We start from the raw sequence: 71,866 nt of genomic DNA, 5'->3' as shown, positions 1-71,866 counted from the left end.
ATCAGTTACTGTTCCTTTAACTTCTCGAAATGTCTGATCTGCCATCTGGAGTTGAATGTATGTTGGTCTTAGGGGCATGGTTCCGAACAAGAGCCGATAGGTAACTGCGGCCATTATGTTGACGCCCGATCCGGTGTCGCAAGTCATCTTGTAGAAGTTGTATCCATTTATGGAGCAGTAAATGTTTGGCATTCCTGGGTCGTCCTTCTTGGTCAAAAATGGTGACTTAAGTTGATGATCTTGGCCTCCATGAACTGCAGTGACCATCTTAGCTGACTCGGTCCACACTTGCTTGTTCCTGTTCCTCCTGTTGGTCCTCTTCCTTGATTCACGTCTGGATTGATCTGGGATTTGTGTAGTCTTGTTCCTGAAGAAAAACGTCTCCTTCCTCCCTTTGATGTAGAAACTGATCTTGGCAGCACTGGCGTAGATGACAGCTCCCGCGGTGTTTAAGAATGGCCTCCCTAAGATGATAGGTGCTCTCTCATCATTTCTAGTATCTACTACTATGAAGTCTGCTGGGCCATAAAAGGTACCAACTCAGACACAAAGGTTCTTCAATATTCCTTTTGGAAAACTTATCGTCTGATCTGCAAACTGCAAACACATGGTTGTTTCTAATAAAGGATATGTAAAGAATTTTTCATAGAGTACCCTGGGTATAATGTTGACGCTGGAGCCAAAGTCACAGAGTGCTTGTGGGACGTCCACCATGCCGATAGAGATCGGGATGACGGGGCGTCCTGGATCGCCTCTCTTGACAGTGAATTCAGTGACGGGGTTACTCCAATTATTACCTGCATCAAACATGTCTACAAGATTTGCAGATTCTAATCCTTCCGGTTGTGATGGTATACCGGGGTTTTTCTAATCCTTCCGGTTGTGATGGTATACCGGGGTTAGTAGCAGGAACAGCAGCAACTATTTGATTTAACTGAGATTCAATTATTTTATTAAAGCTAATTTGATTCTTGATGGCAGTAGAGAAATTATCCATTCTATTATTTATATTTTCTAGCATTTTATCATTAGATGCCAACTTCTTAGATAGGTTATCCATTAGCTTTCCTTGATTAGACACTAACTCTCTCAAAGGTGGAAAATTATTATTATTGTTGTAAGAATTGTTACCTTGATAATTACCTGAGTAGTTAGGCCTCTGTTGATTCCAACCTTGATTTTGTTGAGGACGGTTGTAGTAGTTGTTGTTGTTGTTGTTGATGTAGTTCACATCCTCAAGCATCTCAGGACAGTGATTGCCTGAGTGTCCAGTATCTCCACACTCCTCACAAGTCATGTGAGAGTCGTAGATGTGCATAACTTCTTTCTTATCTCCAGCTCTATCGTCGAGCTTCTTCATGAGCAGGTCTATCTTTGCAAACAACATGTCAACCTCCTTGAGCTGATGCATACCTCCACCTCTTTTGCGTGTCTGGGTCCTCTCTTCATTCCAGCTTTGGTTGGACGCCATCTTCTCCACAAGAGCTGTGGCTTGTGATATAGTAAGTGATAAGAATGCTCCTCCGACTGCAGCATCCATGGTCTCTCGGGCACTGTTGCCGAGCCCATGATAAAACGTCTGCATCAGTAGCCAGCTCTCCATTCCATGATGGGGACATTCTAGAATGTAGTCTTGGAAGCGCTCCCATGCTTCTGGAATAGATCCGTCATGTTGTTGCTGAAAACTTGTAATCTTCCCACGGAGAGCATTGGTCTTGCCCATGGGAAAGAACTTAGCCAGGAAGTTTGTTGAGCAGAGTGCCCACGTAGTATTCTTCTCCTTTGTAGCGTAGAACCACTGCTTCGCTCTCCCTAACAGTGAGAATGGGAAGAGGCGAAGTAGTATAGCATCTTTGGAAACTCCTGATATGGTGAATGTGTTGCAAATCTCCAGGAAGTGTTGGAGATGAGCACTAGCATCTTCGTGTGCCTTCCCATAGAACTGGTTGGATTGCACCATGTTGATAAGTCCAGGCTTGAGCTCAAAGTTGCCATCGATCTCTGCAGCAGGTCCAGTGCGGATGTTGTCCGTAGTGGGAGCTGAGAACTCACGGATCGATTTGTTCGCCATGGCTTCGAACTCTGAAGACAAGTTCCGGTGATCTTCTTGATTGGATGAAGCTTCTTGCTGAAGTGTTGATGATCTCTTCTTGAGCTTGGCTCTAGTTCTTCTGAATAACGCTTCGGGATTGTCAACAAAATTTCTTGGAAGATGTCTTCTATTCATACATTCCCCTGCATAAGATAAAAATAGAAAATATCGGAGTAAAACTGTATGAGAGAATATATAAGCTCAATCATATTAGTGATGCGAATGATGACTCGAAATCCTTTATTCCATTCTTGATTAGTAATCAACCTTCCCCGGCAACGGCGCTAAAAATGCTTGTTGGGTATTCTTAACATCATTACCAAAATAGACAGTTTTCTAATTCTAGTAACAGTGCCAAAAATGCCAAACCTATCCCTCACACCACTTAAGCCAAGTTGTCATCCCCAGCATGACATGAGAGACGCGGTATTGAAATATGCAATTGCTCTTCTAAATAAATAATGAATGGGATCTGCAAGCGCACAGATTAATACCGATGTTGCATTTTAACCGGGAAGTATTCCAGGTATCGTTATTTATATTTTTACCACTAGGAAGGGATTAACAATCATCAATATTGATTACAGAATAGAATATGAGATTGAGTATCTATCATTGCATATATAATTGAGAACATTGTGTCTAACTCTTTCATAAAGGGGTAAGTGTCACATAAAAGATATATGAAGTAATGAATAGTGACAAGGATAATTAATCTGATCATAACTTAGCCACATAATAAATATGATAAGCACCTCAATTAGATACTCTACAAAGTCATTAGCATGGTATTAGAACGAACTACAAGAATATTTCCTAAGTTATTCTCAACTATATAGTCTAGCATTATCATAATTAGTGCAAGCAAACTTAGCAATCATTGTGAGACAAGACTACGCCCATGCATAGTGATATTAGCAAGGTAAATGAGAAACATAGCAATCACTCCCCTATAACTATATTGCTCTGCCAGCCCAATACACGAGATGGGGACTATATAAGAATCAATGAAGCTGTCACTATCACGAACTACCCCACGATCTGGCATATTGGGTACAATCGCAGATAAATACGGTATAAGCACCACGCCTACACAATATCTATCATTTACCCATGGATCCGATGGATAAACGCTATACGATCCTAAGCATGTATATAGATCCAATCTAACTAAGCCAAGTACATAACTATGATAAACTAAGAACAATATAATCTTGAATATAAACAAGTAGAGCAAAGTCATAAGCAATATATTGAAGTAGAACAAAGTCATATTCATAATATTGAAGAACAAAGATAATTAGAAAGCAATTAGAAGAACAATTAGAGAATTACCAAGAATCCTCTTGACAGATCCGGAAACCAATCGAAGATTGACTCCTTCTAGCTCTAATCCTATGTAGCTATGCTAATCTAGATATCTAATTGATGTGGTGGCTCAAATCTTGATCAGAGGCTTCTTCTCCCTTGAGAATAATGAATTAGGGTTGAGAGGCTCTCTCCTCCAGGGGCCAGGGGGTCTGGTTTTATAGTCCCTTCAAGTGAATATGGGTCGTTGGATCAAACCGACATTGATTGAACGGTTATCCTTGATCCTTTAGCTCGGTGGAGATCTCCCACGAAACAGAGTCCTGATTGGACTCAGAGAGGGGGCGGGCGCCCAGGGAAGGAGGGCGGGCGCCCTGCCTCTAGCCCCGTTCGGCCTCCGCTTTCTTCTCGTGGCTTCTGGAGTCTTCTAGATGTAAGATAATTGCACGGCACGTTAATATCTCTATGTAATCCCGACGTGCGGGCCTTTCTTCCGTATTTCCTGATAACCCCCTGCAGAAATAGACAAACACCAAAACTCGTGGAATTCTGTCAGATAAAACCCTAAGTCTGGATGTTGATTTCATTTGGATCCTTTTCTTTATTTATTTGATAATTAAATTTGATACTTAAGGACCGTCAACAGTAAGAAAAAGTTCTAACAGCATACCAAGCAAGGAGTGGGGATGAGAACAAGTCTTTAAAATAAGCAACAAGGTGAAGATGAATAGCAATGAAAAGGATATAGTATAGAGAAAAATATCAAGGTTTATAGAGCAAGGATCTTATAGCAATTTCAAAACCTTAAGATGGCCAATTTCTATCTAGGCTTGCGTCCGACAGCTAGCATTGCTCCGATACCACTTTGTAATACCCGATTTTAAGGACAAAACCAGATATGCACTATATGTGAGTTTTAGAAGGCAAATCTCACATATAGCTACAAATAAGGGGTAATATCAAAAGACAATGCATAATATATAACGTACTTAATATAAAAGAGATAACCTTTGATAACAAACAGCGGATAGACAACTCCAACTTCGGGTATTAACTCCACTCTACAGGATCCAACTGACTGGTTGATCACAAGCCTAAACCATCTCCTGAGGTGTGGGGGAAATAGCAAGAGTGAGTCCATGTCGAACTCAACAAGTATAGCAACTAGATTGTATAGATCCCACAAACTCATGATCAATGTGACATAAATAATGTAAAGCATTAAATAATAAATAATGGGCATATTTAACACACAAGAATCATCATCGTCGATGCAAGAATCCCCAAGGCCGCTCCTGACCGTGAGCTCGGCTAGTATACTAGTTTTTAACCCTCTGCAGAGGTTGCACATCTTTACCCAAGAGACATGATTTACCCTTTCGCTCGAGGTAGCTAGTCTCTTAACCCCCTTCCTAGGGAGGTCGGCAGGGATCACTATGAAGTCTTTCAAAGGTTCGTCTAACAAGTTAGGGCCGCTTGGTTTCATTAGTCAGTCCGTGTGATTCACCCGCAGGCAATTGCGCCACACGGGTAACCGCTAACGAGCTAGAAAAGTTACTCATACTTAACTAAAGTCAGAGCCATTATAGCCCTCATGGTTGCACTGTTGTCCCGGTTATCACTTACAGATAAATCATCAAGTGGCTAAAAAGTCATTTTTATCATTTATTACTTAACATTAATCTAGTCACAAGATCATGGTCACAGAAATAAAATCCAAATGCTATACTTGCCTTATTCCAAATGCTCTTGCTTATCCTTTTGGTTCTGCTGGTCTTTACTTGTTGCCAAAGCTTTGATCTTGATCACCAAAAACTGCTCACCGTCTAATCACGATCATCGATCATCAACACACAAACAATCGGAGACAAACATACACGTAGCAAACAAGGCTACAATTAGAACAGTACACCAATCATATGAAAACAGTATAAAAAGTTTATAAAATGATTCTACGCATCTCTACGATCTCACAGACGTAAAGATCACGAAAATCGGAATTAAAACGTAGAAGTTATGAATTTTCAAAGATTTCCTATAGATAAATAATTAATTAATTAGGACCACAAAAATAAAAGTTTCAAACTGAGTGAACAATATTAATAACATGTAGTGCTCGTGATTACGAACCTAACGCAATTTGAATGGGTCAAAACGGAATTAAAATAAATATTTTAAGGCCAAAAGAAAACCAGTGGCAAACTTGTAAATACCAGAAAGCGTATTTTTTAATCCGATAAGAATACGTTTTCCGAATTGAAAAGCGTAAACCAGATAATACGTCAAGGGACCGCGGGTTCTAATCTAAACTTTTTCGGGGTCTCTTTAGCAAATGTTACCCCGAAAGGGTAACTTCTAATCTCATGCGTCGATCGAAGATCCTACGGCTCTGGTCCGTCCAGGAGGGTAACGGCGGTGGCTGGTCGGCCGGAACAGGATCTTCGGCGGCGGCGCCATTGATGCCCCTGACCGGAGTTGTCGTTTTCGTGATTCAGAGCGGTAGGGATCGAAAGAAGTTCACCAACCGGAGGAGGAGCTTACCCCGAACTCACCTATGCTTGCGGTTTGGCCCGAGAGGGAGTGTGGAGAGCTCGCCACGGAAGCGAGAACGCTCGGTCTCGGCGAGATCCGTTTTTGGGTGCTGCGGCGCTAGGGTGGCTCCACGAGCGCGTCGATAGGGAAAAGGGGGTCGAGAGAGGAAACACGAGACTTTATAGGGCTCGGCTCGACGAAATCGGCAAGAAATCCCGAAAACGCAGGGATTGGCGACGTTGGCGCTGCGTCCTGCTCGAACACGTGAGAAGAAGAAGGAAGGGGCGCTGACGAAAGTGTCCCACCGGTCAGTGAGCAAGGAGATGGGGCCGGCTGTCAGTCGGAGGGAAAAAGAGAGGAGGTGAGGGGGGGCGGCTGGCTGGGCTGGGGAAAAGGGCCGCAGCTCTGCAGACTTGGGCCGAGGCCGAGAGGAGCAGGCCTTGAGGCCGAATTCCAGAGAGAGGGGAGAGGTTCTCCTTTTTTTCTAATTTCTTTTCCAAAACAGTTTTCCAAAATCATTTTGAATCTTAGGTTCAAATACACTCATCTCAAAAAAAAATAAATTCTCCAGCATGAATGCACAACCAGATTACGAATCCTATGATAAATTTTATTTTAATGAAAAATATTATTCTTCCTATATTCTTATGAGCACAAAAATTCATAAATAAATTATTTTAGCCCTATTTTCTAAGGAAACAATTTTTTTAGAGTGTTACAATATATATATATATATATATATATATATATATATATATATATATATATATATATCTCAGACGTGTGGTTCCAATGAGCATGTCAGTTGCATGACATCGGCCAAAACACGTGCAATGGTGAGCTCTCAATGCAAGTTTGGTTGTAATTTCATTCACAAAAAAAAATAGTGTCAGCTAGGTTTTATAGTAGAGATAAACAACTCATCATCTCTCTGCTCTTAATTTTTATGCCATATTATTACTTTTGCTAATGTAACACTATAATAAATAATCATATTTCATATTAATTTTTTACTGAATCTGGCCTAAATATAAGATTGGTTTCCCTGAGGATATTATACTAGGCGTGCCATTGAAAGCTGAAGCTTTTTTCGTTTTTTTTTTTTGGTTTTTATTTTTGGTGGGAAAGCTGAAGCTTTGGTAGGAGCCATCGGTAAGCAGAGATCCAGACCATATTCAGCAGGCAGCGGTAGCGTAGCACGACGGGCCAAAGAGGCCGAGGGTTCTATCAGTGGCTTAACAATATCTTGGCGCCCAGCCTGTAGGACACGTACAGTACGCATCAACCCAGGCATGCATCGCCCAGACTTGGACGCTTCTCCCAGTCGGTCAAATTTGTGTTTGCTCATAATTCTCAAATAAAGAAAAAGGTCAGTCAAAATTGTCATGGAAACCGTGAAGGTGTGAAGCTAGTAGTATGACCACCCACAATTTCCCATAGGAATTTAATTACTGCCTCGCTCGGTAACATGCAAAAAATTAAATCACGAAGACTCTTTGGGATTGTTTTTGGACGACGCTCCTCCAAATTGACGAAATGTTTTATTCCTGTCACCAAACATTAATCACTCAGACGACGGATCAATCAGCTCGTGCATGCACGCGTAGTTCACACCAGTATATAAATACGGGAGCTCCGTAGCATACCCTTACTCACAATACAATACAATTATACAAAGCCGTACGTAGAGAGCAATTTCTTAGTCCACTAGCAGCTACGACAATATGTTTGGTGGTCGTTCCAACAGCTCCGCCACCACTCGCCTCACCGTCCACTTCGGCTCCGCCATGATCGACACCACCGTGAACCGCGACGCGGCGGTCGCCGACGACTGGGTCCGCACCGTGCGCGCGGCGAACCCGCGTGGCGCCCGTCTCGTCGTCGGCCTGGACTGCGAGTGGAAGCCCAACTACCGCAGCTGGACGACCTCCAAGGTGGCCATCCTCCAGCTCTGCGCCGGCACCCGCTGCCTCGTCCTCCACCTCGCTCTGCGCCGCGCCGTCGACCGCATGGGTTGCCCTCGACCTCGAGAGGGATCTGCTGTCGCGATTGTGTTCATGGCCTTGCTCTTCCTCCTGTCTGGCCAAGGTCTGTGTACGTCCTGTACTTGCTGCTCTCTTATCAGTCCGTCAAAACATTATTAGTGATGACCCTTTTCGATCTTCTGTTGCATGATATGCACGGCAATGGCTGACCAAACAATCTGCTGATCACTGAGCAGCTGGAGTAGTGTCTTGTCATCCGCCGCCCACCGTAGCGGTGAAGTATCAGGCGGTGCACGTCCGGAAGCTGCTCAATAACGACGCCAGGGGTAAGACAGATTAGCAACCTGTTTTCCTTTTTCTTTTCTTTTTTCCCTTTTGGATTCGGAAAAGTTTGCTGATCTACTTGGGCTCGTCCCCTGCTGTTATGTAAACTCCTGAATGCATGCATGTGTTGATGTATCGATCAGCCGCCGGCGGTAACTCTCGCGGAGGAGCAGCTGCTGTGGCGTTCGCGGCGTCGGCGGACCTCTGCTCGGAGGAGGTGGTGGAGGTGTCGCAGGGTAGCGCGGGTAGCCTGCCCAACGGCGTCCCGTTCTACAGCGTGACCATCACCAACACGTGCCTGGACTGTACCGTGCGCGACGTCCATGTCTCCTGCGGCGAGTTCGCCTCCACGGAGCTCGTCGATCCCAGCGATTTCCGGCGCTTGTCGTACGGCGACTGCCTAGTCAGGAATGGTGGACCTATCGGCCCTGGCGAGATCATCTCCTTCGACTACTCCAACTCTTTCATTTATAAGATGGAAGTCGCAACGGTCTCGTGCGTCAACATATAAGTTAGTGTGTTGTGCTATCCCGGCCGTACGTCGAAAAATTAAATATGTTCTCGAGGCTATGCTTCTATCTCCAATGCGAATCTAATGACAATGGAGATAGGAGCATATGTCCGTGAGAGAAAAAAAACAGTTTTTTATTGACATACTTCAATCTAGCTCGGTGTATAGAGTATACAGTCTATTAGTTTATTTATGTTTTACCTTTGTCGAGAACTTGGGATGATAGCTTATTCGTTTGAGTTTATTAGTCGAATCAGCCGGTAATTCAACAGTATTTTTCTTTCATAATAAATCAGCCAACAGTCCTTTCTGCTACGGCTTATCTGTCAAATGAACAAGGCGCAGTGAATCTAGTTTTTCTTTGCAGATTTGCAATCGAATGTAAGAACTAAGAATTCTTTAATGTATTATGTACATATTCGTTTGATCGCTAGTATACCAAAGGAAGGCATATTATCCCAATGATCGTGCTTGCTAATACTTATGAGCTAAAGTTGAACTTCAAAGGTTATGTAAAAAATCATTATATAAGTTATTTGTAAAATATCATTAAAAATATATATTGATAAAGTTGTTTTTTGTTGCGGTAATAAGTTATGTCCCTTAAAATTTTATAGACAAAAGTCATATGTATAACTTTGTAACTTTCTAAAAATAGAAAGTCGTGGAAACATTTGTTCAAAAAATAAAAGTTATAGGATTACCTTGTCGTTCACTAGATTCTAATCTAGCGAACAATCGTCGAATAATGGCCCTGTGCTCGAATATAGCGCTCCGCTCTCTCTATTTTGTCTTTCACTATCCAAACTTTAGCAGTAGCTAGCAGCAACAACCAACGACGACATTAGTGGCCAAGCGCCTTGAATCAAATTGCCAAGTAAATTAAGGTACATTGTTGCTTCCCCAGTTATCCCTGCCCCAAGACCTAATGGAAGGAGAAAAGGAGGACGCTGCTGGCATGGCGTGACCTGCTGCCCAAAATCTATGTTAGCTACGGGCTTACGGCTATGGCGCGCGGTGGCAAGATTTTGCTAAGGTAGAGAGCGAGGTGGAAGTGTTCTTATGCTAATTGATTACATGCTTAAGGCATATGATCACTACATTAAATGTATTCTTGTAATATACCACATTTAAGGCATATATGATAATTACATTATCACTCACTAATGGAAACTTGTAAACTCTGCCGAGATCCGTTTTGGCCGTGTTTGGATACTCTAACTCAGCTAGAGGTTAGAGTTAGTTTTTAGCCCAGGACTAGCCCAGAACTAGCTCTAGCTGAAGACGTGTTTGGATGTAAGGGTTAGAATAACGATAAATGTGGCGGATCGGTGCGGCAGATTGATCGCTAGGGAAGAGGATAAGCTCGATCCCGTGTGGCCTAAGTTGAAGAAAAAAGGAATTAACGTGGGCTCAACCAGAACTAGCCCAAAAGAGATAGTTTTTTTCGGTAGGCTAGTTGCAAAAAACTAGCTCTAGCCTTTCTGTTTGGCTATTTTTGGGCTAGTTAAGCCTAAACTAACATAAACTAGCTCTAGCTCCTGGATCCAAACAAGGCCTTTGTGTAATTTGTTTTGGTGCAAAAACAAAACATTTATCATTCATGCTAGAGGTATCAACGCTATTTTTTTGTCATTATTTTGCAATAATTTGTGATTAATACGTGAATGTGGTATACATGTGCTTTCTTTTCGTTTTTTTTGTTTACTTAGTAACAAGGGTAGTTTCTTTCCTAGGTCCTCCATTGGGCTTTCTACTAGAATACAAGTATAAATTCTCTTACACTGGTGATTGGTATAGAGCTGCTGCCAATGAAGATATGTGTTGCACTGTGTGTTGTACTTGTGGTTCTCAAAAACTGATGTCAGTGCTAGCTACCCATTTCTAATGGCCTCTCACACTGGCCACTTTCAGTCAAGATCAAAATATACCGCTAGTGAAGTGCATCTAGGCCCTCCAATGAGTTTTCGGTGGATTACAAAACAATTAAAGGACTAATGAGTTTGAGGAGTCTTTGAATATGTTTCATTGGAAATGATCATACCAAAATCAAGTTATTGCTCAAATGAAGAAGGTGCAAGTATATTTGATAAGGCAAAATGAGACAAAGAGAAATGAATATGATTTATTCTTAATGGTGGCTCACTTTCCAAGAATAAGAAGAGATAGTTTATTGGTGTTGAAGAATGAGTCAAGAATGCATAAGTGAAGAAATACCAACAAAGATCAAATGAGTAAAGAGACAATATATAATGGATATAAGTTGCCCTAAATATTGGTTTGCTTGTATGGACGAACACTTCAAAAAACAATATGCATTGATATTGATTAATGAAGGAAAAATATCAAGAGTGATGCTATTATGTAGAAATATCAATCCAAAGCTTAAAAGTAGAAAGAGACATAGCTGTATGCATATATATAGTTTCATTGTTTAGGATTGTGCTTACATCTTGAAAATAGATACTAAAATTAAGGTAAAGGGTCACAAGCCAAAAATGAAGAGGATATAAGGAATCGTGAGTTGGTTTGACATATTGATATTGATTCATGTATGTCGAGATATATAATAAAATATGAAGATGACACAAGTCATGTGATAACGATGAGGAATATTTGAAGTTTGACTTAAATAAGGAATCTTGGGGTTTGTTCTTGGTTGGGATGGATAGCCCTCTGGACAAGCTTGCCGAAAAGCCCAAGCTCATTTAAATTAGAGAGTTCACAGTGAAAAGTTATGTCATTTTTAGTGAGGTGACCTATGCTGTTTTAGACAACTGCAGAAGTTTTGTAGGTGTGTGCTGAAGTTCTGCAACATGGAGGTTCCGCGCAAGTGAGGAAGTTCCGCACATGCAGGTTCAACAAGTAGTTTTAGAGCTACTTCGACTAGTTTTTTAGGGTGAACATGTATAGACATCCCACTCCTCTTGGTGAGGCTGCTGATCTTCATATGATCTTAGACACTCTCTAAGCCTTATGTGAGCTCTGTCCAATCCCTCTTTGTGAGGTTTGTGTGATTAGTGTGAGATCTAAGTGTTGGGTTTAGATATTTGAGTTAGAGAGCAAAAGAGAGCTAGTCAAAACTTGAGCACTTGTACCCTTCATCAATTTCATAAAGCATTTGCTGCTCTTGGAGGTGAAGCCTCTCGTGCATGTGCTGAGCCACGAGAAAGTTTATGAGGTTTATGATCTTGCAGAGGAAGGGATAAGATCAACTAGGGAGAAAAAAAGAAAAGTTTTCGAGCACAAGTTTTGTGAGTTGCGCACCGCTACCTCAACAAAGATAGAGGGTTTAAGTGGGAACCCAAACTTCAATGAAACATATCGCTTGTCTCTTTTGTTTTGAATTGCAATATTTTTCTTTGCCACTAAGTCTAGTTGGTTGTGTGTGTTTGTGAGTGCAGGTATTTTGTGTACTTGGTACTGGGCATCTCTTAGTTTGAGTTTCAACTCTCTAGATGTAGTAAACTTTGTGTTATTCTGTTTTGTTTGAAAGTTCCATAGAATTGCATCAAAGTTTCACACTCTACTAATCTACTGCAAAGTATTATTTGTTATTAAATTTTAGAAACAACTATTTAGTGTCTCTAGACGACATAAGGGCTCTTTCTGCTAGTAAAAATTGTTTCCACTACTACAAAAAAATGACACTGAACAAATATTAACCGAGGTGGTCACAAAATCGAACCGCCTCATAAAATACCCAATGATTAATGGAGGTAGTTGTTTTATTTACCAAGACACCAAAAAGTTACTACCTCACAAAATTGAATTACCGAGGTAGTTTGTTTTATTTACAGAGGCGATAAAAAATGTTCGTCTCTAAAAATGGATTTATAGAGGCAATAAAAATTGTCCACCTCTAAAAATAAATTTACGAAAGCGGTCCACCTCAAAAAATCAGCCCATCCCGCTAAAAGAGTTACCCCACACGCACCACGCCTCCTTGCTGTGCTGCTACCACTGGGTCTCATACCATCTGCCACCTAGAGCCCTGCACTCGTGCACGAAAGGTGCTACAATGCCAAAACCTACTACACCCTGTTCTCCGTGCCTAGGATGGAAAAACAACCATCGCCGCACCCTGTCTCCCAAAACTGCCATGACGTGGTGTGCTCCTAGTGGCCATGTGCTTGGCTACGACACACCAGCCCACACAGATCTCTGCCACACTGCTGCACCATGAGAAACTACACCACCCGTTCTGTCGATGCGCTTGCACCACCTTGGCACCCACGTAGGAGTTTGCATTAGTCAAAACCCTAGATCATTGATGTGGAAGTCATGATGGCCAAATCAAAGGCCACGTGATCTTGGAGTCCATGGTCGCCCATTCCTATACACACCGCTGCACCATGAGAAATATCTCTCTGCGCTAGAACTCCACCTCCACCACGCTCCCTCCAACTCCACCGTGCTCCCTCTCTCCCCTCCCTCCACTTCGCCCCCTCCACCTCCACCTCCAACGGCGTGGCATGCGGGACCTAGCCAGATCCAAGGAGACAGTTAGGTGGGGGTTAGCTCGGTGTTGGCTCATGAGGTCGGTGTCCCAGTGGTGCTTCTCCTCAGCACCAGTACATCCAGCGGTGGGCGCCTATTTCGGCAACGACACAGTGGTGGCGAGTCTCAGATCCGGTGGTCGTGGCTCGGATCCGATGAGGATTGCACAGATACGGCGAGCAACGAGCAATGGCGGTGGTTCGTCGATGGGTTGACGGGCCTCATGGATGGGCTCACTGACCTCGTGAATGGGTTTTTATTTTTATTTTTTAAATCTTTTCATGGAGGTAGGTATTTCATCTGCCTACGAAATTAGCCCTTAATGGAGGCATGCATTTTACGATACCCGTTTTCGTTAATCGGTTATCCAAGGTAGGCAAAGCAACAGACTCGTTAACGCAAACTTTGCAAAGAAGACTGTTGCTTTGCCCACCTTGGAAAACCCAAAATGACCGTCTCGCAAACGAATATTATAGTAGTGTTCTATACTAGTGAATACACTATAATTAACTCAACTGTCAGTGAGAAGTTTCATGTCCCTATTTCTAAGATGTGTGTCGTGGAACTAGAATGCGACGTATCTTATGCCATTTGTTGCTAAAATGCGACTCATAGTCCACATTGGAGTGCATAACAAAGGATATATGCTATTACCACTATTCTTGTCAAGATTCCAAGTGCTTGCATCATCAAGACTACATCGATACAAAACACTTTACTCAATATCTCAAGCTATATTGGCCCAAAAATCTCAAAAATATGTCAAGTAAGCTCAAATTTAACCTTGGATTTGTTCTCTAAGTTCACATATGGTGTATTTTGTATTCTAACACTTGCTCTATGTGCGGTTCTCATAGCTCGAGGTCACTTGAACACACTTGAAATCTTTACATAACACATTATCTTAAATGGTTAAAATTATAGTTTTTGAAAATATATTATAAAGTTCTGATATAAATAATTAAAATTATTAGAGTTTGACTTAAAGATAAACATAGATGGACTTATGTCTCTAGTAGAAGTAAATAAGATTTGAGGCATGATCATGTGCCGTCAGGCACTCCAAACATGCCAACTACCAAAAGATACGACCTTGATAAAACATGATTGATCAATTATATGAATCATGTTACATCCTGTTTGATTTGGGGTGACTAAAGTTTAGTCACCCCACTTTAGTCCTTTTTAGTCAAGTTTTTTGTCAAACAAGGTGACTAAAAGGTGATTATTTAGGGTTTAATGAGCTAGTCAACAAGAGGATTAAAGGGCCAAAAACACCCCTATCCCTTGATATTGCCCCTCCCCCACCCTAGACCCCGCGAACTCACTCACCCACCTCGACAGCGTGCTCACCTCCCCCCGACAGTGCTCCCCACCAACAGCTCTGACCCACCCTATTAGCAGTGGTGCCCTCTTCCTCCCCACCGGCAGCAGTCCCTAGCATATCTACGTGGTTCTTCTCCTATGCTCCCGCTCAGGCTCCTCATCCTTTGACTTCTCTATGCGCCACATGTGCCCACCGTGCTTGACTCCGCTAGCACCTCCTCCTCAGTCGTGTCATGGAGGTACTTGACGTGTGAGGACATGGATCAATCACTATTGTTCTTGTAGGACCACCTGGTGTACCTAGAGTAGCATTACTCGGTGTCAGAGCGGGAGTGGCTGTGGTGTCTAGTGCCTGCATCGACCAAAAGAACTGGATCCATGTCAATGACGACAAGCTGAGGTTCCCAAGAAGCGAGGAGGGTGAAAAAGAGAAGGGGGTGTTTTGGTCTTTGTACAACAGCTTAACTAGCCATTAGTTCTTGGAACCCTAAACTTTAGTCTAGGACTATATGGAATCAAATAGGGCCTTAAGGCCAGTTTCAATGGAGTTTTAACCAGACTTTATGGGTATTAATTATGCTAATGTGGCAACATATTAATAAAGATAGGGATGATAAGAGTTTCACGAGAGTAGAGGTAGTTTCATGGGGATGAAACTCTTCTGCACTATTTCTAAAATCTAGATGCGTTGAAAGCGTGATATGAAATCTCCACTGAGATTGTCCTAAGAGCAACTCCAACAGGGGTACCTAAATCAAGACCCCTACTTTGAATTTGGATGCTGACCCTATTTCTGTTGGCCTAACTTGTTCCTTCAACTCCAACGACAACACCCATATCTGAGCCCCAAAATCATTCTAGTAGACAATGACAAGCTGTCCCTATCGTCATTCTCTCCTACCTTTTCTTTTCATTTTTTTCATCTACCGTGCAGGGAAGAGCCGCACCGGATGAGCTCCCGTCGGTGGCGGGAGGAGGCCGCCACTAGCTGCAGAGCAAGGGCCACACCGGGAGGAGCAGCCATGGAGGGCATTGCCAGGGGGAAGGGGGTGCATCGCGAGCTTGAGGAGGCTGCACCGGGTATAGATGGCCATCGGGCCGTGCCGGCCCGGCCCGGCGGCACGGCGGGCCGTGCCAGCCTGACGCGGGGTCGTGCCTCAACGGGCCACCGTGCCGGCCGTGCCGTGCCGCTGTCGTGCTCGTGCCTGGCCTCTGGCCCAAGGCACGGCCCGTGGGCCATAAGGTCGTGCCGAGAGCACGCCGTGCCGCCGTGCTGAGCATGCGCACGCGGGGGAGAGGCAGCCGTGGGAGGTGGCGGCAGTCGTCGGCGTGCTCGATGCCGCCGCTGCGGCTTCGGCCTCCGGGGAAGAGATGAGGTCGCGGCGGTCGTCGCAGGGGGCATTCGCACGAGCCAAGAGGGCACCGCCGCGCCGGCGGTCGTCGGACGCGAGGAAGATCTGGCCGCGCCGCCGCGGACGCCGCCTGCCGCTGCCGGAGGCCAGAGAGAGATGGGAGGAGAGGTGCGGCGCTGGGAGAGGCGAGACGCGAGACTGCGAGAGAGAAGCGCGAGGCGTGGCGGTGGTGCTGCGAGGAGGTGCGGCGCTGGGAGAGCTACGGGCGCGCGGCTGAGAGCTGCGGCGCGAGGTGGGGAATGAGACTGAGAGCGTTAGTGTTTGGAGAGGTGGGAGTGGGGTGCTGCGTGGGCGTCGGGCCGCCTTCGTGCCACATCATTTAGTCGGGTCGTGCCTGTGCTGGGCCACGTGCTAGGGTGGCGGCCCATGTCACGGCCTGGCCACCGTGCTGTGCCGCCCGTGGCCCATCAGCTACCGTGTCGGGCCGTGTCGTGCTGGGCCAAATCGATGGGCTGCGGGCCGTGCCAACGGGCCACGTGCCAGATGGCCATCTATAGCACCGGGAGGGGTCACACTAGGGAAGAGGCCGCGCTGAGCTCGCGTCGAATCAGGGAGGAGGCTAAAAGACATGGATGGGAGGACCTCATGCTGGGAAGGGTGAAGATCCGGATGGGGCTAGGGCTACTGCGCTGCTCTGCACCCGCGCATCGTGACAGAGGAGCCACTAAGGCCTGAGGATGCAGCCGCTGGCCATCGAGAAGGGAGGAACTGCCATGTCCATGCCGTGTTATTGTGCCGCTAGCCATCGGGAAGGGGAGAGCAGTCGCGTCCATGTGGTCTCTGTGCTGCCGGCCATCCACAGCCATCGGGCCTGTGTGCCAGCCACTGAGCTCGCAGGAGTCTCTCCCGTGCCGTGCTCACTAGAGGGGAGACAGATGGGCAGCTGTAGTCGTTGGAGGAGAGGCGGACGGGGCAGCGATAAGCGAGAAGGTCGATGGTTGCGCAGCACGGACAGGGAGGCACCAAGGGTGTTGGCCCAACCAGAATGAGATCTGATGGAAGAATTTTAGTGCCCCCGATAAATTTTAGGATCCATATTAGGGGCTCTACGGGAGTTGGATTTTTTATCTAAGCCTGCATATTTAGGGGGGGTGTTTGGGACTGCTTTGCTCCACGTTTTTCAGCTCCGCTCCACATTTTTTAGCCAAACGGTTTCAGCTCCACGCACTTAGTTCGAGAAAAAAAGTATTGTGAGAGCACCTAAAGAGGTACTCCTCAAACTCTAGTTCCACGGTGGAGTTTGTGGAGCAGTCCCAAACACCCCCTTAGCTAGGGGGGCTCAAGTAGAGGCCATGCTAAAATTGCTCTAAGGGCACTCCCAATGCTAGGAACTATATGTAGTTTCTATACGTATTAATTTTTATACGTATTAAAAATTTGTGTTTGCCCAGACTTGGACGCTTCTCCCAGTCGGTCAAATTTGTGTTTGCTCATAATTCTCAAATAAAAAAAAAGGTCAGTCAAAATTGTCATGGAAACCGTGAAGGTGTGAAGCTAGTAGTATGACCACCCACAATTTCCCATAGGAATTTAATTACTGCCTCGCTCGGTAACATGCAAAAAATTAAATGACGACGACTCTTTGGGATTGTTTTTGGACGCTCCTCCAAATTGACGAAATGTTTTATTCCTGTCACCAAACATTAATCACTCAGACGACGGACCAATCAGCTCGTGCATGCACGCGTAGTTCACACCAGTATATAAATACGGGAGCTCCGTAGCATACCCTTACTCACAGTACAATACAATTATACAAAGCCGTACGTAGAGAGCAATTTCTTAGTCCACTAGCAGCTACGACAATATGTTTGGTGGTCGTTCCAACAGCTCCGCCACCACTCGCCTCACCGTCCACTTCGGCTCCGCCATGATCGACACCACCGTGACCCGCGACGCGGCGGTCGCCGACGACTGGGTCCGCACCGTGCGCGCGGCGAACCCGCGTGGCGCCCGTCTCATCGTCGGCCTGGACTGCGAGTGGAAGCCCAACTACCGCAGCTGGACGACCTCCAAGGTGGCCATCCTCCAGCTCTGCGCCGGCACCCGCTGCCTCGTCCTCCAGCTCCTCTACGTCGACCGCGTCCCGGCGTCCGTCAGGAGCTTCCTCGCCGACCCCGACGTGCTGTTCGTCGGCATCGGCGTCGGCGAGGACGTGGCGAAGCTGGACGCCGACTACGGGCTCACGTGCGCGGCGCACGTTGACTTGGAAAGCCGCTGCAACGACTACCTGGGCCGCTACACTGGAGTGGGGAGGAGGCTGGGGCTCAAGGGCTACGCAGAGGAGGTGCTGGGGCTGTTCATGGAGAAGCCACGCGGTGTCACCATGAGCAACTGGGAGAAGCATGACCTCGAGGAGGCACAGATCCGGTATGCATGCATCGATGCGTACGTGTCTTACAAGCTCGGAGAGAAGGTCTTGGCCTACTGATGAATGCATGCATGCATGGAACGTTGTTGTCATCTTTGTGCTCTTGTTGGATTGTTGTTCGTGATGTTAGGACTACCTTATCATTATCTGCTTGCAGTTGTGTTCACTTTTTTATCTTATCTTATTTATCTATAAATTAGATTGTTAAATGTATCGAACTATCTTTAATATAATTATTTGCATTTCGTCTGGTAGCAATTATTCTTGGTTCCCACTGTCATCATCTTGCTAATAATCCTATCCACACATCTGGCTGTTCTACCGAGGGTCCTAGTGGTGATTTTGTCTAGTACTCCACCTTATTAATTACTTTCTCTATCCTTAATAAATTTAATTTCTAGTATCCGTGCTAGTTAAACTTTTAAGAGTTTAACGAACTTTATAGAAAAAACATTAATATGTTAATATAAAATGAGTATTTTATAAGATTATGTTCTTTGACAAATCTAATAATACTAATTTGATACTAGATCTTAGTATTTTTTTAGAAATTTAGTTAAAGTTTAAAAATTTTGACTTAAGATAAATTGAAGCTTTCAGAGACCCCCTCCGGTCCTTATCTGGCATGAGACCAATAAGGTATTAACTCCAACTAAGGCCTTGTTTAGTTTCTAAAAAATTTTGCAAAATTTTTCAGCACATCAAATCTTTAGACGTGTGCATGAAGTATTAAATATAAACGAAAATAAAAACTAATTTTACAGTTTGGTCGGAATTGACGAGACAAATTTTTTAAGTCTAGTTAGTCTATAATTGGATAATATTTGTCAAATACAAATGAAAGTGCTACAATATCGATTTTCCAAAAAATTTTGGAATTAAACAAGGCCTATTAGCCGCGCAGTCCGGGAAGTCTACCAGTTAGCATGCAATCGAGCTGGGATGGATGCAACAGGGGGGGGGGGGGGGGGGGGGGGGAGGGGCGGTACGGTGCCCAAATGGCAGAGAGAGGGGAAGGGCTCAGCTCGGCTAGTAGCTGGTGTCCGTCACCGTCAGACAGCGAGAGGCCTGGTGGGGTGCTGGTGGCTTTCTGCTACAGAGGATGGGTTATTGCGTGGCCCTGAAATGGGAGGAAGGGAGGCACGGGTGAGGGGGTGGGCTCGGCTTGAGAAGAGAGGAGGGAGAGGGCACGAGGGAGACTATGCCGGATTTTGCTAAGAGAGAGGGAGAGATAGGGAGTTTATTTCTTTATTTCTTTGTTTGTAAATTCATTTGAAGCTCAAAATCAACTCTTTTTAAAACAAACTTGTATCAAAATTCTTTCAAAATATTATGTAAAATGAAATTTGATACTAACTTTTATAAATAACATTTTGAACTTGTTTTCAATTAAAATTTAAATATTTTATTTCATAAATAGAGCAAGACTGATTTGCATCTAATGAACTTTGGCAATCATTTTTCATGGAATAAAATTAAATGCAGAGGCATAAATGCAACAAACATATTTAAGAGAATCATATTTCTCCTATCCAAATTATCAATAATCTATCTAAGTATTAAATCTTAAATCCTTTATTTTATTTAGTGTTTTCTATACACAACCCAAATATAGAAATTTTGGGCGTGACATTGTTTCTACGCTTGTGCTTGTTTATGGCTACAAGGACAATGTGAACTAGTCAAGGAGCTTATATATCTAGAAGTAACACATAAGTTAGTTTTATTTTATAAGAGAGGAAGAGCAATTAACTATTTATGCAGCTCTTTAGCAAAAAAAAAAATGGTTTGAACTGGGTTTGACATCCCTGACATCCACGTGGGGTCGATCGTTAAAGTTGGCTAAGGCAGCTTGTACTAACGGCTAGTTTGGCTTCGGTTGAGCCTTTTGCTATTTATAATATTTTATTTATTAATTTGGTTTTGAAGATTATTGTAGAGAATATTTTGGCCCCGTTTGGTTGCTCTTTGTAAAGTTTATCGTTCGTCACATCAAATGTTTGGACATATGCATGGAGTACTAAATGTAGATTATTTACGAAACTAAAAACATAGATAAAGAGTAATTTACGAGATGAATCTTTTGAGCCTAATTAGTCCATGATTGGACACTAATTTTCAAATAATACAAAAATACTACAGTATCTGTTGAACTTTAACACCCACAAACAAATACCCCTAATTATTCACCTCTAGCATTGAGTCGCTGCTTTCACTTACACTACCATGTTTGTCGGCTAGACATTGCGTTTAAAATGCATACCTAATTATCACCACTTGTCTTGGGAGACTGAACTTCAAATGGGATGAAATAGTGAGAACAGGATAAGAGATATTATTAAGTCAAGTCTGTATTTTTTTCACTCTCATATTTCCTTCATTGTCTCTGGCTCCACGAGGACCACGACGCACTTGTGTGTTTGAGGTAATCTATGTAATTAAGTAGATTAAGATTAAAAACCATAGCTAAGATTACGAGGTCGAGTTAGTTTCCTATAGTGGCAAAACATTAATATTAGGTGTGTAGTATTTTCTCATTTCTTTAGAATTATGTTTAACTATCTTAAAATAAAATAATATATGAACATAGTTTTAACAACTTCATTCACTACTAAATAAGGCTCCTGCACTCATAAACTCTAAACAACCCATGTAACATTGACACACTAAACAAAGTGATGGCCACTTCTTTGGGTTTGGTAACTCACTCACAATAGCTTGGTATGAATGTCATGAACACTATAATCTATAAGTCTCTATGGCTTTTATGGTAGCAACTTTCTACACTATTTATGTTTATAGAAACTTGCATGTGCTTATCATGTGGAATATCTAGATCTAGACTATCCCATAGCTTGAAGCATGGTAATTATGTTTTATGCGCACTTTTCTACGTGGAAGTTATCTATTGCATATGCAATTGGGAAGGAAAATGGGTCGTACCTTTAGTTATTTTTATAAATAAAAATATTCTCCTGCAAAGGGGTAAGTGAAAAATGTTCTATCTATAAGAAAAATTATTTGTTCCATAAGGACATCTAGTCGTAGTCGCAAGTGAGATTGGCAACATCCCTAGTTGTTTTTATGTATTGTTGTTATTTTGAACTATTATTTTAAATGCAAAATTGTCTCATGGTGCCTATATTTGCTCCTATCCTGTCATGTCACGGCTTTTTTTTTGCTCTTGCTCTCATAACGAGATCTGCCATTTCAACTCATATACCTTTGTCTTTGATTGGAGCTTCCTATAGGTTTAATGCCGTTATGTACCTTTACTTTATTCTTCATTATTATCAAAATGTCTACACTTCTTGAAAGGATAATACTCCCAATAATAGGTGGTTTGAATTGGGCTTTACAATTTTTTTGCATTAAACATATCAAAGTAACTGAATTGCTCATATAAAAGTGTTTCGCAACCTAAGTTTTAATCCTACTCTAGGATAAAAATTCTTAGAAATTAAAATGTAGAATGCAAAGAGAGCAATATAAAGACTTAGTTTTGTCAAGAGGTATCAAAGTGTTGATGCTCTTTAGTAGTCCTTGTCGGTGCAACAAAAACATTTTTTTTATCAAATCCATATCATTTTTATTGAGCATAATAATATTTCTAGTTCATAGGAACCATTGCAAAATATTTAGCATAAAAACAATTCACGTTCACTTGGAAATTGTCACAAAAATGAAGTTATTTCTTGTTCAAGAAAGTTGTTATAGTTTTATGAGAAAAATGTTCTAGATTATGAAGTTGTTCTATGTTATAGTGACAAAGGTTTCTAGCTTCAATAAAAAATATACAACCTTAATAAATTATACAAAAAATGTTCCATTTACTAATTTACAATGAACTAATAAATATAATCATTATTTCTCTCATTTAAAACCAATACTGTACTTGCCATTGGTACTGTCCCATTGAAGATAAACTAGTTGTATGTATGTGCTAACACTACGGAAAAAATAAAAACAAGATAAAGTTTGTAAAAATAAAACATACAAAGTCACATTGTTAGCTTAAATTAGGGCGCTCTTCAAACTGCAAGTCCAGTGAGTGCTAATATATCTGGCGTCTCTCTAACCAAAAGACTCTTGTCAAGTGATAAGCAAATGAAAGAACATATTTCATTCCATCTAGATTTAATATTGCAAACACTAACAAGCACAAGAAAAACACATCACAAAGATTCTACAACAACTCAGTAATTGTCCCATTTTTCATTAAGTATATTGTATGGAACAAAAACAACTGTAAGAAGAACAAACACAATTTCCGACCTTGCATGATGTTGCCAGCCAAGTATCATCAACATCCAATCGATTTAGGGGTATATATCTGTGTGCACAATATTCAATCTAGGGAAACAACTTGACGGAGAGCACTGCTTGATGATCAAAATGTTGTTGTACCAAAATACTGCTACAAGACAGAACATGCCATCTGATTGTTTCTACAAACGAAGTTGCATATATCAGGGCTTAAAAATTATGCAAGATTTTCTAATGATATTTACTAATAACAAATTACAGTACTGAGATGCAGGGATGGTCTTCTCATTGAGATGCTTAAGAAGACATGATTTGAACCCTTTCTAAATTAGAAACCTGTTGGCGGAGGCAAGCACGAAAGATTGTGAGGAAAACCGCTCAGTTCAATTGACTCCTATGTCATAGGCAGCCAACACGCTGCCAGGACCGACGGGGTGATAGTTCGACCTAGTTATTTTTATAAGTTTAGTTATCTTTATATTTACAATTTATATTAGTCCTAGATAGGTTATTTAGCAAAGGAGGTGAAGTAGAAGGGATATAAATATCTGTAGACTCTATTGATATAACTAAGCAATAAATTATGAAGAAACAATTCTAGTCTCCCTCAATCTCTCAAGCTCTTGGCAAAACATAAGGCCTAGTTATCTCAAAATAGCCAACATCATTACATCTGGTATCACAAGTCTGGCGATACTCATCGTTCTGCTCCACGTTCCCAACCGTCGCGCCATCTCCTCCACCACCACCACCCACCGGCGCCCTACCACCACCACCACATGTATGCCATAATTCCAGATGGATTTTCCTCAATTTTATGGGAAATTTAATCCTCTCGCCTTCGTCAACCAATGCGAGACGTACTTCAACCGAGAGTGCATCATGGAGGAAGAAAAGGTGTAGCTGACTTCCTGTAATTTGGCAGATGATGCCTGGCTGTGGTTCCTCCAAGTCCAGCAGGATGAGGGCACACCTGCGTGGCACCACTTCACCAAGCTGCTACACCTGCGTTTCGGATCGCTCCCTGCTGCGACCACTGTCCTTGCTGATGGGATGCACTGGCTCCAAGAGGACATGGATCGCGTCGCCATGATGATCAACTGCGTCTGTGCTCAACTGAAAAAGTCCAAGACATTGGGTCCATGGGATAACTAGACCTAGGCTATGCTTTTCATGGCCGAGATCTGTCTTCTAGGGCAAGGTTTTACCCCTCTGCTGCCTAGGCTTGAGAGTACTGGGGAGAGAGATTAGAAGTTGTCATATTGTTCTTGCTTGATTATATTAATAAAGTCTACAGATATTTATGTCCCTTCAATTTTACCCCTTTTGCTAAATAATCAATCTAGGACTAATATAAATTGTAAATATAAAGATAAATAAATTTATAAAGATAACTGTGCCAAACTATCAGCCCGTCGGCCAGATGGGCCCTGGGCGTGGCTTGCTCGGCTGCCTTGCGCACATCGCGGGGGTTGCCTTCTGGTGGATGCCACACATGACATCTCTTCCCTCCTCGAGGTCCAGCTCGTCCTCGAGCTGAAAGTTTAGAAACTGCTCGCGGAACGCGTCGACGTCTTCCCAAGTGGCCGACTCCAGAGGTTTGTCGCGCTAGTGGACGAGCAGGTGGTCGGCGGCGGCGGATGGTGGTGATGGTGAGCGGAAGCGAGTAGGCAAGTCATCGGGCGGCGGATGGTGGTGATGGTGAGTGGGAGCGAGTAGGTGAGGATCGCCAGACTCGTGATACCAAGTTGTAATGGGGATGAGTATTTTGGAATAACTAGGCCTTATGCTTTGCCAAGAATTCGAGAGATTGAGGGAGACTAGAATTGTTTCTTCATAATTCATTACTTGGTTATAGCAATAGTGTCTACAGATATTTATGTCCCTTTTACTTCACTTCTTTTACTAAATAACCTATTTGAGACTAATATAAATTGCAAATACAAAAATAACTAAACTTATAAAGATAACTAAACCGACTATCAGCCTGTTGGTCCTGGTAACCTATTGACTGCCCATAACACCTAATAAGTTTCACTCACAGGAATCGCAAGTCACAGAGCCATCCCAGCAAGAAAAAGGGCGGAATTTTCATATCCAATGACCACCATTGGATTATAAATCCAAAATTCAAACAAGCCACAAAATTCAGGAAACTTTCTATCATGGTGAACAGCGAACCTCCCATCTCCAAATGCGCACCAAAACTATCGCTGCAGACATAAAAAGAAGTCGAGCAAAATATTAAAGGAACAACAATTGGTACTGTCCCATTGGAGATAAATAATAAATATATGAATTCGAGAAAAATGGGAAATAAAAAGGGAGAGATAGATTAAAAAACGAAATTGCAAAAGAAATGTGTGAAAAATAACGCCCTACGACTAGGAGCCTAGGAGAAGGCCCGTGCGCTGTCCTGCGCCGAACAACCCGCCGTCCGCCGCGTTCCGACTCCGTTTCTGTCTGTCTGTCTCTCTCGGCCCCCGTCTCTCTCTCCGACGACTGGTGTGCCGCCGCCGCCCCCGCCCTGCGCCTGGTGCTAAGGCCTTCGCCGGTCTCTTCGCCGGCGACGAGCACCCACCAGGTATTCCCACCCCTTCTCTTCCCTTCCTGCTGTGCGAACCGAGCACACAAACCCTAACCTAAAGCTTTTTGGCTATACATGTTGATGCCGTGATGGACAAAGCTATGCATGGATCTATACGTGTTGATGCCTTGATGGACAGCTAAAAAGGTTTGACCAAAAACAATCCTAAATGGACTTATATATAGGATCAGACATATCGATTGCCTGGATAACTAACTCCTTTGGTAGCTGTGTTCAGTAAAAACAGTTGAAATTATTTCTGGAGGAAAGTGTTGAAATCTTTAGGCAAGTTATTGGCTTGTGTGTTGATTTTAGTTGATAGTTTGGTAGTGTTGTCAAGTATTTTTCAGGTATAAGTGGCATGCTGTTTTGGCTTTTGGCAACCACTATTTTGGTGGGGTTTGAAACTTCTGGGTTCCTACTTATTCTCCTTCCACCTAGTCCTTTCAGCTTAAGTTTTTCCTACTGATCCTTTTTTCTTTATTTTAAACTATTAGCTTGTGGAAAATTGGTCCCTTGTGTCTGTGCTTATCTTGTTAAGTTGTTTACCTTATCTTTCTCTTGTTTTAACTATGCTGCGAGTTATGATTGTTATTTGATTTTGTAATTTGTGAGCGGTTGAATTTGTTAACCCCGTTTGATATCTTGTGAGATGACCCTGTTTGATTTCTAACTATGATATGGGTTAACTTATATCTTACCATTTTATTGCAGTTCCTTGATTTCTAGCTGGAAAGGAGGGTTGTTTTCCTAATTCCTACATCTTGATCATTTGGAGATTTTCCTGTCATTCTAATGAAGGTACAGGAGTTATGTGACCAAGATATGTTGGTTGACCTGGAGAAAGGCAACTGCTTGCTATCCAAAGAGGACAATAGTGAGATGAAGGTTAATTCAATAGCTGGGCATGCAAGGACAAAGCCGCACAGCTCATGGGATGATCTTGTAGCACTGAAGGATGATAAGAGTCACCACATATCTCGTTACTCTTCACACTGTCGAGATTCAACTGTTAAAAGCGGAGAGCCTACGGCATCTGAAGGGGAGATCAAGGTTGGGCTTTTGGATAAGTCAGCTGCTGATATGGAAAAGAAAAAATGGTACAAGAAGCCACCACGACCTCCAAGACCACCGACTACTCCACCATTAGACCCTGCTGATCAGAAGCTCATCAGTGAACTATCGGAGCTTGCGGTGTTAAAGAGGGCTAGGATTGAGCGAATGAAGGCATTGAAGAAGATGAAGAATTCCAAACCAGCATCTTCCATTGGGAACCTGGTGGCTTTGACCATTACTGTTATCTTCTGCTTCTTCATACTTTGGCAAGGTATAACAACTGGTAACCCATAAGAAATGTTTTCATTTGTTATGTTCTATACACAAATGGATTCTTGTTCACCAGCACTGGCTGTGCATAGCAGAAAATCATCTTTGTTGCTCCTGAGGCATCCTTTGTGAGCTAGAAATTTCCTACTTAATCACCATTACGTTATGGCAGGTGTTCACTGCAGTTATACTTACCAATACCTTGTCAGATATTTATTAAATGGTGTTTGACTAATTCCTTCAGTGTACTACTGGTCTACTGCATCTTTGTTGTCCAATACCATCAGTCTTATTAATTCGACTTTGCCTGGAAACAACAAAAGTGTAGGATATGCACAAACGGGTTTATTGAGTTGATTGGTAATATACACAGCCTACTCTTAGGGAATTTAATTTCATTACTCAACGTTGATGCCTTTCATTTACTACCTTCATTCCTTTTTTTCAAAAGCGTTTAGTGCATCAGCATTATTTCCAGTAAATGTCTTTGACTGTTGCCTTTTCTTGCTATATGTTGTAATTACCCAAATTATAATGATATAAATGTACTTCTGAGGGCAAATCTATTAGTATAATTTTCATGTAACAAATCTAAATGCTTACTATGGTATTTACTATAAATCTAGTAGTATGATTTGTTACTGTTTATGCATGTAAGCATGGCTGTTGCATGTCCTGTACTGATAGCCTACCTCAAGGATATTATTTGGGTTCATCTTCCTCAAGAAGAGTATCAATTTTTCCTGAAACAATTCATTAGTATCCTGACATAAGAATTAGTTATTTCGTATTTGTCATCTTACTTATTTTCTTAATAAACATATTATCTCGACCGATGTTATTTACATTTTGTTCAAAGAGCCTCTATAAGTAGGCTTATTGTGATTGTTATAATCCAGCAAGAAGATACAATCCTTATTTCCTTGACAAGGGATTGGTCTCTGTCTGCCATTTTTCCCAATCTAGCTCATAATGGTACTGTGCATGTGTGCTATTGATTGTGAAGAAAAGTTGATTGCATGCATTCTTGGGTTTCACCTGTTCATTTTTATTTTATTTTATTTTATTTTGATTCATGAACACTTAAAATAGAGGCTGGGCTCCTACCCTACTAAACTAGTGTATGTTGCTACTGCATTGAATTTGCTCGTATCATGTGCTACCCCCTCTTTGCTTTTAGGTTCAATGAACAAAGAGATTGGGTCTTGCAAAATGGAGCATAGGCTAAATGATGTAGATATTCTTTAGGAATATGCAGCCCTTCACCTTTTAAACTCTATATTGGCAAATACAAGGGGAGCATTTTCCCACCCTTAAACATGAAACAAAAAGAACAAATGAGAGATGTCTTGTTCTCAATTTTGATTTATATAATTGAGCCTGATGATTGGTCCCATTTCAGAATTCTACTTCCTGTGTCTATCAAAAGATTTTATTTCCTTAATAAGTTGGCAGTACACATGCAGGAAACATAGAGAAAAAACACGTTGTTTGGTAGTTCATACCTAACTATATATCCTATCAAGTGTATAATAACACTTGCAATGTATTGATCAGATACTATGAATCTATGATAGCATGTCAGTTCCACTTATTTATTTGTCTTTTTACCACACCTTCACATGTACCCATTTGTAACAACTGTGTTCATGTTACAATTGCATCCATGTTTATCATTCTTTTTATTATTTGCCCTAGAACAATTGTGCCATGTGTGTTTTACTGATGTCTGTGGTCTAGCTTCAATGATTTTTATGTAATATTTGATGTTTCTCAATGAACAGGCTTGCTGATGAAATAAAACACTGTAAGTCGTTAGACCATTTTAGCTCAAAGTGATTATGTCAGAAATAAGACTGCCTAAAACTCATTGCCTTTAATTATACAGGGGTTTTCTCAAGGCATGGGGCGAGCATAAGCTTTCATAGGCCATCTATATCATCAGTCAGAATGCATGGTGGTCTTATCTCCATCCAGTTCTACAAGAAAAATGTTGCAGCTATAAGCTCCCACAGTTCCCCTGCAGCTCTAAAGTGCGACACCCCTTTTCTATTTGATCCTGCATGCTATATTGCTCCTAACAGTATATTAAAACTTATTGCTGCTTCTCAATTATATCCTGCCATACCTATGAATTTGGAAAATATAACACATATATGCATTACCTTCTAAGGTAGTACAGGGTTGATTTGAAGTTTGTTGTAGGCTGCTCTATTTATTTTTTTCTTCAGTTTATATTAGGCCATCCCTAGTAGGGGTTTCATGACCTAGTTTCTAACGCATTTACATTTTGGGAACAGTGTAGAAGAGTTTCATCTTCATAAAACTCTCTCTACTCCCATGAAACTGTTATCACTTCTCTCTTCATTTATACAGTGCCACATTAGCATATTTAATGTCCATGAAACTTTGATGAAACACCATTGAGACTGACCTTAGATTTGATGTACATAGAAGAAAGTCCAAAATATGTCGCCTCGTACCAGTTGGTTTATTTATTTATTTATTATTGCACCGATCTATGCTAGACTTGATACATATGACATGACATTTTTGTGCTTGTGCTGCTATGCAGTAATACTGGAGTGGGTACGAGGCTGGAAATCCATGGCGAGATTAGGAGTGTCACTGAATAATTAGATGGCTGGGCTTAACTGTTACCATAGCCACGTTGTGTCCCCTTTGATCTTGCATATGCTTCAGAATCACCTTTGTCCGGTATGCCCCCCTTGCCGTTGGCCCTGTACAGTGTAAACTGTTGAAAGGTGAAAATACCCTTTGCGGAGTACTAGTGTTGTAAATTATCACGAGTTGATTGGTGATATTTTGGTTGTGATTTTGTTGAAGCCATTTAGGAAGAGGATACAGTGCCCGTTAAAAGTATTGGCAGTTGTCTGAAGTAGCCCGATTTTGGCCGGCTAGCTGGGGACGGTGAATCGTGGAACAGACGAATAACCCTCCCATTAATATTTGTAGACTAGAGGATGAAAATGAGAATTTTTTTTTTAAAATGGACATTCTAAGCACAGTAATTATCAAGTCTTTTCATTAAAATACTCCGTATTTGAGAATAAATAAGAACTTAAATCCTATATCATATAAATCAAATAGTATCTACAATATTTTTTTTAGATTGATTATGTTATACTAGATGCAAAATAAAGCAATAATCCTTATAGACTTAGATTTCAACTCAGGGTTCGTCTTGACTGCATTGTGTATCTCTAGAATGAGAAGAGTGGGAGGATATTGAGAGGGCAATCTCCAACTCTGGGATCGCTGGCGGACGTCGTTTTCAATGAAGAAAAATCTTTATTAGGTTTTATATAGATACAAAATAATGCAGATAAAAAGGGGCTGTATTATGCTTGTTTAGTGGGCCATGTATTGATTTTAAAGTAATCGACATTATTGGCCTAATAATAGAATTTGAAAGGCATTTGCATTCCAGGAGGAAGGATGGTAGTCTTAGCACATACGTTGGTTTTCCTTTTTTAACGTGAGTCAAGTATTGCATGAGTCTCTTGTCTAGGTCCAACTAAGAAATTGCATATTTGGCTTCCTAATATATTTAAGTGATCATATTCTTATTCAAATTAGACATAGGGATGTGCTACCAATGGTGTGTGTGTTTTGTTTGAGGAGCCACTCAATCTTAGATGAGGTGGTGTATCACGAGTTTATTTCTCAAATTTGATAGAATGACTCCATTTCTCGTACTAGTATTAATTATTAGTTTATGAGAAATGAGGTGACGATGCATCAACCTATTCCTTTATGCAAACAAAACAAAAAAAATGAGGAATGAACAGACGATAGACCACCTCATTTCTCAAACTAAATACACATTATAATTTACGGCCGTGCTTGGATGCGTGATGCTCTAGATATTGGCCTTGTTTTCTCATCCTCTCTCTCTCTAGCGTTGCTGACTTGGCCATGCAAGGTTAATTAGAACATTCCCTGCTGTTGTGATCCCTTGACTTACATGAGATGGAAGTGTAGTCAAGATCATCAACGTCGAACAGGCGTAGGATGAAGGGGAAGCTGCCACCGATCATTTTCCTATAATGCTAATGCCATCATGTTGCTGAGTTGAGGTCATGACAACAAATCACAACCCCAACAACCTATAATACTGAGTCAGAGCTATAGATTCTTGACAACCAGTTATCTGTTGCTCTGACATGTTGTTGAGTTGCGGTCATGATAAAAAAATCATAGCAACCCCAATAGCCTATAGTGCTGCTAGAAAAATAAAGTCAGTTTCAATGGAGGTTTCATGCACATTAAATATATTGATGTGACACTATATTGATGAAGAGAGAGACAATGAGAGTTTCATAGAAGTATAGATAGTTTTATGGGGGATGAAACTATTCTGCACTGTTTTGCAAAATACAAGTGTTTTGAAAACTGAGCAATAAAACTCCCATTGAGACTGGCCTAAGAAAAGAATCAGAGCTATTGATTCTTGACAAACTAGTTGTCTGTTGCTCGGTCGAGAATTAAGACCAAACTCTTACATCATTGTTAGTGCTCACATTTGCCAACAAGGCAACAATCGTAATTGTTGGAGAAACCTATGATATGCTTTGCAATGATGTGTGAAAGTGTAAACGCTGAAACTGTCCATAGGAACATCTAGAAAATTTCTAAGTGTCTGCTCTCTCGGACCGTTTTACTAGATTGATCATTTGGACGATCCGCGAGAACAAGTGTTGTGGAAACTAAGTGTTTATGCTGAGTGAGTGTTCTCATGAACTGTCCGGTGTTCCTCCCAATAGTCTGTGGGAACACAATTCATGTATTTTAGGACTTCAGTTCAAAAAGAAATCCAACTCTAGGGTTTGTGCATGTGCAAGCTGTGTTGTGGGGGAGGGAGGGTGTTTCTAAGGTTCCACATATAGAGCATATCTAGCTAGATGAATCTAGCTCAATTGCATCTAATTCAACAAATGTTCATTCGAGCTATTTCCTAGGTGATGAACACCTAATTTTAATCCACGGTGCTTCTAAGTGTTTGAGCTTGAAATCAACTTACCAAAGGGTGGAGGAGGTGTTGTAGAGATTATTGGTGAGTGAAATAAGTTGGATCCACCCCTTGGTCTTCTCTTCATTGAAATCCCCTCATAGCTTCTTCTTCGTAGGGAGAGAGGGCTCCTCCCTCTTCAATGCCCAGCACTTGTGGCCTCCTATGATCTTCTTCTCCATGGTCCTTTTGCTGGTCATATCAGTGCTCATGTGATTCAATCCAAGAAAGGAGATATGTTTTACTAGCACGTGCGGCTAAGGGTCCTAAAATGTGGACAACTAACTTATGTGCATATAGCAATGTAGCTAAGGATAGGGATGGTACTCCAAATAGATACTCACGGTTCTTCTCTAGTCTAACTTAATGAACTAAATAAAAAAATAAGATAATAAATTTTTTATTTAGTTTATTAAGTTAGGCTAGAGAAGAACTGCAGGTAGTGAAGATGAGAGTAAGAGAGAGAGAGAGAGAGAGAGAGAGAGAGAGAGAGAGAGAGAGAGAGAGAGAGTGCTCATGTGATTCAATCCAAGAAATGGAGATATGTTTTGCTAGCACGCGGGCTAAGGGTGCTAAAATGTGGACAACTAACTTCTGTGCATATAGCAATGTAGCCAAGGATGGAGATGGTACTCCAAATAGATACCCGTGGTTCTTCTCTAGTCTAACTTAATGAACTAAATAAAAAATAAGATAATGAATTTTCTATTTAGTTTATTAAGTTAGACTAGAGAAGTGTGGGTAGTGAAAATGAGAGTAAGAGAGAGAGTGCTCATGTGATTCAATCCAAGAAATGGAGATATATTTTGCTAGCACGTGGGGCTCAGGGTGCTAAAATATGGACACTAACTTGTGTGCATGTAGCAATGTAGCTAAGAATGGGGATGGTACTCCAAATGGATACTTGCGGTTTTTCTCTAGGTTAACTTAATGAACTAAATAAAAAAAATAAGATAATAACTTTTCTATTTAGTTTATTAAGTTAGACTAGAGAAGAACTGCGGGTAGTGAAGATGAGAATAAGAGAGAGAGAGAGTGCTCATGTGATTCAATCAAAAAAATGGAGATATGTTTTGCTAGCATGTAGGGCTAATAAGGGTGTTAAAATGTGGATAACTAACTTCTGTGCATGTAGCAATTTAGCTAAGGATGGGGATGATATTCCAAATGAATACATGCGGTTCTTCTTTAGTCTAACTTAATAAACTAAATAAAAATGAGATAATGAATTTTCTATTTAGTTTATTAAGTTAGACTAGAGAAAAACTATGGGTACGGAGCATCATTCCCATTCTATCTAGCGCGGACTGTCTGGACAGACACTGGACTGTCCTGGGACTATCGCGTTTGTGAAAATTGCTAAGTTTGTAGCCACATCCTCGTGAACTGTCCGAGTGTGCACTGGTCTGTACGCGGGGAATATGATAGTGCCCATAAAATACAGTTTTGAGCATGGCAAGTTTTTCAAAATTAATTTAGTTTACAGGCTGAGTTGTCCAATCTCTAGGGGAAAAATAAGATGGTGGTCTTTGCACATAGATCATTGTTAGTGTCTATCGTGATCTATGTCCCCGTCGGCGCTCGATCGATTGCTTGACCCACCCACACAAATGTGGGCCTTTTCTTATATATCTTTGTTTGACTGACGACTAGGATTTATAGTTCTTTTTACTCCTCTCTCCTGTGTGTATTGGAGAAATAAGTAGTACTTACTACTGTAAATGTGTGTGTGTGAGAGAGATTACTCTAATCTATATCGTACAGAGACAAGTTTACAGCAGGAAGAAGAGGAACCAACACTATTATCCATGGCGCACGCGAAATCCGCCGGAGGGAATCTGCAGGTTCCCAACGTGCAGGCTCTGTCGCAGACCTGGAACCAATCAGGCGAGCTGGTGCCCGCACGGTATGTCAGGACGGAGGAGACCAGCGACGCTGTGGTCGTCGCCGGCTGCGCTCTCCCGGTCGTCGATCTCGGCAGGCTGCTCGACCCGAGGTCGTCGCAGGAGGAGCTCGCAGTGCTCGGGTCTGCCTGCCAGCAAGGTTTCTTTCAGGTACGAGAATACAGGTGTGTCCTCATGTATGCAAACGGTAGGTGTTCTCGGCGTCACTGACAGATCGGCATGCAGCTCGTCAACCATGGGGTGCCGGACGATGTGGTCTTGGATGTCAGGAGAGACATAGCCGAGTTCTTCAGGCTGCCGCTCGAAGCCAAGAAGGTGTACGCGCAGCTACCAGACGGCCTGGAGGGCTACGGCCAGGCCTTCGTCTTCTCCGAGGCTCAGAAGCTTGACTGGTCGGACATGATGTACCTCATGCTCCGCCCCGTCGAGTCGCGGGACATGAGCTTCTGGCCCGTCCACCCTCCGTCGTTCAGGTCGCCGGCCGAGCCCACGCTATGTTTCATTCTCTGATCGACCGGATCGAGTTCCCGATGATCAGCTATACAGAGCTTTTAGCGACTTTGATTTGATGCCTCCGTTTCCGTTGCATCAGGACCTCCGTGGATCGGTACTCGGCAGAGGCGGCGAAGGTGGTGTGGTGCCTGCTGCGGTTCATGGCCGCGGACATGGGCGTGGAACCGGAGCTTCTCCAGGAGATGTTCGCCGGCCAGCCGCAGACCATGAAGATGACGTACTACCCACCGTGCCGGCAGGCCGACAAGGTGATCGGCCTGTCGCCGCACACGGACGCCTGCGCCGTGACGCTGCTTCTCCACGTCAACGACGTGCAGGGCCTGCAAATCAGGATGGACGATGGCAAATGGCACCCCGTTGAACCTCTCGACGGCGCACTCATTGTCAGCGTCGGTGACATCATCGAGGCAAGTATAGTAGTATATATATATATATATATATATATATATATAAAAACTTTTAGCTTAATTTGTTGTCTGTTTCGGCTGAATCAAAGAAGTGCTCACCATCAGGTCTAGGCCAAACGCCGCCGCCTATCGTGACAAATGGTTTGATATGATTTTTTATAATTCCAGTATTCTTTATTTATAGTATATGCTTAGAAAAACTAAGTAATACTAGTCAATTGCGTGCATGGAAGATCTCTACGATTTTAAGCAACACAAGAATAAATAAATCGAAGGTACTAGCGTGCCAACTACTCTGTGCTGCACTTCTGCCATGGTAGTCAGTATATATTATCTCCATTTTCTTTTATAAGACTCGTGATCTCTCAACAAGTACACTTTAATCATTTATTTATTTTATGTTGCATTGTTTTTATTTATAAACTTAGGCCCCATTTGGACCTTTAGAATTGAATTTATTTTAGTAATCATAATTTAGATATACATATTAATTAAGTTAATATAGTTATATATGAATTATATTTGTATATGTTAGCTATATGAGAGAGGTACTATGTGTTATATTTTACCATAGGGGAGCGAGTTAAAGAGCGTATTATAAGTTGCAAAGTAGAAACATATAGCATGATGATCTATAGAATTAATTTCTGTATCCCACTCTATGAATTTAAGATAGACATATATAAGAATGACAAATTCCATGCCAAATAACCTAATCTATTAAGTATATTTCAATTTCTCCAAACAACCCCTTATAGTAATTGAATAGTATATTTGATTACAAAAACTAATCGTATAAAGTTTTTATATATTATGGTTCAAAATTGTTAGCCATTTTATTGATAATTTTTTGGAGTTTCAATCTTGATATGCATATGCGCCTTACAAAGGTACCCCCTTCGTCTCTAGATATCATCTGTCGTCATTGATGTACGTGCCACAAGTTTGATTCGATTTGTAGAAAATACTTGCAACATTTATATCTCCAAATAATTTTCTTAAAAAACTAAATATGAATATTTTTTAATATATATCTAGTCAAAGTTATTTCTCGGGAAGCGTAAATGACAGTTATTTAGGGACATAAACAGTACTCTCTCCATTCCAAATTATAAGTCATTCCAAGAATCTTAAAGAGTCAAAGCATTTTTAAGTTTGACCAAAAATATAGAGAGAAATATAAAGATTTATGTCATAAAATAGGTACACTATGAAAATATAACTAACAAAGAATATAATGCTACTTGGTTGGTAACAAAAATGTTATTATTTTGCTATATAAATTTGGTTAAACTTGAAAAACTTTGACTCTTCAAGATTCTTTAAATGATTTATAATTTGGGACGGAGGGAGTAGTAAACTAGCAAAGTGGCCCTCGGTAGTTACTATTTTTCATTATAACTTTTGTGTTTTTTTATGTGAAACCAATTTTAAATAGTTTTATTTATTTGATTATTTGATTGTAGTTGTCCTCTTTCCATTCATGTTGGACTCCGGGTTTTATTCATCAACACAAACTCTAATTGAATTCTGTATGCTATTATGTGTTTTCATACTTGTTCCATTTGTATTGGATTTTTTTCTATATATTGGATAGTTTTGCACCATTATTATCTTGATCAATATGATCAACGCAGTTGTTGTTAACCTTAAGAGTGAGGGAGATGACTTTTTTAAAACTTTACTTAATGTAAAACACCAACTTTTATTTATGTGTTTTTAGCATAGGGAAATCAAACTATTATATATTTTAGTATTTTGAATTTTGACTATAGCTATTTACTAATATAATTTTTATGTATTATTTCATTCGGTATCTTCTTTTCAATTTATTTGCAGATCAAACTATTATTTTTCAAATTGCTATTTTTCTTAATTTATTAGTCTGACTATTTATTAACTAAATAAAAATATTGACTTTATGGTTTAATCCAAGCCATTCGAATTAGATATATCATAAATCCAAAGGCGTACCTTATTGTTACTAACATAGGGGATTCTATCACAATAGGTCACATAAGGGAAAAAAGATAACGACATGGCATTGGAGTTATGAAGAGTGAGGGCAAAGAGTAGTTTCATCTAGATGGAAGATGTAACTGAGGCTTCAGTGTTCGGGAAAGGAAAAGCTTTTGGGTATTGTAGCACATTTGTAACTATAGCAGTTAGTATTTAATCATAGACTAATTAGGTTTAAAATATTCGTCTCGTAAAATACATGTAAACTGTGCAATTAGTTATTTTTTAATGAGTAAAGTCTACCACCGGTCCCAAACTTGTACTGTCGTGTCATCCCCGTCCTTAAACATGCAAATCGATCTTTTAGGTCCTCGAACTTATTTGTCTATGTCGTTCTAGTCTCTAAACTTGTTCAGCTATGTTATCCCAGCACCTAAACATAGAAATCACTCATTTAGGTCCTTAAATTTGTTTAATTATGTCATTCTGGTCCTAAGCTTGGTTTTAAGTCTCATCTAGATCAAAACAAAGCGATCTAAAAACTCTATATCAAAACATAATGCATAACTTTTTCATATAAACTCGAACGAAGACAAATTTTATATCAAAGTTATAGCCCTTAATGTGATCTATAACTTTGTAGTTGAAATTTTTAAATTCAAAGTCGTTTAGTTTCACAACATTTAATTTTAAATTTTAAATTTTAAAATCTATAAACTTACAAAAAATATTTTGGGATCCTAAATGATTTTAATTTTAAAACTTTTTGAATACAAAGTTGATCGTGTTGCTGACTATAATTTTGATATAAAGTTTATTTTCATTTGAGTTCGTATAAAAAAGTTATGAGTTTTTTTCGATATAGAGTTTTTAGATTCGCCTTGTTTTGATCCAGATGAGACTTGAAAACAAGTTTTTTAGGGACCGGGATGACACAACAGAACAAGTTTAAAGACCTATATGGGAGATTTTCAAGTTTAGAAACCAGGATAACACAACCGAACAAGTTTAGATATGTAAACGATCGGTTTGCAAGTTGAAGGACCAGAATGACATATCTGAACAGGACCGGTGATGGACTTTACTCTTTTTTAATCTATATTTAATGCTCCATACATGTGTCCAAACATTTGTTGTGACGGACGGAAAATTTTTGAGTGAAAACTAAACAAGGCCGAGATGAAATTGTGTCTACATTTTTCCAATATTTTAAAACTTAAACAAAAAACAATCATTGGGCTTGTGCTTTTATTTCTTCTGTTTGTGTCCAATCCCTTGCATCGCAATTAATTCCTATAACCTACCTATGGAACAATAAAATAAAACTATACACTAGGCGTTGGTGTTTTCAGCAACTTAAAGCACTAGATTAAAAGTATTGCACGTGATAGAGATGAATGGATATTTTTTTAACTAATAAGGATAATATAGACTTAGTGGAGAATGATGTGGATATTTCTTTTGTAATATATAGGGGATCACATGGACTACGTGAAAAATAATGTGGACACCTTGCAGGAAGTAATGGATTAAAAATGAAAAGTATTGCACGTGATAGAGATGATGTGGATATTTTTTTGTAATTATTAAGGATTGACATGGATTTAGTAGAATAACAATGTGGATAATTTTTTTGTAATTAGTAAGAAATAATATGGATTTAGTAGAAAATGATGTGGATATCTTATATGAAAAGATAAAATATCTAAGTGGAGTAATTTAGTTGGGAATATTGCGGACACCTTGTTTGAAGAGAAAAATAATCTAGTGGGATTTAACTTTACAATAATATAAGATTACAATTACTTGTGCTGATTCTCGTGAGCTACTGTATGTTCACAGATTCTAAGCAATGGGAAGTACAGAAGCATTGAGCACAGAGCCGTGGTGCACCCGGACAAAGAGCGCATCTCAGCGGCAATGTTCCATCAGCCGCGCGGTAGCATAACGGTGGAACCTCTACCGGAGTTGGTGAAGAAAGATGGCGGCGTAGCACGGTACAAATCAGTTGGCTACGCCGAATTCATGAAGCGCTTCTTCTCAGCCAAACTCGATGGACGAAAAGGCCACCTCGACCACTTCAGGGTCTAATTAAAAGATAATGAAATATCATGATATATCAAAAGAAATGTCAGGCATATCAAAAGATAATGTTCTCCCGTCAATGACGTATATGGATTACTGATTGTTTCTATGCTGGGGCTACCAGCTTGTGATGCTTGACATAAGTAAAAATAAAAGGCACTTGTGATGTCATGCACATGTTTTTTTAATCTGATAATGGTACACCTATTTTCTGTCCACAGCGATGTGGTGTGAATAGCTACAAGGCCACTCTCAACCTAGAAATTAGATAGTTTCTATATTCATTATTAAGGTTATTAAGGTGGCTAGCTACTAAGTAAAATGGTGATGTGACATTATAATTAAAGAAGAGATGAGAAAATGGTTTATTAGACAAGAAACCCATGTCCACTCGGAAACAAAGATATAAAGAGATGAGATAGGTAGATGATAGGAGAGACGATGATAATATGGTTGGACAAAAATTTATTTGGAAAAGTCTACTTAACCCTCTAAATTATTGTTGGTTGTATACTTCATCCCCTCACATATAAAACCAGGTATTCTACATCTTAAACTCTTGAAAACTGCCTAAATAACCCTCTAGCCATACGGAAGGGGCATTTTGTTGTGCCAGTTGTAATTTTGGCACTATAAATAGCTCTCTTCTTGCATGAAGTGGAGACAATATTCCTTATTACAAAGAACACCTCCACCTTCAGATTCATCTTAGCATCCCACCAGCTAAGGCTTCAGTTGAGGTCAATGTTATGGCTTGTATTCCTTGGCTCTCATGACTTCCTCACACTTAGAAATAGTTGGATCACTCACATATGGGGGTCTCTCATGCTAAGACGTGGCCGTAACAGTACATATCTCACTTGATACTCAAATATCTCTCTCCTTGAGCTTTGTACTATCCTCCACTGAACTCATGGCCAAAAGATACCAAGAAGACCCCTTGGGAGGGCATTTGTAGCCTAAACCTTGGGAGAGAGCCATTGGCAAACAATACCAAAAGTGCTTCAATATTCACCTACAAAACACCTAGATCACACAATCTACTCAAAACCACCGGCTCGTCCAATGTGTTCATTTGTGCAGTGCACCTTTCCAACATCTAGTTCCAACACCCTAATATCTAAATGACATCACATGTCCACAGAAATTAAAGTGTGATGCTAACATTCATCTCATCACTAGACTGTCCCTCACTCATGCATAGTCACACTTCAATAGTCAAAACCACAGGGTCAATTATCGAGCACTCACAAAGTCACTTGGCCAGACTATTCGTTGAATGCATTTCAATGGTGCCATAAAACCCCAGCCTCTGTCACTGTGTATTTGATTGTCTGATGTTCACATACCTCAATAGATGGCTAGATGGCCCAAGACCCATGGGCATAGGCCATAGTTGGCCGTTTTGCTCAATGTAATGACTATCGTGCCCATCCCGATGGGTGAGGCCTGTGCCTAGGCCTCTTTGTCGGCCCAACATTGCCCGATTAGCGCACACATATATAACCTCTACTCAATCCTATTCTCCAAAACCCAATCCATCTAATACTTCCACCACCACCACCCCTTTGTCCATGATTTCGTATGCCCAATGTATTTCCCTTGGGCTCTCTCTCTCCATGAGTTCCTCCCCCAAATTCCCTTTGACCCTCTCAGCAGTGTAGGGCTTCTCTCCTAACCATGCTTTTTCGACGGTGTAGGGCTTCTCTCCTAATGATGCAAGGCTTCTCTCCTGATTGTGCACGTATCCCCTTGATGTAAGGGGCATCTAACATAGGGCACCCGACTTCCCTCTGATGGTCAGTGTAGCAGCGACACAGGCATGACCCTGGCCAACATGTCTTAGCGATAGCATAGGGGCTGACCCTAGCTAGCTTGCGGTTGTAGAAATGAAGGTGGCCTTGCTATCAACACAACAACAATGAGGCCAACCACATCCACCAGCGCGAGGCGGGCCTCTTGGGCCCTCAAGACAGCCTCGCCTGACTAAACCCTTCTAGGGCCGTGCTTGGGCCAAAGACTGTCCATGGGCAAGCATGACACAATGTCATGTCAGCCTGACCCTTGTAGGCTCTTGCCTTGAATGAGCCCATGTCGAGCTAGGTTAGGTGGTTGTTGGGTATTTTAAACGCAAACAAAAAAATCCGCAAGCGCACGGATACCGATGTAGCCTTCACCTGGAAGTATTCCAGAGTATCGATTTTCCACAGAGAACGTGAGTGTACTAATTAAGACTCAAGATCGCCCAAGGATAACTATATAATTATTTTTGGTGGGAAGAGAGGAAGTTTTCTGAGAGTTCTCTAGTTGATCTAAGGATCAAGAATTACTTCAAGATTATCTATTTCGGGACATCAGAACACTAACCACAGAAAGAGATGAGAAGGGGGCTCCGATGCGAACGAGGTGGAATACGTCGACCGTTAGGGCTGTCACTACCCTAAGGCTACCACAACAATCCGCAGGATTGGGTGCAATTCCAGGTAATTGCAAGACTAAACACCACGTCTAATCTATTAATTACTACTCTAATGATTCAAAGATTAGAGCACTTTATGCAAGCGGGAATCCAATAAATAACTTGAATGTAAATAAAAGTAATTAAAGAACTCAGGAATTGTGAGTTGAAGAACCTGGAGAACGATGAAGAACAAACCAGTTGCTGCAAAAGTACAATGTTGAGGAAGATGCGACAGATCCGGCTCCTCCTCCTCCGCTCTCCTCTTCTCTCTCCCTATTTTCTAGATTACAACTAGAACTAACTAGAACTAGAACTAGAGGAACTAGAACTAGAAGAACTAGAGGGATCCTCTCTACTTGGATGAAGAATTGAAACCCTAGCTTTGATTCTGTAGAAGAGGTATGATCTCCAGGGGCCAGGGGCCTTGCTTATATAGTCTTTTCAGATGAATCTGGGCCATTGGATCAAACTGACATTAATCACACGGTTTTCCTTGATCCGTTAGGTCGGTGGAGCATTGTCCCCGAATTGGACTCTGATTGAGCACTGTAGCAGGGCGGGCGCCCTGTGCCTGAGCCCTCTCGGCCTCCGCTTCGTTCCCCTGGCTTCTGGAGTCTTCTAGATGATAGAAAATTGCGCGGCACGTTAATATCTCTATGTAAACCCGACGTGTGGGCCTTTCTTCCGTATTTCCTGATAACCCCCTGCAGAAATAGACAAACACCAAAACTCGTGGAATTCTATCAGTTGAAACCCTATTTTGGATGTTGGTTGCATATAGGTCCTTTTATATGATTAGTTGATGGTTAAATGTGAGCATTAAGGACGCCAACAGTGGTCCATTTGGCCATCTATACCTTAGTGAATGAACTGTCTATTGCTTTAATTGAAATAGTACTCTTCTCACGTGAGTATCGGTCGACTGTACTTTTGTTTAGATTTGGCTCTTTCCTTAGCATAGGGCCATCTACTTTTGTTTACATTCTTTTGGTTCACTTATGACTTGTTCAAATGAACTTGTATTGAGGTGAAACTTGTTTTGTTGGATTCCTTATTGCACCACCAAGCTTTTCTCGACCATATATTCATCAATATTGCACCACCATGCACACTAAAACATCCGTTTGAGCATTTCCATGCTTGTCTCCCCCTTTTCCCTTGTTAGTGATCCTAACTCTTGGAAAAAAGGTCTTGAAACCTTGAGTCTTCGCTTGGAACACTTGACCCCTTGATGACCCACTTGATCTTGAGTCCCTGATTGCTTTCACTTTACTTGTTGATTAATCTTCTTATTCAATCTTTAGTTTTTTTATTGTCTTGTCATTAACCATTGGAGATGTCTTCATTCTACAAGCATTATGACCTATTTTTAGCACTTAATCTTCCAATCCATACACTAGCCACGCATGCCAAGTTGTCCTCAACTCGCTTCTTCATTAATGGTTGAAGACACTTAGGAACCATAGTAGCGTAGGAATTTCACCAACCTTAAGTCCTAGCTGGCACTTGAAAGGTCAACCATATACATAACAAAGAGTGATCTTAACCGAGAAAAGAAGAAACTATACCTTATGCATAAGACCCAACCCCATGGAGTAAAAGAATCAAGCATCGTGCATTGTGCCTTGTCGCTTAGAAGTGGAAAGTTGACGATGAATTGTTTTTCCTCTCAAGCTATACCCCACCTTATACTTGAAGTTGATCTCAAACATAATAGTTGTCGACCGCCTTATCTTTTGTGAACCATGCCTTAAGGCTGGAGGTGGTCTTGCGCGCTAGGGATGCCCTTATTCATCATCTTCATGTTTTGTGACCTAATATTAGGTCAGTCTTACTGGTGAGTTTTATGGCGTTGTTTCTAAGACTCCCATGTCATACAAAATAAAATGAAACTAGGATGAAACATCCATTCTTAATAAAAAGTTTCATTCTATGGTTTTAAAATTATTTAATTTTAAGACTCATAGAAAGTTGATACTATGCCAAAAGTTCTACTCTCTTCTTAAAATACACTGTTATGTCATCAAAAATATGTATGTGGCAACCTATTTAATGCAAATGAAACTCACTTGAAACTCCTATTGAGACTGACCTTAATTCGTTTCTCCAAACAAACACACGTTAGTCACAAAAGCAATGGTTTTATTAACCACCAAAGTTAAACTACTTAACTGATGTATAGAAGATCACAATGTCATAAATTTTAATAGGCACACCAATCAAGCAATTAGCTTGATGTTGATGCCTAACCAACAAACCTCCTATCGGAATGATCTTAAATTCTCCTTATTTTTTATTGGGTCTGATGGCGATTTCTATTACTCCATGCTATCTTCTCCTAATATAAGAAGACGGTACCTGAAATGAAAACTTTCAAGTTTCAACTGGCCTCTATTATCTCTCAGGATTTCCGCAGGAAGGAGAGGATTCAGATCGTCAATGGCGCACGCGAAAGCAGGAGCGTCTCTGCCGGTGCCCAACGTGCAGGCACTCGCTCAGACTTGGCATGGATCAGGCGAGCCGATGCCTGTCCGGTACGTCAGAACAGAGGAGACCAGCGCCGGGGAGGTCGTCGCCGGCTGCGCCATCCCAGTCATGGATCTCAGCAGGTTGCTTAACCCGCGGTTGTCCGAAGAGGAGCTCGCAAACCTCGGCTTTGCCTGTCAGCACTGGGGTTTCTTTCAGGTACGTATATGTACATGATTCGTCATACATTTCCCATGTTTTGACCAGCTTGATTAGGATAATCACAGAACGCGCACGCTGCTTTTGTGCACAGCTTATCAACCATGGGGTGCCGGACGAGGTGATCCAGGACGTGAAGAGAGACATGATCGAGTTCTTCAAGCTCCCGCTAGAAGCCAAGAAGGTGCACGCGCAGGTACCGGGCGGCCTTGAGGGCTACGGCCAGGCCTTCGTCTACTCCGAGACCCAGAAACTGGACTGGTCGGACATGATCTACCTCAGGATCAGCCCCATGGAGTCGCGGGACTTAAGGTTCTGGCCCACTCGGCCTCCCTCCTTCAGGGACTCCGTCGATAGGTACTCGGCCGAGACGGCGAAGGTGACGGCGAGCCTGCTACGGTTCATGGCCGTGGATCTGGGGGTGGAGTCGGAGCGCCTCCTAGAGGCGTTCCGGGGACAGCCGCAGAGCATGCGGACGAGCTACTACCCGGCGTGCAAGCAGGTCGCCGATGTGCTGGGCCTGTCGCCGCACACCGACGCCACCCTGGCGCTGCTGCTCCACGTCAACGACGTGCAGGGCCTGCAGATCAGGAGGGATGGCAAGTGGCACGCCATTGACCCTATCGACGGCGCTTTCGTCGTAAGCATCGGCGACATACTGGAGGTATATATAATACGAGAGATGTTGATGCCTGATAGGCACAGGCAGTTGACCCAAATACTCACCCTGTTTGAATCCTTGAAATTAAATTCATTTTCATAATTATAATTTAGATATATATCTATTAAGTTAATATATTTGTATATATACTATATTTATATATTATTATTATCTATATGAGAGAGATACTTATATGTTGTATTTAATTTCTATCGTAAGGGAACGGTTGAAGAGTGTGTTCTAATTTACAAAGTAGAAACATAGTATATTGATCTATAGAATTTAGTTATATCTCCCATGTTATAAATTTGAGATAGGTTTATATGTGAGCTTTGGAAAATAGCAGAATGTTAAATTCCAAACCAAATAGCCTAGTCTATGAAGTAGATTTCAATTTCTCTAAATTAAAAGATCCGAACAGTCCCTTATCATCAACTTGTGAGCATTTGCTGCTTGCAGATTCTAAGCAACGGGAGGTACAGAAGCACCGAGCATAGAGCCGTGGTCCACCCAGATAAAGAGCGCATCTCGGCTGCGATGTTCCATCAGCCATGCCCCAACACGATGGTCGGCCCTCTACCAGAGCTCGTGAAGAGGGACAGTGGCGGGGCGCGGTACAGATCCATGGGCTACATTGATTTCATGGAGAGCTTCTTCGCTGCCAAAGGACGGAGGAGCCACATGGACGTTTTGAGGATCTACTAGTCCAAATGTCAGGTTGGATCGCCCGACGACTATATGTCGGTCTCCACTTTGTGGGTGGAGGTAGGTATTTAGCTAGCTTTGGAGGTTGTCATACCTAAATATAAAATACTTAAAATATGTATATGTATATGTATATGTATATGTATATGTATATGTATATGTATATGTATATGTATATGTATATGTATATGTATATGTATATGTATATGTATATGTATATGTATATGTATATGTATATGTATATGTATATGTATATGTATATGTATATGTATATGTATATGTATATGTATATGTATATGTATATGCTAGTAAATATGCATGAAATAATAGCATGTTCACTTGAGCTTATCTGTTGAATCTGCCAGCTATTCAATAATGTTTTTCTCTCACAATAACAAATCAAGAAACAGTAATTTGAGCCATAATATAGTACATTGGTTCTTATAAATCCCACCACGTACATCTAAAATTATTCTTGTCTCCACCACTGCTCCTCTTCCTAGCTTCCTGATGAACGGGATAACTAGTATAGTGCTAAAAGATCTCCCATGATGCATTGTCTCTGAAAAAAATAAGAGGACTATGTGATTGCATATATTAAAATGAAACGGGCAATGCATATTTCGTTCTACAGCCGTCTGTTACATGACTTGCCCTTGATCGTGACGAACATCCACACTGCAACCAAACTAACTTCCAAAGTAGCCTGAAGTTTTAGAAGTTACTATAGCTATAGTGTTCACTTTGCTGACTCTGCCAACCAACATGAAATTCTACTAAAATCATCACAATCTAAATAGGTCAGTGCATTTTTTGCATCTTGAAAAAGGGCAGTGTAGAACCACAAAAACCTCTATAGCATTACATTGACTTGTTTACATATAAGATGTCTGGAACTCGAATGCAGTAATGTATCTTTCTGAGGATCTCAATATTCACTGAACCGTCTGGCCCAATTCCAAACCAAATCAATGTGCTTTAGATTACATTCACAAAACTGCAATGTTGTTGGTAAGAAACCTAAGGAACAACACAGACATTAAGTGATGATAGATTATCACAGGGGACTAACTGTTAAGGTTTCTTTGTGCAATGGTTGCAAACAAGCATGGATTTATTTGTTGTCGCTCCCAAATTACAAAGCATATATTCAATGTCCCAAACAAGCTTTCAACAGTAGACTATCTTTCAAGAACAAACCAATTTTATTCAACTTTCCTATGTTCTGCTGGCGGCTTCCAGAGACCAAGACGGTACTTGTGAGCAAAACTCAAAATCAACTTTCTCTGCATTGTAGTGGAATAGTTAACAATTTAGATTAGCACAGACGTTCTCACTCATGACATTAATTCTTTAAAAAAATATTACAGAATTAAACAGAAAAACATATTTCAATCAAGACAAACAAATATTTATGACATTGAATAGGTATACTATGAAAGCATAATTAATAAAAAATCTAATGAGACATCTTTTGTATCATAGTAGGTCAAAGTTGAGATGTTTAGACTCTCTAAAAAATTAAAATGACTTATAATTTGGGACAGAGAGAGTATCTTTTAGGAGCGAGATTTTAGAAATCATTGGAGGAAGCTAACAAATATGCTCCCAACTTTTTTTTCACTACTACACCGGACCTATCACAGTCGGTTCAGAACCTTCATCGCATCCTGTTTTCGGCTTCGACAATAAACGATCTTACAATGATAGTAGAAGTCATCACGGTCAGTTAACAACTGACTGCGATGGACCCTCAACATCGTCGCATTGGTCATTGATCCGACTACGGTTATAATCATCATCCCTTTGCACCAAGACTCAACTGTATGCAGTGCGGATTCACCGTCGCTTTGACATCCGATACGTCTATGTCGAGGTGAACACCGATGTCATTTGGGTGAGTGAACCGTCTGTGTACTGGTCCTAATCACCTGCATTGCACAACGAGCCGACTGTGCTGGTTCACCGTCACTGTCGCTTTGACATCCGATATGTTTGTGTTGAGGTGAACACCAATGTCATTTGGGTGAGTGAACCATCCGTGTACTTGTCCTAATCACCATTGCATTGCACAACAAGCCCCGACCATGCTGGTTCACCGTCACCGTCACTTTGACATCTGATATGTCTGTGTTGAGGTGAACACCGATGTCATTTGGGTGAGTGAACCGTCCGTGTACTGGTCCTAATCACCAGTGCATTGCACAACGAGCCGACTATGCGGGTTCACCGTCACCTTTATGTCTGGCACATCTGTGTAAAGGTGAACATCACCATCTTGGGCATACATCTATTCAAAGGTCATGGTTACTGTCACCTTGCAGTACGATGCACCTTTGATGATCCTTTAGTCAATCGGTGTCGGGTTACTAAATGATTAGGTGGTGATACACTATTAATCCCTACCATCTCAGATGAATATCGGCGGTGTTGGATGTTTGCTTCACGAATAGCGACCGGTATATGCTGCGGCATGAGTGTTCTTGTGAACTATCCGGTGTTCCTCTGTATAGTCTGCAGGGACACATTTCATGTGTTTTTGGACTTCAATAGTGAAATAAAACTCTAGGGTTTGTGCATGTGCAAACTATGTTGTGGAAGTGTTTCTAAGGTTCCATATATAGAGCAGATCTAGCTAGGTGAATCTAGCTACATTGCATCTAATGCAAGAAAGATTAATTCGAGCTATTTCCTAGGTGATGAGCACCTAATTTTAATCCATGGTGCCTCTAAGTGTTTGAGCCTGCAATTAACTTACCTTCCCCATGGGGTAACTCTATAATTTTCCAAGGTAAAAGAGCACCTGACCAATTTGAAACAAAAATAAAAAGGAACATAGTTCTAATAAAGGGAACCCAGAGACCATATTCTTCTCCAATCTGAGTTTTGCTCAAGTCTCGAATAAACTCAAGGACATATTTGAAGAAATTCTGACCATCGATCGAGATGGTTTGTGGATTCCGAACAGCTATGATAACTGAACCAAGCAAAATAGTAATTATGAACCAAGAAGTGATGAGTACTTGGGCATGAATTTGGAAACCCCCAATTTGCCAATAGAAGTGTTGGCCTACTTCTACACCCGATATATCATATAACCCCTTGAGTGTTTTAATAGAACATGGTGTAATATTCATATTGTCCTCTGATAAAAAATGAACTTCAAAAAGGATCTTTTGATTCAAGCATCTCTTTCTCAACTCAGCAACTTGAAGTATTAATCTTATATTTAATATACCAAGAAATCACATCAGATCATAATATATATCAATACACTCTAATATATGGAGAGTTCGATCCTGGCTCAGGATGAACGCTGGTAGCATGCTTAACACATGCAAGTCGAACAGGAAGTGGTGTTTCTAGTGGCGAATGGGTGAATAACGCGTAAGAACCTGCCCTTGGGAGAGGAACAACTGGAAACGGTTGCTAATACCCCATAGGCTGGGAGCAAAAGGAGAAATCTGCCCAAGAAGGGGTTCGTGTCTGATTAGCTAGTTGGTGAGGCAATAGCTTACCAAGGCGATGATCAGTAGCTGGTCCGAGAGGATGATCAGCCACACTGGGACTGAGACACGGCCCAGACTCCTACGGGAGGCAGCAGTGGGGAATTTTCCACAATGGGCGAAAGCCTGACGGAGCAATGCCACGTGGAGGTGGAAGGCCTACGGGTCATCAACATCTTTTCTCGGAGAAGAAACAATGACTTTTATCTGAGGAATAAGCATCGGCTAACTCTGTGCCAGCAGCCGCGGTAAGATAGAGGATGCAAGCATTATCCAGAATGATTGGGCGTAAAGCATCTGTAGGTGGCTTTTCAAGTCCACCGTCAAATCCTAGGGCTCAACCCTGGACAGGTGGTGGAAACTACCAAGCTAGAGTATGGTAGGGGCAGAGGGAATTTCTGGTGGAGCGGTGAAATGCATTGATATCGGAAAGAACACCAATGACAAAAGCACTCTACTAGGCCGACACTGACACTGAGAGACAAAAGCTAGGGGAGCAAATGGGATTAGAGACCATGAAAAGTGAGTTGTTTGGGTCCTGGAGGATTGACAGGGAGAACTACAAGCTTTTGTAGCCAAGATATTCATCCAAGTCACTATGGGCGTATTTGTCCAATTGACACGTCCGAAGGAATCAATGTTGGACTTACCGAATCGTTAGCTATTCATGCAAGAATTGATCACTGGTGGATCTATAGAGAGTCTGTTTTATGAAATATCTGAGAAAGCAAAAGAAAAAAAGAGAGACATATAGGTTATTTATCACCAAATAGAGATGAATATTATATGATAGCAATAGGAAATTCTTTGTCCTTGAATCAGGGTATTCAGGAAGAACAAGTTGTTCGAGGTAGATACTATCAAGAATTCCTGACTATTGCATGGGAACAGATTCATGTTAGAAGTATTTTTACTTTCTAATATTTTTCTATTGGAGATTCTCTCATTCCTTTTATTGAGCATAATGATGCGAATCGGGCTTTAATGAGTTCTAATATGTAGCGCCAAGTAGTTCCACTTTCTTAGTCCGAGAAGTGCATTGTTGGAACTCGATTGGAACTCAATAGCTCCTAGAACTATATCGGTTTTCAAGACCGGAGCTATCAACCACTCAGCCATCTCTCCATAGCCCAATCCCTATTTCATTCCTACAAATAGAACATAGCTATATGAAATGATCTACTAACTCATCTCAGATGCAAGTCCACTTTCAATATATCTCTGTATACTGTATACACGGATACTGAATCCGCTATATCCGTTTGTGAAATAAAGGCCACTCTCACTATACCTGCATAGGATATGCGGGTATGTAGTATATGATTCGTCTATTTCTTAGAGCACGACAGCCAGATCGAATCTTCTATTTAAGAATAGGCATGCCATACACCCCACAGGGATTGTAGTTCAATTGGTCAAAGCATCGCCCTATCAAGGCAGAAGCCGCGGGTTCGAGCCCCGTCAGTCCCAAACTAGGGTTCAATGAATGGAAAAATTCATCTTTCTCTTGCTTCAATTTTATGGGGTACCTTTCAAGTGTACCAATAAATACTTTGTTAGTAAGGAATCAAATGCTGGAGAATTCTTTTCTAATAGATACTCGAATGAAAAAATTCGATACCATAGTCCCGAGGTGTTGCAAAGATTCTTGGTGAGTGAAAGAAGCTAGATCTACCTTTCATTCCCCTTGGTCTTCTCTTCCTTGAAATCTCCTCCTAGCTCTTTCTTGCTTGGGAGAGAGGGCTCCTCCCTCTTCAATCCCAGCACTTGTGTCCTCCTAGATCTTCTTCTCCATAGTCTTCTTGTTGGTCATCGCCCCCTTGATCCCCTTATTCTTCCTCCTTGTGCTCTTGAGTGGGTTCTATAACATCTCAAGTTTTCGTACAAATAAAAAATTTGAGCTTTTCTAAAATTTTCCTATAAATGTGGTATAGGTTTATGTGACCTTGCTCCTAGAATTGTTTAGGTGAGCTTTAGCTAGCCCAACACCTTACTTGCTTGTTTAGGATCTTTTTAAGGCGCTTGAGAACTTAGATATAGGGTTATAGTCTTGGCTAGATTAATAGTTTAAAATTTGTATTTATCTTGGTTAGCCATTGTGATTAATTTTAGAATGGACTATTCACCCCCCGCTAGTATGTCATCTTGACCCTACACATGTCCACAGAAAAGTTTGGTGGCAACATTCATCTCATCACCAGACTGTTCCTTGTTCACTTATGCATAGTTACACTTCAATAGTCAACACCTCAGTCGCTTGGCCATACTATCCATTGAATGCATTTCAACAATACCATCAAACCAAGCCTCGGTCATTGTTTGATACTCACATACCTCAGTGTATAGGTGGCTCAAGGACCATGGGCATGGGTGATAGCCCAAGTTTGGTTTTGGTATTTAATGACACCAAGTTTCTAATGCCTTGTGTTTAAATGATTTGAGTTAGGCATAGCAACACATGTGAGGAAGGTGCAAGATGGCATGGAAAGGTGGCAACATGATTACAAAGAGATGAAACATGAAGTGGAAATCATGGTGATAGACAAGGAGTAAAGTAAACAAGGCAAATGTATAAACATAGGGTTTTGCTTTTGCCGGTCTTAGTTGAGTAGAGAAGTGATTGACCGGAATTAGGATAGATAGCCGACTATCAAGAGGGAAAATCTCGGTCATCTCTCGAATCAAGTGCTACTAGGTTCATATCTTGAGCATATGCATTAGGATCTAGTAAAGTGCTAACCTAACTCCTTCGATGAAAAAATGTTTGTGAAAAGCTAACACACATGCACTTTGGTGATGGACACTTGGTGGTGTTAGCATATTTTCAAAGGAGGTGGAGTTCCTAGGGTTGAGAGGGATTTGGGTTCCTCTCTCCCTCCCACCGAGCTTGCGAGACGGGATTCAGTGCTTTTGAGAAAATAAAAAGCATATTTTCTATTGCACTGATAGAATTCTTTGGGAAGTCGTGGGCACTCACCCAATGCAGTGCGAGGAGGCATCGAACGCTGGCCTTAGCGTCCGGTGTACTATCGGAGTCTGGCCTGAGCAAGCAGAGCGCATTGGACACTCAGCACCAGACGCAGGGGGTCTGTCGTTCGAGCGTCCGGTGGCTGTTAGGTTCAGTGAACAAGTCTACGAGGATTTCTAGACAAAGCACCGGACGCACCGAAGAGTGTCTAGTGCTCAGCGTTAGGTGTTTGAGCATTTTGCAACCCTCTCTATGTATGGGTCCGATGAGTACTGGACGCGTCTGGTGCTCACTCAACTGTGCCCGGTGGTTTACAGGTGACCATTAGAGATTGACGCGTGAGAGTCAAAAGGACGATACGTGGCCATCATCAGGGCACCGGACGTAGGGTTTGAGCGTCCGGTGGCTCCCTGTTGAGCATCCGGTGACCCCGAGTTCAGCCCAGTAAAAGAGCCAACGGCTATATTTGTTGAGAGGGCTTATAAATAGGAGGGGCCGGCTTTGGGGGTTTCTCTTGCACTTTGGCATACTTGAGACATACTTTGAGATAGAGAACACTCCCTCCACTCATCTCCTTGCTTGATTGCTAATCCTAGTGAGATTGAATGAGATTCAAGTGCATTACATTGAGAGTTGCATCTAGTGGCACTTGATCCTTGAGTTTACTACGGATTTCTTGTTACTCTTGGGTGTTTCCCAGTGCCCTAGACGGCTTGGAGCAGCGGAGGTGTTAAGCTCGTGATTGGAGATCGTTTCGAGCCTCACCAAATGATTTGTGAGGGGTTCTTGAGCCTCCTCGCAGGAGATCGCAATTGGCTACTCTAGTGGATTGCTCGTGGCTTGGAGGATCCTCATCTTGTGAGTGGATGTGCGGCACCCGCTGAGGCTTTGGATTGCTAATTAGCTCGTGATCCATCAAGTGGGTGTATCGCCACAATGAGGACTAGCTTGCTGAGAAGCAAGTGAACCTCGGTAAAAAATCTTGTGTCATCTCTTGCCGAGGATTCTCTATTGTGATTGTGATTGTGAGTGATTGGTTGGATATATCTCTTCTCTACGACATTGGTATAACAATCACTCTCCACCCTTTTACTTACTAAGAACATCATACTAGTTGGTTAGCTTGTGTAGCTTAGTTCTTGATTAGAGTAGAGTTGTTGTGTAGCCTTCACTTATTGTGGTTTAGTGTTTAGCCTTGTACTAATTTGTATAGGTGGTTGCATAGCTTAGTTGAGCTAGTGCTAGAATAGCTTCACCATTTGGTTTACTAATTCACTTGTTTAGTGAAGTTTATAGAAAATTTAAATAGGCTATTCATCCCCCTTCTCTAGCCATTTGGACCTTTCAATGGGCCATAACTCATCATTTTTTCCCAACCTTGGCATGGCATGGCCCAATGATTGTTGTGCCCATGCCGGCCATCTGTACTTTAGGGTCAAACTGTCCATTGCTTTAAATTAAACAGTACTCTTCTCACCAAAGTATTGATTGGTTGTACTTTTGTCTAGAGTTGGCTTTTTCCTTTTCACCGAACCATCCACTGTATGCGCTTTCTTTTGGTTAACTTGTTCAAATAAACTCCTATTGAGGTTAAACTTGTTTTGTTGGATTCCTTATTGCACCACCATGTTTTTCTCCATCATGTGTTCACCAAGATTGCACTAGCATGCATGCTGAGAAAATCTAGTTGAGCATTTCCACACTTGTCTCCACTTGTTGGTGTCCTAACTCTTGGAAAAAAGGTCTCGAATCCTTGAGTCTTCGCTTGCAACACTTGACTCCACAATGACACTTGATCTTGATTCCCATATTGCTTTTGCTTGACTCATTGATTGATCTCCTCATTCAATCTTGAGTTCTTCGATTGTCTTCTCATCAGCCATTGGGGATGTCTTCATTCTTCAAGCATTGTGACCTAGTCTTAGCACTTAATCTTCCAATCCATACACTAGCCACACATGCCAAGTGTTCCTCATTTGCTTCTTCATTAATGCTTGAAGACACGTAGGGCATTCATAGCATAGGAATTTCATTGATCTTAAGTCCTAGCTGGCACTTCAAAGGTCAACCATATATGGAATAGATAGCGGTCTTACCTAGAAAAACAAGAGATTAGGTCTTATGCATAAGACCCAATCCTATGGAGAAAAAAGATCCAATCACGTGCAATGTGCCTATGAATGGAACCAGATCGGATACATGTGGATATCAATGATTGTGGGGGTATAAACCCCTATACCCTTATGGGTCGACATGGGTTGCACCATGAGAGGTGGTCTAGCCCACAAGATGAAGACGTACAACGCACGATGCTAGTCGGCATGCACCGCAAGGCTACAAAAAGATATTGTACCAAATTGGATACTTTACTTGTAACTCTATCTCTTCACAGTATAAAAGGAGGGGCAAGGGTCCCCTAGAGGACAGATCATACTCAATAGATCTCATCACAACTCATAATCAATACAATCAGACACAGGACGTAGGTATTACGTCCTCACGGTGGCCAAACCTGGATAAAATCTTTGTCTGTGTCTTGCATCACCATTTTTGACATTCCTTAGTGCAAAAAGAAATATGAAAGATTCTGTGAGCACACAGAACATCATCGTAGCATTTTACCGAGAGTATTCCAGGTATCGTTATTTATATTTTACCATAGGGAAGCTAAGGTTAAGAATCTAATAATTCACTATCATACATCTACTAACTCAGAGTATCAACTAAACTAAAGTAGGGGTAAATAATATATTATAAGATAATTCAATTAAGTGCATATAAGATAATTCAATAAATGTATAGATAGTCATAGCAGAAGGGCAACAGGAAAGATCAAGGTTCCTTTATACTTCTCTATTACTTAGGTTCTAAGGCAACCGAATATGAAAAGATATAGCAGTCACACAATGGCACTTTGGAGCAGCAGGTCCTTTCTGACTCTCGAAGAGGACTAGGAAGAAAGTAGTCGGAGGAAGGCTGCCAAAAGCACTATGAAACACCAACCCGAACGTGGTGGAATACAAAGGCCTAACAAGGCTGTCACCCCTGAGGCTACCACAACTATCCATGAGCTTAGGCGCAAACTCAGGTAAACTATAGCCTAGACACCATGTCTACACTAGCGTTTACTACTCCAATTACCTAGCATAACTAGAGCACTCAATACGAGCAGAGATCCTATGCCAAGATATAACAACTACACTAATCATAAATATAAAAGGCATAAAGTAAATAGAGAAGATAATATATTAAAGCATAAGTCTTACAAAGAAGACATATGAAGACATACCAAAACTCTAAAGAAGACTCCTCCAGATAGCTCCGCTCTCCCTAACTCCTGACTAGAACTAATCTACTATATTAGAATGTCTAGCCCTAATTCTCTAGAGAAGAGAGATCACCCATTCGAGAGGGACGCCTCTATAACTCATAATGATTATTCTCCCTAAGGGGGGGTCAGGCTTGTATTTATAGCCCTCTAGAAAGCACCACAGCCCTCGGATCAAACCGACATAAATATGCGGTCAAGATTACTCCTCAAAGATGGTGGAGGCAGGATCCGCGAGGTAGAGCCTGATTGGCTGAGGTAGTGGGGCGGGCGCCCATGCCCTACGGGTGGCCGCCCGGCTACCGGACCCGATTCGCTTCCCGTTTGATCTGGAGCCTCCTCGAACCTTCTAGATTATAGAAAAGTAGATGTTCGCCCTTTATCTCTATGTAAACTCAACATGTGAACCTTTTTGGTTGTTTTTAGCTAACATCCTGCAGAAACATACATAACTCATGGAATTCTGTTAGTGATAACCTTATATCTACTAGGTGTTTGCATATAGATCCATTTTCATATCTAGTTGACGGTTAAAATTAGGAGTTATCTACCGTCAACAACCATCTAGTTCGTAGCTTGCGCACCTATTTGCCGACAATCTACTATCTTAGGCATACCCCTAGGTAGACTGCCAACCGTATTTCGTTGACAGTGGAGCGCCAGATAGGGGATGTGCGTACAACTTCCTAGAACAACCAGATGGTCATCGTCCCCGACTTCGCGGCCATGGCGAATGGCCTCACGTTCACCGTCGGCCAGATCACCTAGACCACCAGCTTCAACAGCTTCACCGCCTTAACTATGGAGGAGGTGTAGATCCAATCTACGTCGATCACTTCTTCGCCGATGTCGGTTGTGGCTCCAACCTTACTGGCTACGGCACCGACCACTCCAGCAACGTCCGACCACGCTGAAAACGCATCGCCGCTTCCCTACTACAAAGAGAGATAGATCAACAACACCGACCTGCTCAGGCTATGGACCAAGTTGCTTGGCTACTTGCTCTGACCACCTGTCATGTCACAATAATGATCGCCGTGAAGAATGGCGCTATGAAAACTGCGACCACCATCATGACAACACGTCGGAAAGCTCGATGGCCAGACAATTTTGTCGCCGCTGACCAAACTTCCATCCAAAGATAAGTGCACTTCTAATATTTTATTTATTTTTGACATAATATTTTGTATATGTCCTTGACATGATTATCCTTTTGAAATATTTTTTTAGTTAGCCAACTAATTTTTCTTCTACACGAGTTTTCCAGAGTTGGCACTGTCTCCGACTCCTCCCCACATGTCATGAGATCCGCCCTCTGCGTTCTGAGTGGTCGGCAGTGGCGAGGATGGCAATTCTACGCGTGCCTAGGCTCCGCGCCTCATGCTCCAGATTGTTGGTTAGATTAGAGCTGGTGCAAACTCTAGGATGAATTAACTACTCGTGTTAATTTTAATATAACATAAAAGCTAAAATTTTATACCAGTTCTGAATTTTTTTTCTAGAGTTTATTTATACATCATGTATTACCTATTTTCCATATTTATTTTTCAGGAGCTTGGGCCAGTCAACAAGTTACGCTCGGGGACTCATCGACTATTCCCTACGCTATGCTCGAGAACTACTCCGACCATCGAGCATGTTTACGTTTCCAACCACGCTCGGGGACTTGTCGACTAGTCCCTACGCTATGCTTGAGGACTATGCCGACCACCGAGCATGCTTACATTTCCAACCATGCTCGGGGACTCGTCAATCACTCCCTAGCTGCGCTCGGGGATTGCTCTGATCACTCTCCGACCATAGCTTGAGGACTGCTCTCCTCGGATACATATGAATTAGACTCATATACAACTGAGGGGCGATTTTAATTTTTTAGACCTTGCTACAAGGCTCATACTTCGTTTTCCAGCAAGCTCGGGGAATACATTGGTACGATGCACCTGGCGATGCATCTTAGTATCAGAATTTCTACATAGACTTTTCTTTTTAGACCCTGGCACTACGTACCTACGTCACCTACTACCAGACTCGGGAACTAAGTAGGCACACTTCACCTTACGGTGAATATGCTTGCTTTTTTAAAATCTACACTTTTTAGAAAAGTAAAGTGGGCACACTTCATCAGAAAAAAAAATTTCTCAAGAGCATCATGCATTATTCAGACAACTTGCTTCTTCGGTGTCAATGGTGGTCGACTGTCTTCCGAGCTGGTTGAAATACCATCGCAACTGCTCGGGCAACTTGCCTACTAGTCGGAGACGTCAAGCCTCACTAGTCCAAGAAGCTCAAGATGGCGTATCGCATCACAATATATGGAGCTCGGGGACTAGCTGTGGGGGTATATAAACCCCTATACCCTCATGGGTCGACATGGGCCGCAGTATGAGAGGTGGTCCGACCCACAAGATGAAGACGTGCGGTGCACGATGCTGGTCGGCATACACCGCAAGGCTATAAGAAGATATTGTACCAAATAGGATATTTTACTTGTAACTTTGTCCCTTCACAGTATATAAGGAGGGGAATGAGTCCCCTAGAGGACAGATCATACACAACAGATCTCATCACAACTCATAATCAATACAATCACACGCAGGACGTAGGTATTGCGTCCTCATGGCGGTCGAACCTGGATAAAATCATTGTCTGTGTCTTGCGTCACCATCTAGTTCGTAGCTTACGCACTTGTCTGCCGATAATCTACTACCTTAGGCATACCCCTAAATAGACTACCGACCGTATTTTGTTGACATCATCCTATATTTTTATCCCATATCCTTCATTATATCTCTTTTTTGTTCTTGGATTGATCATGTCGGATGTTGATATCTATCTCATTTACATATCAGAAATCCGATTATTCAGATTCGGATACGGCAGGGTGAATTGTTTTGTCTTCTCAAGTGGGACTCTCCTTTATAGCTAGAGCTGGTCTCAAACATAGTAGCTTCGACCTTATAATTTGTGGACCCTGCCTTAAGGCCGGTGGTGGTCCCTATTCGTCTTCATTGACCTAATATTGACTTGTTTCTCTAAAACACACACATTAATCACAAAAGCAATGGTTTTATTAACCACCGAAATTAAATTACTTAACTGAGGAGTATAGAAGCCCACAATGTCATACTCCCTCTGTCCATGAAAGCTTTAATTCCTTTCAGACAGATTAGTATAGCTACCAAATGACCATATTACCCTTAATTAATTTGAGTTCTACCATTAAATTGCACAGTAATCGTTGCAGCAGGTCCATCATTAATTACTCATCCGGCTCCTATCATTTATTACTCCTACTTAGGGATGAAAACGGATCGGATACGGACAGATATCATCGATATCATATTTGTTTTCGGATAATGTCAACAATGTCGGATAAGATATGATTGGATGTCGACATCGTAAATATACAACTTAAGTATTCGGATACGAATACGGTATCGGATATTGAACATTCGGACTCGGATATGGACAGATCTGAACCCCTCTAAACGAATTTGGTCTCGAATACGATCAAAAAAAATATCTATACCATTTTCATCCCTACTCCTACTCATACGGGTGCAGCTCGGGCAACTGATTGGTGGAGGGATGCCGTAGTAATTAGGATGGGGGAATACGAGGACTATTAAACGAGTTGCTGGACGGTCTAATCTCCAGGAATCGATTTTTTAGTGGACAAATTTTTGCTCTAAGAATTGAAGCTTGAGGGAGTACATTTTAATAAGCGAAATGACCAATCAAGCAATTAGCTTGTTGTCTCCTGTCGATTGGATCTTCTCCTTATTTTTATTGGGACTGATGGGGATTTCTTCGCTCCATGTTATCTTCTAATATAAGAAGACGGTATCTGACATGGAAACAGCCAACAGACCACTATTATCTCTCAGCATTTCTGCAGGAAGGAGAGGATTGAGATCGTCAATGGCGCACGCGAAAGCAGGAGCGTCTCTGCCGGTGCCCAACGTGCAGGCACTCGCTCAGACTTGGCATGGATCAGGCGAGCCAGGGCCTGTCCGGTACGTCAGGACAGAGGAGACCAGCGCCGGGGAGGTCGTCGCCGGCTGCGCCATTCCAGTCGTGGATCTCAGCAGGTTGCTTGACCCGCGATCGTCGGAAGAGGAGCTCGCAAACCTCGGCTCTGCCTGTCAGCACTGGGGTTTCTTTCAGGTACGTATACATTTCCCATGTTTTGATCAGCTTGATTAGACACTATACAGCGTAGGATAATCACAATACGCACGCGGCTTGTGCACAGCTTATCAACCATGGGGTGGTGGACGAGGTGATCCAGGACGTGAAGAGAGACATGATCGAGTTCTTCAAGCTCCCGCTGGAGGCCAAGAAGGTGCACGCGCAGGTACCGGGCGGCCTGGAGGGCTACGGCCAGGCCTTCGTCTTCTCCGAGACCCAGAAGCTGGACTGGGCGGACATGATCTACCTCATGATCAGCCCCAAGGAGTCGCGGGACCTGAGGTTCTGGCCTACCCGGCCTCCGTCCTTCAGGGACTCCGTGGACAGGTACTCGGCCGAGGTGGCGAAGGTGACGGTGTGCCTGCTGCGGTTCATGGCCGCGGACCTAGGCGTGGAGCCGAAGCGCCTCCTGGAGGCGTTCCGGGGACAGCCGCAGAGCATGCGGACGACCTATTACCCGCCGTGCAGGCAGGCCGCCGATGTGCTGGGCCTGTCGCCGCACACCGACGCCACTGGCCTGGCGCTGCTGCTCCACGTCAACGACGTGCAGGGCCTGCAGATCTGGAGGGACGGCAAGTGGCACGCCGTTGACCCTCTCGATGGCACTTTCGTCGTCAGCATCGGCGACATACTGGAGGTACAGACGAGAGATGCTTATGCGTGGTTTTAGTTGACCGGTCAGATAGCTCGAGTTTTTGCTGCTTGCAGATTCTAAGCAACGGGAGGTACAGAAGCATTGAGCACAAAGCCGTGGTCCACCCGGACAAAGAGCGCATCTCGGCGGCGATGTTCCATCAGCCTCGGCAGCGATGTTCCATCAGCCGTGCCCCAACACGACGGTCGGCCCTCTGCCGGAGCTCGTGAAGAGAGACAGTGGCCGGGCGCGGTACAGATCCATGGGCTACATGGATTTCATGAAGAGCTTCTTTGCGACCAAGCTCGATGGACGGAGGAGCCACATGAACGCTTTGAGGATCTACTAGTCCAAACGTTGGCTGGATCAGCCGACTATGCCGATCTCCTGCTCCTGTTTTAGTAGTACTACAGTATAAGATCTCTTATGATTCTTATGATGCATTCTCTCTGAAAAACAAATTAGAGGACTTCTGTGATGCATGTATTAAAATGAAACGGGCACTGCATATTTCGTTCTACAGCCGTCTAGAACCGAACCAACTTCCAAAGTAACCTGAAGTTTCAGAAAATACTATAACTAGTGTTCACTTTGCTGAGGTCATGCACATTTGTGTCTTGAAAGGGCAGTACAGAACCACAAAAACTTCTATAGCATTACAATTACAACATGGTTAACTTGTTTACATATAAGGTGACTGGTACTCTAATGAAAAGTAAACAATTTGCTTAAGATTACCATTCACAAAACTGCAATGTTGTTGAAAAGAAACCTAAGGAAAAATACAGACATAGGGACTGCGCCTGTTAAGGTTTGTTATTACAAAAGAACAAAACCACGCACACACGAAGTTGGATTTTTTCTAGAAGTTTGTGCAATGGTTGCAAACAAGCATGGCCAGAGCCAGGGAACAAAGATTTGCGGCCCCCAAATTACAAAGCAACTATTCAACGTCCCAAACATGCTTCCGTATAACAGTAGACTATCTTTCAAAAACAAACCAACTTTATTCAACTTTCCTGGGATCTGCCTGGGGCTTCCAGAGACCAAGACGGTACTTATGAGCAAAACTCAAAATCAACTTTCTCTGCATTGTAGGGTGGATAATGAAACATTTAGATTAGCACAAATACAATCTTAATATTAATTCTTTAAAAAAATATTACAGAACTAAATGTCAAAACATATTTCAATCGAGACAAAAAAAAATGTTTGTGATCAAGACCCAACATGTCGTAATCCACCATTAAATGTTAAGAACAGGTTAAATAGATTTTGCTTCAACATTGGGTCCAAGTATAACTATATTTGGTTAAACTGGAATGAATATTTGATTTGTACATAAGTACAGACAGATTTGTTTAAACTTGATTTAGACCCTAAAGTAAAACCAAATGTTTCAGAAATCTTAATTTTGTCAGATACTCCCTTGGTCCACAAATAAATGCACGTCTCGCTTTTCGAAGAGTCAAACTTTAAAATTTGACTAAAAATATATCAAATAATATCAATATTTGTATCTACAAATAAGTATATTATGAAAGTATATTTCATGCTAAATGTAATGATACATATCACATATGATAAATATTAGTATATTTTTGTATATATTTTGTCATATTCAAAAAAGTTTGACTCCTCAGGAAACGAAATGTGTATTTATTTGTGGACGGAGGGAGTACATAGGTAAGAAGAAACATTGGATATTAAAAGCCTGTTTTTCCAGTACCTAAATAATGTGTTCTAACAAACTTCTATCTGATTTTCAAAAATATGAAAAATGTATCTAGAGAAACAGTATAGATGCTGTTTTCCAAAGTCAACACTATCCCAATAGAAAAAAACTTAAAACTAGCATTTTTAGAAATAAAAAAAAATAGTATGCACTAAACCTAAAAACTTTCAGTAAGGTACGCATACAGTTTTAGATGCTAAAATCTATCTTCCTAAACCAATTAATCCGAAACCAATTGAAAAGATCATGAGCCAAACAAGGCAATCCAAATATGTGCACTAACTTTAAAACATCGGTAGGTCCACATCATGTAACTGTAGTTGCTACTACTCCAATTATTGCTCACAATATTACTTCAGGACTAAAAAAATCTCACAAACGGTGGCAATGTAAGTGGCAAGGTGCTAAATCTCATCAAAAAAAATTATAAAGTAGTGCATTTCCTTTCTCTGTGGGTACAGGTAGTTCATGTCCTTGAAAACACCCAAAACAACCAAATGAATACCCCAGTCTGCAAGAATTTAAGTGACTAAAGTGATCAGCTTGTTGCCTTGTGGTTAAAAGTGAGAGCAATGAAAATGACTAGCACGCTGTTTAGAACTCAGTGTTTCAATTCTAAGAACATTGATGCCATGATGTGTCTTTCAAATTCAAGTTTAAGTTCCTAGTGCCTGAAACCAAAATGCATGGAAATTTCTCAGAAACTGATGTTATTGACTTTCATATGCTTCAAAAACACCATTATGCAAGCCCAGTTTCATCATGGTCATGCATATGCACTCATGGACATACACATTGACATGCGCCTGTCTCCCTCGGACTGGTCGGAGGTTGTAGGAATGTGTGATTGCTGGTCGGGGTTTGAAGGAGGAGGCACGGCGGCGTGGCACCGTGGTTGCAGGCACGGGCGCAGGGAAGGAGGAGGCGGCTAGGGCAAAACTCCCAGCTCCCACAGGAAACCGAGTAATATGATTACTCTTGCTTAAAATCCAATAATCCCTGATTACAAGTATTTATACTTCTATGAATAATAATAAGGGAAAATAACTAAATATACTATTGGGCCTTAGCCACTAACGGGCTTGCGCCTGGAGTATTGCAATCCCGTCATAACACACATGAACGAAAATTCACATCAAAGTGGCAGTGCACATTCTTGGCATTCATATATCCCTTACAACAATATTGAATACAAAAACCGGGTCATGTGCACTCTCAAGATGTCATAGGTCATAGCAATAAAAACATTAATTAAAAAACTAACTGGATACCTTGAACTGAAAAAAAAACTGCTCTTAGCGTTAACGACTGCCAATAACTTATCACATTTCTAATTCATCATTAAGTATTTAATAAAGTTTAGATAATATTAGGAGACCCATACTGAAATTGTAGTCTTGTTGGCTAGTCAAGCTTGTAAAGTGGCAGGTTGATAGGTTGCAACTAAGAGTATGGCCTAGTTTTTAGTACTTTTAAACCCCAATTAGCCAAAAAAAATTTCAGAAGCAAAATGTCCCATTAGCTTTGATTTCTCATTACAGTTTTTCAGCTTTCATGGCTGCTCGCTAGATATATGATATAAAACAACGAAAGGGATACCACTGGAACAAAATAATCACCAGAAATTAGGCTTGGCTAATTTGTCCTAAAAGCATGTTAAGTTCAACTATAAACATGCAATTTACCTCAAATGTTAGGCAACCTAGCTATATGAAGAGAAGTAATTCATATGTCAACAACCCAAAAACACAGCAGCAACTCTCCTCACTAACATTTGACAAGAATCTACAAAGTCAGATTGGATGCAACAATCCAATAATTGTACAGCAGCAGAACTGCCGTATACAACAAAACACGATCAATCCCAACATTCCATGACGAAATGCTAAGAAAACAAGTCGCTGCATCTACATGAGCAACTTGCTTGTAAACACTACAAGTGGCACGAGAAGAGAAATCAGAGCCTTACATGTTTGCAGGGGATGCCGAGCTTCTTGAGCCGCAGCGTGCGGGTCTCGAGGAGCCTCTGGAGGTCGCCGCCCACAGCATCCTCCAGCTTCGCGGCGTGCGCCTCCACCCCCTTGCCGACGCCGTTCAGGAACTCCACCACGCCGACCTTGGCTGCACCCCGGAAGGAAGGATACGGTTCCAGTCACGAAAAAGGAAGCAGCACGGGATCTGTGACGGAGGTCGGGGAGGGAGTACCTTGGTAGGGCTGGGCGTGGAAAGATCTCGCCGGACCGGCGAGGAGGAAGCGGCGCGCGTGAGTGGCGCACGCGAGAGCCATGCGATGGAGAGAGAAAGAGAGACAGGCGGAGGCCTTCTGGCGGCGGTGAGAAGAGCGCAGCGCAGGGGGAGTGCACGGTAGGGTATAGGCAGGAGGTGCCCGTGCGCCGCCGCCCGCCGCCTTGGAGAGTGAAGACTGGAGAGCTCGTTGGTCGTTGCTGTCCGCTTGGATGGAACGGAACGCCTCTCCGCTCTCCGCCTCGTGCCTCCGTGGGCTTTTTCACGATGCCCAGTTCAGCCAAACAGACAAGGCCGTAGATCCAGCTGGGCTTGAGGCCTGGCCTGCCATGGACTCGAATCTTCATTTTTCTTCGGTTCTCAAAAAAAATACTTTAGCACGTCTTCCAAAAAAAACTTTAGCAATGAAGTAGCACTAAACAACAGCGTTGGATATCTATACCTATACCTATCTATAAAGAGCTAAAATTTCAGTTTGCTAATATTTTTTGTCTGCTCCTATCCGCCTTAGGTTGCCGAATCGGTCGCTCCCCCGTCCAACGGTTGTAGAAGAGCAAAAAGAAAATAGAAGTCGGCCCAATCCGCGCACATGAATCGGTACGGTGGAAGAGAGAAAAAAAAATAAAAACTTTTCTAGGGTTCTCAATATAAAATCTTCAATTTACTTTTCTTTTATTCTTTAAATCGGCTGAAAATTGATAAATGTGTAGTAATTCATAGAAAAATCTAAAAGTTATAAAACAAATTTTGTTCACCTCCACATATGTAGATCCATGCAGTAAACAAAAATATCACAAATTTTAGTATACTTTTTTTGCTGGAGATGCTTGACTATGCTTTTTAGTGTAAAATAAAAATTGTAGTTATCTTGCTCCAATTATTATGAAATTTTTATGGTAGCCTATTAATGTGATGCTTGATTCATATTTCATGGCAATCCTAATCTAAATAAAAAATAATGCTAGCAACAAACTTCTCGTGTTTTAATATAATACTGAGGTATATTAAGAGGTAATATTAGAGTGAGATAAGGTTTAACTAATTTCTATTTTTATTATTAAATAAATATGTCTTCAAGCTATATATTATTATAAATATTAACTATCTAATACTATAGATGTTATGGTTATCAATAAAATAAATTACGGACTTTAAATTTTATAAAAAAGGATAAATATAAATAGATATGTAACATTATGTTATCACTTTCTAGGGTCATTTGATGTTTTTCTTCTGTTGCAACGCACGGGCATATTTGCTATTAATAATAAAAATTGTAAGGGCTCATTAGATTTGTGCCATCATAATTTTACAGTGGAGCTATGAAAACCGCACCAATGCCATTGCAATTGTTATGGAATTTAAAAACCTCAATATCTACTCCTTTTGTCTCAAAATAGATGACGTTATGAGATACATGCAGGTCAAATTTTCTCAACTTTGACTATAAAAAATATATGCAATATTTATATCTCTAAATAAATTTATTATGATAGTATATTTAACAATCTATCTAATGATACTAATTATGTATTATAAATATTAATATTTCTTATATATAGTTGGTTAAAGTTAATAAAAGCTGACTTCTAGAGAAGCGAGAATGACTTCTATTTTGGGATAGAGGGAGTACGCTTGAAGGCACCTTGGGCCCATAGCCATGCATATGGAGGCATATTGTATATCTGTATTGACCATTTTACCCTCAGCCACGAGTGGATAAGGTTCGGACAGTGCTAGGTCCCCATTGTGTCTTCCTCTTCTTTCATATTCTTGTTGCCTTGCTGCACCATTTCGCTGTTGGTGCCTAACTTTCTGTTGTTGGTCTTCTCCTTCGTCGTCAGCCTTTGAACGCATCAGCGAGAAGAGGGGTCATGTCCATGACGAGCGCTGTCGAAAACTCTAGCTAGTCTGTGACACTAGAGGCCCTTTTCTCTGACCAACTACCCCAAGTGCCACATCGGTGATTGAGTGTGAGTGCAAGAATTATGTGGTGTTCCATAAGTGCCCAAATAATTTTTGGGTGAGTTGGATTTCATTTTCCAGATTTATTTTTGTCCCCTGCTTTTATGATTTAATTTGGTGTGCCATGTTGATTTGTCAGAACGACAATTCTAGTTCTTACTACTAGTATGAGGATGCCTATGTGGAATACTTGTGCTCCAATCATCCACACTTGCTGCAAGGAGATGCAAAGGTAGTAGCGGTGACATATGTGAACTTGAAGATGTAGTTCATGAAGATGAAGCTTTTGCTACATGAGATGAAGGTACAGATTGGTGAAGTGTTGCTCAAGATAAACAAGGTGAAGGTGGAGAACAAGGCTGCCATTGTTGTGGACAAGTTTGCAACTACTATTTTTCATGTTTCTGGTTACTGGATTGGCCCTTGTTGTTATGCTCAAGTGAAGTTGTAATTGTAGTTAGGATAACATTAGTGCTAATTGCCAGGTTAATCGACTATGTAAGGTTAAATTAGGTTGAAGTTGTTATGTTAATGCTAGATTGGCCCTAGAGTCAATACACATTTTTGTGCATCAAATTTTAGTGTGTTGATAGTTGATACACTATCTGGATTAATTGAAGTGATATTCTTTTGCAATGAAAATGTTCTCATTGTTAGATGATTGACTTCAATTTGACATGTGTAATGCTACCTTCCTTGAACATATGTACTGAAATCTCCCTTGCACATCATAACTGAACTGGCCATAACCGGCCATTTTCAGTGCACAAAAAGTAACATGTTTGTCAACATAACAGGTTTGTGCAAGGGAACGATCCGTGGATATACAAGGTAACATGTTTGTCAACATAAGAGGTTTGTCAAGGAGGCCAATCTACAGAGATACGTGACTCGAAGCTTGGCCCTTGTGAGAGTATCCTTGCAAGGGGTCCAATGAAAACTATGAGGAAACAAAAGCTTTTAGATACCTCTACAAAACTGACACGGGAGATTACATTCTCTAACTCATTTTAGGTTTCTTCTATTTACTTTGCATTTCTTGGCACGTGTTTTATCTTTGAGAGAATTCCTTGTCAGCCACTATAAAAGGTCATGATTCCATGTGAGCCACTGAAGAAGTTCAGCGGACTTCAGCGCCATTCCTCTAAATATTTTTTAGCCCTCCAAGCCACTGCTGTTAGATTGGGCTCTAACGGTGTCAAACCGCGGGGGTGTGAAAAGTCAAAATACCCTTAGGTGTAAATATGTTGTTAATGTTTTTTGAGCATCATAATGACTTCAAATGGAAAAACTCAAAACTAAAAAGTTGTAGACCTCGTCGGGATCAACAATTTTCATATAAAAATTATCTCCATTCAATGCCGCAGAAAATATATGATTTTTCTAAGATATATATTAACCATATAAAATCATATCTTCTTTTGAAAATAAACAAAAATAATTTTTATATAAAAATTATAGATCTCAACGAGATCTACAAATTTCTAGTTTCGAGTTTTTTCATTTGAAGTCATTAAGATGCTCAAAAACATTAATGGCATATTTATACCTAAGGGTATTTTCGTCTTTCACACCTCGGTTTAACACCGTTAGAACCCAATTTGACGGTAGTGGCATTGAGGTTAAAAAAAAAATTGGAGCAGTGATGCTAAAGTCCACTGAACTTTTTCAGTGGCTCACAAGGATTTACGATCTTTTATAGTGACTCATAGGGAATTTTCTAAACTTTCTAGTCTAGCTTACTAAGTTAGTTCATAGTGTTTGCACCTAGAGTGTGAAAACTCTTCTTATCATTAGAGATAGCTAACACTTAGCAAACCTTAGTGCATACATAGATAAGACTTTGCAAAGGTTTTAGGGATTGATAAGTAGGTTTTACTTGGCCATTGGTTTTTAAGTTTTCTAATCTAGCTACCTCTTAGACATTATGGTCCCTTCACAATACCATAATTTTCTATTTTTGGTGCATATTGTTGGGTGAATTCACTTATTTTATTTATTTATAGATACAGTCAATTCAAAGGGTATTCTCATTTATTTGCATGGTACTCTCATGTTGTTGAAGGTTGTCCACTAGGATAATAATTATCTATTTTCATTTATGTATGTTCTAAAGAAAGAGGGCTCGGATTTAAATTAAACTCACCTGCTGGAACATTTATAGAAAAAGAACGCACACTCTCCTGGTGACACTCACCCAGTGTCATAGCCATGATTTTAAACTAGGATGACCCAATTCAATAAAGTTTTTTTTTAAAACAACATAGTCTCATTTGGCACATCAACAAACAACTTCGACTCCTTACTATAGTACACGGAGAATTAGGAGCTAGAGTTGAAGCTCCACCAAACATGGTTTAAATATCGCATATGCCATCATACAAATATACAATTTACTAAAACATATAAATACATTTAAAAAGTCTTACAACATTTTTAAAACAACTAATAAACTTTAACTATAATACTTTGTCTAAAATTCTAGGATGGTCGCCCTTAGCTACGCCACCACTGCACTCATCCATGTACACACACTATATCTAGTGAGTATCTCGAGCTAGCAGATGTTCAGCTGTATGTGACCCTCGTTTGAAACAGGACACGCATCGTCTATCACTAATCGGGGTTGATTAAAAGTCACTCGACTTCGCTGCCTCCAGAGAATTTTGGCCTCCGTGGCTTTCTACCGTGGCTACACATATGCTTTTGGCGATTTTACAGAGATGCTCTCCATTTCTTCAAAAACTAACCCGCGGTCCACTGCATAGTCCATAACCTGAAATAAATTTTATTCTCACATGGAGAAGAAGAAATTCGTGACTTGCTCATCTTTTACAGAATCTCCTTTTGACATTTTACAGGGAGCCCCTTCCACCTAGCAGAGTGCCGAGCTCTTCCCCTCCTCATTCCCCTCTCCATTCTCTCTTTCCAGGCCGCCGATGCCCCATTCATCTGCACGCACCTCCCGGATCGCCGTCGTCGCTCCTCCACGACCGTGGTCCCTAGCCACACATGAAAGGCAGCTTCGTCCCTCCCTCTCTGCGAGCCTTTCTCCTAGGCCTTCTTCCCTGTTGCAATGGAGAAGGAACTTGCCCAGATCCTGGCAGCACATGAGGATCCCACCAGACCTTGGAAGTACGACATGGGGGCGGTAAGATCTGGTCTCTTTCCCTCTCCTACCATCTGTACGCTTTCATCCCCTTGACTCCTTGGCTCCTCGAAGATCCGTCATCAGTCGCACCATGATGTGGTTCCCAACTCTAGATCTGTGCACTGGTGATGTGCTTTTCTCGATGTGGGCATCAGCTTTATTTCTTCTCCCATAGATGCTCCTCTAAGCTGGTTGCTACCATGGTCTCTTCCATAAATGCAGCAGTTGAGTGTCATCTGCGCCTCCCAGTGCCTCTGAGCGTATAGCTTCTGCTGCTGCTTAAGGTCCTGTGGTTGAAGCTATCTTGTCTTAGCAAGGACATGTTGCTTTAAGGTTATTTTTTTAGATCATGCGAGTCAGAATATTTTCAACCTCTGATGATCGATCTGCATAACTATTATTTTGCATATCCAGTTAATGAGATTGCTATGATAACATTTAGGCCTAGGTTGAGGTGAACTAGAATTCCATGTTCAAGATTTCCAAGGAGTGTCCTGTGCTATTGCTACTCAGGTGCGTTGTGCATCCTACTTTAGGATAAGTTGCAGAGGTATGATTAGCCTTTCACGAAAGCAAGTGACTTCCAAAATACTTTGCTTGCAGTTGCTAGCATTTCACTGTCAGTCATAGCATGAATTAGCTCCTTCAGGCTTTAGTTGTCCAAAATATATGCCAATTGCTGGCCAAAATAGATATATAATCTATATAGCATTCATGGTCGACCATTTTGATTTGACGACTGGTGGAACTTAAACTACTCCATGGCTTAACTTGCATATTGTCTAACAAGTAACAAGAGCATGGGGCAAACAATGTTGGATCAATTTGCTGCTCTTCAATGATGTACTGTTTTTAAGTTTCAGCCAAAAGGTCATCTGTAGAAAAAAAATGATGTATTAGTTGCTGCTCCTCATGCTTCCAAGTTTTACTAATAACAAACCATTTTCTATGCATATGCATTACACTGAAATCAATGTATTGTGAATATATAGTGGAGAGCAAACATCATGCAGTAAGGAATTGAAGCAGCAACCATTTGTTGCTCATGCTATTTGTTTAATAAATGGTCTGCTAGGCATTCTTTAGTATTTGTAATCAGCACATTATTTTTGTTGCTACATTGCGTATGAAGATCTAATCGATAAGGAATATCCTCAGTTGATTGACATTTAATATATTCCTCTAAATTAAGAAAACCACCAAAAAACTCAGGAAGATGTGTAACAGTATGGTCCATTCCTCTGTCTTCTTCGGAATATCAATTTAGCTACTCAGTCTGTAACTTTATATAGCATTATAGTGATCTTACCTCTAATTTTGGACTAGCCGCAGGAAAGCTAACTTGCTCGACAGCTTGCAAGATGTTTTTTTAAGGTTGGCTATAGAGATTAATTTTTCTTTACCGATCTTGATCTTAAGTCATGAATTTTCGGTCCTATCCAAGTTGGTGCAATTGCTGCAGCTGCTTTCCTCCATAGTAGATGAAGACCGCTATTGATTTGGTGCGACTCTCTCAACAGGTATACAAAGATGCTGTTCATGGGAAATGTGGATCCCTACTTCATCAGTGCCGCTGTTATCGCTGTTAGTGACTTCTTCGCCCAGCCGGTGTCGAGAAGTTTAGTACAAACTGGTGTTAAGGGTGCCTCAACCAGAGATTCTTTCTATTTTTTACTAAAATTGGGACTGACTCTGAAGTTTACTGTGGTTGTATGTATACTTCCTACTTAGATATATATTATAAACACAGATTCTTGTACAATCAAAAATAAATTATTGTCACATTAGTGTTGTCCTTTATGAAATAAGAAAATTATTGTTAGAATTTTGGCTAAATACTTTAGTACTTAAAAATTTAGCTTCATGATCAAGATAGGGCGCCCGAAGGGTGCCTAATGTTCTAGTTTATTTACATATACATTCAGCGGGAGCACCTCGTGCAGCCAGGGTGGCCACGTCTCTCCAAACTTTCTCGACCGTCTGATTCCGCAATCGACGCTCTAGAATCAATTCCCGGTTATATACAGTGTACACTAAAAAAAATATCTTTCTCTCTCTCCCTTCTTCCCGACCTCTCCAAAAGCGGACAGGGCGACGGCGCACGCAGCACCCGCCGGTGCCGTCCCTCGGCGCGGCGGCGACCCTCCTCCCCATCCTCCGCTCCATCTCCCTCTCTCCCCCCATCCTCTGCTCCCTCTTCTCGCTCGCTCCCTCTCCCTCTCTCCCCGACGCGGGCGGCAGCGACAACGGCCTCCCCATGCGGCGCATGTCCGCCCCCACACTGGTCATCCCCGACCATGGAGCGCTGCGAACGGGCTACGCCAGTGGCCGCCGGCGCGGCTTCCCCTCAGTGTTGTGTCCTCCCGTCAATCGACGGCGGCGGTGGCTCAGCTCCGTGGCTGCATCTGCCGGTATGTCACCCTCTTCTTCTCCTATTTCATACCATGGCTACTCCCCAGATCCCCTCTCCCTCATGGACGTGCGCAGCAGCAGGCAGCGGATCTCCTCCGGTGCTTGTGCTCTCGAATCATGGCGGCTGTCACGCGGTGCCACGGTGGATGGCCTGCAGGGTAATCCTTTTGCTTCCATACTTTTGTGTTGGATTGGATACCTGCAGGTGAATATGTGAACGTTTATTGACAACTTTCACTTTTTCTTACACACTGATTTGGTTGGAACCATGGATACATTAGTTTGGATCTTGTGTATATTATCTCTTGTGCGACTGAATTTATTTTAACGGCTGAAGTTCAGGCAATGGGCAAGCAGCACACCGGGCCACCCCTGAAAACTTTGAGTCTTAGGAGTTGAAGTTTTTTTTACAAGATAGGAGTTGAAGTTACCTCCATGCGGACTTTCAGGAAGTTAGAACCACAATTACTCCACTGTGACCTTATTTTATTTTGTCAGGCTAAAATTTAGTAGTTAGTATTGTACAGCTAATTGAGTTCTTTTTGTAAACAAAGTGTATACAAGTCTCTTCCTAAAGTCATCTGAGGCTAATTACTCTGCACATCGTATTTCAAAGTCAATCAGTAACTTGCAGTCACAGCGGTGGGCAGACAAGCTTTTCCAGTAAGCGTCGGTTTTCTGGTGAGTACTATTTTATCCCCTCTGTTTGTATATTAGTATCTCAAATGCTCACACTTACTCCTTTCCTTAGCAAGGTTGTGTTACTTATCCATTGTACCT

At 41.6% G+C, this 71,866-nt stretch overlaps 5 protein-coding genes and 1 pseudogene across 9 annotated transcripts; 5 read left to right on the top strand and 1 right to left on the bottom strand.

Annotated features, from left to right (window-relative positions):
* Positions 17,798-18,421, top strand: LOC8078171 (Werner Syndrome-like exonuclease). Its single transcript, XM_021456134.1, has one exon. It carries the CDS (start codon positions 17,798-17,800, stop codon positions 18,419-18,421), a length of 624 nt encoding a protein of 207 aa, XP_021311809.1.
* On the top strand, positions 25,003-29,423 carry LOC8078170. 5 transcript variants are annotated; one of them, XM_021457391.1, is made up of 5 exons: positions 25,003-25,211; positions 25,314-25,361; positions 25,929-26,541; positions 28,239-28,347; positions 28,429-28,554. In XM_021457391.1, the coding sequence occupies exons 3-4, from the start codon at positions 26,010-26,012 to the stop codon at positions 28,298-28,300; spliced, it is 594 nt and encodes a 197-aa protein (XP_021313066.1). In that variant the 5' UTR covers positions 25,003-25,211; positions 25,314-25,361; positions 25,929-26,009; the 3' UTR covers positions 28,301-28,347; positions 28,429-28,554. The 5 variants fall into 5 exon arrangements, with proteins under 5 accessions (XP_021313066.1, XP_021313065.1, XP_021313064.1 ...); XM_021457390.1 differs by lacking the exon at positions 28,239-28,347 and adding an exon at positions 29,116-29,423 and having other exon boundaries at positions 25,010-25,211; positions 26,022-26,541; positions 28,429-28,573; XM_021457389.1 differs by lacking the exon at positions 28,239-28,347 and adding an exon at positions 29,116-29,423 and having other exon boundaries at positions 25,010-25,211; positions 26,016-26,541; positions 28,429-28,573.
* On the top strand, positions 33,274-38,628 carry LOC8078169 (S-norcoclaurine synthase 1). The gene is made up of 4 exons (XM_002457677.2): positions 33,274-33,626; positions 33,702-33,949; positions 34,069-34,396; positions 38,198-38,628. Exons 1-4 carry the CDS (start codon positions 33,294-33,296, stop codon positions 38,444-38,446), a joined length of 1,158 nt encoding a protein of 385 aa, XP_002457722.1. The 5' UTR covers positions 33,274-33,293; the 3' UTR covers positions 38,447-38,628.
* Positions 43,260-45,053, top strand: LOC8060317 (S-norcoclaurine synthase 1). Its single transcript, XM_002457676.2, has 3 exons — positions 43,260-43,586; positions 43,681-44,250; positions 44,707-45,053. Exons 1-3 carry the CDS (start codon positions 43,341-43,343, stop codon positions 44,950-44,952), a joined length of 1,062 nt encoding a protein of 353 aa, XP_002457721.2. The 5' UTR covers positions 43,260-43,340; the 3' UTR covers positions 44,953-45,053.
* Positions 58,498-60,026, top strand: LOC8060316 (annotated as a pseudogene).
* Positions 60,213-63,810, bottom strand: LOC8078166. The gene is made up of 3 exons (XM_002455461.2): positions 63,520-63,810; positions 63,284-63,435; positions 60,213-60,666 (listed from the first exon to the last, which is right to left on the bottom strand). Exons 1-3 carry the CDS (start codon positions 63,599-63,601, stop codon positions 60,586-60,588), a joined length of 315 nt encoding a protein of 104 aa, XP_002455506.1. The 5' UTR covers positions 63,602-63,810; the 3' UTR covers positions 60,213-60,585.

The sequence above is a fragment of the Sorghum bicolor genome, chromosome 3 (assembly GCF_000003195.3).
Source record: "Sorghum bicolor cultivar BTx623 chromosome 3, Sorghum_bicolor_NCBIv3, whole genome shotgun sequence".
In the NCBI taxonomy this organism is placed as follows: domain Eukaryota; kingdom Viridiplantae; phylum Streptophyta; class Magnoliopsida; order Poales; family Poaceae; genus Sorghum; species Sorghum bicolor.
This window is presented reverse-complemented; position numbering and strand designations above follow the sequence as displayed.

Bases quoted from the DNA above. Each gene is read 5' to 3' on its own strand.
- LOC8078171 (XM_021456134.1), top strand. From the start codon at position 17,798: ATGTTTGGTGGTCGTTCCAACAGCTCCGCCACCACTCGCCTCACCGTC.
- LOC8078170 (XM_021457388.1), top strand. From the start codon at position 26,010: ATGAAGGTACAGGAGTTATGTGACCAAGATATGTTGGTTGACCTGGAG. The intron at 26,542-28,428 runs GTATAACAACTG...TTAATTATACAG, and splicing joins CTTCTTCATACTTTGGCAAG to GGGTTTTCTCAAGGCATGGG. The intron at 28,574-29,115 runs GTGCGACACCCC...GCTGCTATGCAG, and splicing joins AGTTCCCCTGCAGCTCTAAA to TAATACTGGAGTGGGTACGA.
- LOC8078169 (XM_002457677.2), top strand. From the start codon at position 33,294: ATGTGTGTGTGTGAGAGAGATTACTCTAATCTATATCGTACAGAGACA. The intron at 33,950-34,068 runs GTCGCCGGCCGA...CCGTTGCATCAG, and splicing joins GTCCACCCTCCGTCGTTCAG to GACCTCCGTGGATCGGTACT. The intron at 34,397-38,197 runs GCAAGTATAGTA...GTATGTTCACAG, and splicing joins GCGTCGGTGACATCATCGAG to ATTCTAAGCAATGGGAAGTA.
- LOC8060317 (XM_002457676.2), top strand. From the start codon at position 43,341: ATGGCGCACGCGAAAGCAGGAGCGTCTCTGCCGGTGCCCAACGTGCAG. The intron at 43,587-43,680 runs GTACGTATATGT...TTTTGTGCACAG, and splicing joins AGCACTGGGGTTTCTTTCAG to CTTATCAACCATGGGGTGCC. The intron at 44,251-44,706 runs GTATATATAATA...TGCTGCTTGCAG, and splicing joins GCATCGGCGACATACTGGAG to ATTCTAAGCAACGGGAGGTA.
- LOC8078166 (XM_002455461.2), bottom strand. From the start codon at position 63,601: ATGGCTCTCGCGTGCGCCACTCACGCGCGCCGCTTCCTCCTCGCCGGT. The intron at 63,436-63,519 runs GTACTCCCTCCC...TCCGGGGTGCAG, and splicing joins CCACGCCCAGCCCTACCAAG to CCAAGGTCGGCGTGGTGGAG. The intron at 60,667-63,283 runs GTAAGGCTCTGA...CCTACAATGCAG, and splicing joins TCGGCATCCCCTGCAAACAT to AGAAAGTTGATTTTGAGTTT.